This window comes from Jatropha curcas, chromosome 11 (genome assembly GCF_041381405.1).
Source record: "Jatropha curcas cultivar XTBG-Jc1 chromosome 11, XTBG_Jcur_1.0, whole genome shotgun sequence".
In the NCBI taxonomy this organism is placed as follows: domain Eukaryota; kingdom Viridiplantae; phylum Streptophyta; class Magnoliopsida; order Malpighiales; family Euphorbiaceae; genus Jatropha; species Jatropha curcas.
In genome coordinates, this window is record NC_143161.1 from 11,781,656 (window position 1) to 11,853,744 (window position 72,089).

Below are 72,089 nucleotides of genomic sequence, written 5' to 3' on the forward strand. Positions count from 1 at the left end.
GGTAATTGATAATGTAGTGAAAGAGGCAATCAACAAGCCTTGGTTGCCATTGCCATTAGGTCTGAAGCCTCCTTCTACTGAAACTGTCCTGGCTGAACTCTCCAGACAAGGTATCTCCAGAATTCCTCCTGAAAATCAACGGCTCTGATTCCTTCTAATGCTATCATGTCTGGTACATCAATGCTGATACAGTTTAACCCACTTGGGTGATGGACCATCAGAAGCCAGACAGCCAAATCAGACAGATACGTAATCATCGTCATCATCCATCAATAAATGGGTGGGACCCAATTTGTGGAATGAAGACACAAACAAAAACCCAGAAAAAAGTCCAGTGATGACTCAACAGGAATGGCTAGCAGGAGGCCACGTAGGTGCATTATACCTCCCGTGTGAAATTTGTGGTTGTAAATAGAGTCTAACTGAGGGACATTTTGTTAAAATGTTGTACGTTTTGGTCTTTTAGTTATTTTATTTAGAGCTTTTTTTTATGGAAGATCGGTGGGAAAGCGGTGGTAGTGGTGGGGCCATTTTCTTGTAGTGCTGGGTGGGGCCTGAATGTGGGGATCACCGTCGATTAAGGGGAGGGGACTCTGGAGATAATGTGGGGTGGTGTAACCGGGAGGGACTTTGTGAATAAAGTTGACACTTGACAGAATATTGACGGATGCTGACGTGTTTTCTATCCATAATTTTTATTTATTATTTCTATTTTTATTACTACCTGAGATATGAAAAAGTCGGAACAGAAATTACATAATTATCGGAATTAAAAAAGGAGTTCCATTTTTATTTTTATTTCTATCTCACTTTTTTTTGTTGGGACATGATGGAAGTTTGGATTTGTGTGCCGGATTTAGAATCAATCTAGATTTTCTACAGTCTTGCTATTTTTTTAACTGAAAAAGATAAAATTGCTAGTAATTAATTACAAATTAAACAAAATTATGAATAGAAATTTAAGTAAAAGAAAATTAATTCAATTATTAATATAATTAATAAAAACATTAGGTATAATAAAATAAAATAATTAAAAAATTTATGATTGTTACATTATCTTATAAAGACTTAACGTATGATTGTTTTCTTATATTGTTGCATTGTAAAGTCCGACTGAATAAAGCCTGTTGATGTCAGAATGTAGTGAAATCGTGAGCATTCAATCAACTTTCTAAGAGTAACACATGACGGTATGTGATGAATGAATGTAGCAAAAGGAGAATTTTCATAAGATTTAATTCCAAAGCTGCAAAAAAGGTGAAGCTTCCTAAGAATTTTCATACCGTGGATTCTAATAATCAACCTTCTAGCACAACTAGGGATGACAAAATCAACCCAATCCGATGGATATGCACCCAATTTAAAGCCGTCAAATTTAAAATTTAAGGTTTTAATTGTTGACTGGGTTTGGATAGGGCATGAATAAGATATGGATATTGCTATTATAAGCCTGAATATGATCCCGTATTCGAAATTCAAATCTCGAGAGATTTAAAAGTTTATTATTTTTTAAAATTATAGTATTAAATGTTTAATAAATTGGGTTACTTATAATAAACTGTCTATATAAATTATAATTTTACTTTTAATTTAATGTAGTGTATTGAAAAATAATTTCACTCTAGTTTTCATATATTAATTTGAATTGTTTAAATTTTATAATTTTAGATTTTAAAATTTAAAATTTAATTTCTAATATTTGATTTAAATTTCAATTTCAAATAAAGGAGAAAATTATAACGATAACAGTGATTTGAAGTGTTCAGATAATAATATTTTACGTTTATTAATTTTGTTATATGAGTTTTTTAGTTATTCTGTTAATTAGTTTTTGTTATAATTACACTTGGAGAGTCTACTGTCATTACATTTGAGTTAAATATTATAATAAGAAAAACAATTTTAAAAATAAAATTTTAATTTATCATTATTCGAACATTTATTTATGTATTAATTTATTTTCATATTTTTTTACATATTATTCAAACAATTTGAATAAATATTAATTTTTAATCATATAATCTAATTTTTAAACAATATAAGCCAGTGGATAAATTGGTATTCATGGGTGATGGATATCCATGCATACCCGTTGCATACCCAAATCCATTGAATTTAAGGATGAATATAACATTTCCTACCTGATAGGATATTGAATAAAATATGTGGATTGAGGATGAAATTGAGTTTGGATATGGATATTACACTATCCGACCAGAACCCTACGCATTGTGGTCACTAAGCACAATTAGTTACGGTAGCAAAAGTAATCCACTTAAGAATTTAAGAATAACAAATTAAAACTTAATAATAAAACTTAATATGGATAGTATCCGAATTATAAATTTAAAACATTATGAATGGAAGACAAGATTCTGTGGAATGATTCCAATTATGCATGGGAATGAAAAATTTGAGTTGTACTAATATTTCATTGTGTGAATAATGGTTATAAAATATTTTCGGAATTGATTTGTTTAGACTGAGTTAATGGCTCACTTATAGATCAAATCTGTTCTTAGAAAAATTCTGCCGAAGTTTCAGAAATTATGGAAATTATTATTAAGTAAAATTCAAAATGCAACTAGATAAAGTTAATAGAACGACCTAATGTAAAAATATGATGGATATAATTTAATCATGTGGTAATTGATATCGATAAGAATTGATCTGTCCGATTGATCAACCAGAGTTTAAATGATGAAGATAGACAAAGTAAAACAACTTAGAACTTATAAAGTGGTACTAAGTGGTGGAGAATAATGAATACTGGAGGAATACATATAAGAGCAATACTACACTCCGGATTACAGTAAGAATAAGGTTTATAGAATTTAAAAGAAAGGTACGTGTAATGAAATTTGAGGCAATGGAATGGCTTAATTAGCAAAAGACATTTAAAGAAATTAAAACAGATGTAGGAAAGAGGCATGATAAGATGTAGAAAGACGCATAATAAGATGTAGAAAGACGCATGATACAACAAAAAAGGGCATTAAAGTCTTTGAAGGACTTGGTAAATTATACCGGTAAGATGCAGATTTATTGCGGATTAGAGTTTTTAAGCTAGACTTGCAACACAGCATCAGATCAACAAATTACTATATTATTATATATATATATTTTTATCCTATATTATTATTCTATAATTAAATTCTGCCACAATAGTAATTTTACCCACTCAATCCTTTTATAATTATTTAATTACATTTCTATCCAATATTATTTTTCTACTTAACCATTTTATTATTTTTTAATTACATTATTGCTTTAACTTAAATAATTATTTATTTAAAATTCCTTAAATTAAAATTTTTTAAATTTATATAATTGAAACTTAATATGAATTTTCCATTGTATTTTCTGAATGCATAATTATAAATAATTTGAATAGTTAATTTTGTAATATATAAAATTGATGTACCATTGATTTAAAATAAAAAAATTATTAACGGCTAACTTTTTTCGTTAATTTGATTTTTTTATTTTTTAATCCAATTAAACAATAAATGCCATTTATCTTCTCTCATAATATGGAAATCATTAGAATTTGAAAGTTTTGTAGTTTATATATATGTTACTGTTAAACATTAAGTGCTATTAATATTAATATGTGCACTTATAATAAATAATTATTCATCAAATATTAATTATTAAATATTGATAATAATTTTTTAAAGCAAATTAAAGATTGGTGTTATAAACTTATATAAAGCTCTACTAATACTATTTTTTAAATAATATTTATTTATACTTTTATTAGTCCAATCAATAAAATAATAATATTGATAACGTATTTAAAGCCAAGAATAATAATTTTTATATAAATTTATATTTTTATGACTTTCTTTTTGTTTAAATTGACTCAAATTAAAGTTTCAAAGATAAAAAAATTAATAAAAATTAATTTTAATTTTATTTATACAAATTGTCCATTTTCATTTGAGAAATATTATATGTCTAATAGATTCAAAAGGCTTTTATTTTGTATATATTCACATTAAAAAACTTTAATTGAGATGCTAAATGAATAATATTTTTTCAACTAATTATGAATATAAATTGTCTTTGATGATTATTTAAATTATAAATTATTGATGACATTAATTTCATTAATAATTATTAAACTCTTAATTTGGAGAATAAGAGATTTGTGTATCCACCCCCTCTGGGCTTAATTTGGAATACATATATTGGAGTAAAAATAATTGTACTCGAGAAAAAATTGTAAGAATCCTATGTTATCTGTTAGTTAAAGTTTATCTAGGAGTCTAATATCCTTTAATGTATTTTATATTGTTCTTTTATATATTTTATTATCATGTGTTATCAGTAGTCTCACCTTAGTTATTTGATCATTTATGTCTAAATAAGATGTTAATCATTATATGCAAGTTTTTACGTATTATATATATATATATATATATATATATATTATGTATTTTATAGTTATTTTTAATTATATTTATTTTTTTTAGCTGTTATATTTAATTGTTTCAGGTACTTATATTTTCTTAAATATGGAGACCTTTGTCTGTACCTGTCAGTTTATAGATAACTTTATTTGGAAAAATGAGACAATGGTTCATCTGCCTAGAGAGAACTTCAAGAATCACATTATTAATTGTGGATGACTCTTCAGTATCCCGCCTGCCTATAAATGCGCTTTCTTTACTTCATTTGCCTCACACTTGCCTTCTTGAAGATCAGAGCATCTCTCTTTAGAAGTCCCATTTCTCTCTCTAGTAAGTTTCTTTAGCTTTTCTCTTTTGTGTTTTGTTTTTCATTTGCCTTTAGTGGGATCATAGGTTTAGCTAGTCAGGAGGATGTCCAAGTTCTGTTTGATTAATCCGAGGATGAGGATAATGAAGTTGTTGATTCTAGGGCTAGCGGGGTAAAACCTTAGAAAGAAAACGTTAGGGTCGCTGATATTCCCTCAAATATAGACGAGGGCGAACTTCTCGACATAAGTTCCATGTATGGCATTGCTCAAGAGTATAAATTGGTTCGCCCTTCGGAGTTTAAGAACAAACCCTTAGACAGCGATTCTATGATGTTGTATGAAGAATCTTTCCGATCTAGGGTTTGGTTACCTTTGTCGGAGCCCCTAAAGTCTTATTTTAATGAATATGAAATTGTTATCAGCTAGCTCCATCTTAATGGTTTGAGGTTCTTATGAGGGATTATAAAACTGGATCACCGTGATAGAACTACCCTTACTACTTGGGGAGTGCGAGAGATGTATAATATGTATGATAGGATAAATGAGGATCACTACTTCCTCTAGGCGAAGAGTAATTGTAACGTATTTGATGATCATATTAAGATTTCTTCCCTGAAGAATTAAAAGCATAAATATTTCATTGGGCGACATCCTGGTGGGTTCAAAGTGCTGAACCGGTGATCTAATGACCATATGCGTCACCTCCCCGCCACACCTACACTTGAAGATAAGCAGTGTGTAGCTCTTATCGAGGCTAGGGGCTTGAGGTCAGTGAACCTTAAGCAAGCAATAACCGAGGGGTATTATGTGTACTCCCCTACCTAGCCTATGAGACCGAACCCTTCTCCTCCTAGTACCATTTTTTCCCTTTATATAAGCCTCACTCTCTTGTATTAACATTTTTTAATTTTATTTTTCTTTTGTTTATTCATGTAGAAATGGCCCCCAAGAAAGTGAAGTCTTCTAAAGTATCCAATGTGACCGAAGCTATGAAGAAGAAATCTAAGGTGGAGAATTCTGATAAAGGGCTTCCACTAGTGGTGCTTGACCCTCCAACGACTGATGTTGGTGGCGTCTTAGAGTCTGCTAACATTGAGTGACGTCTCTTAAGTCCTTTGACTGAACCCAGAAGAAAAAGACCATGAGAGGTGGTAGTTCCAATTCCTGCTCTCCTTCTAGGTCCTGTGAAGTTATGGATGTTCGAGCCTATTTTCTGAAAAAGTATAGGCTAAACTACAGCCTTCAAAATTATCAGCTGAGCCAAGAGATGTCCCAGCATTGCCTATTCCATGCAGATGTAAGTCATTACGAGTGTATGGATGACTTGGCGAGGTGAGATCTTACCGATCAATGCCTCTTTAGCACGTATAACTAAGTTTAAGGGAGCATATACCACCTTGGAAGTGAAGAAGTTTAAGTTGGAGGAGGCCTTGAAAAGCATGGATGTTGCCATGAAGGAGTAGGAGGCTCGATACAAGCCTGAGATTGATGCTCGGGATGTGGAGCTTGAAAAGCTTAAAGAAGAAATCCGAGCCCAAGTTGAAAAAGTCAAGATTTTGGAAGTTAGGAATCAGGAGCTGGAGGAAGGGCTGCACGGGCTTCGTGATCAAAAGGGATCAGCGACAGAGGACTTAGACAAAGTTTGCTCGAGCCTTAAGTCAAACATTTTATTAGAGTTGAAGGTTCAACATCCAAAGGGAGATTGGAGTTAGATTAACCATATTTATACTGATGGAGATGAGGAGGAGGATGAAGTGACTAGGGACGAGTCGATCTGGTTGATCTGCCTTCTTCTTCACAGCTGCCTCAAGGTCCTTCAACTCAAGATCCTTCCATTACTTTTGAAGTCGGCGAGCAGGCAAATGTTGAACTATCTTTAGGAGAGAGGGATGAATAGCTTACTAGGAGGATGCTATAACTTTTTGTGTACGTAGTAAAAACTCCTTATAATATTTTATAATTTGTTTAATGAAGAGGTTCTCTTTTTATTTCCCTTGCATCTTTGGATGTTAGTGTAATATCCCCAACTTTGTAGTTCTTGCTATTCTAGCTTTTTTGATGAATTCGGTTATCCGAATGAAAGGAAAACCTAGAATAATGGGAAACACTATATATTGAGGATGTTAATATTAATTAAATGGAAAATTAATTGATCTTTATAAATCAATTTGAAAGATTAAAGGAAATCAAAAATGAGTTAAAGAGGAATGACTTCTTGGTAAAGCAAGATTTTACCCGGAAAGCCCGAAAAACGGTAATTTGAGTATAAATTTTCTTAAGTGGGGTTTAGAATATTAAATACACTTGGTTGATACCTAATAGGACTAAAGTAAAGTGATTAAAAAGATTAGAGTGCCAAAGGATGAAGGAAAACAAAAGGGAGGATTACAGTGCAATTTTCATTTAAAGGACATGGAAGGAATTTTTAATAATGTTTATTATATATTTTTATGAAGAGGTGGAGATAAACCACGCCGTTTCCACCCATTTTTGCAGTCCAAGTCGGTCAAGAAGAGAGGAGGAGGGTTTTGATTAAAAACCAAGCAAAAAGGAGGTGAAAATCAAGGAATTTTCAAGTAATTCTTAAGAAAAGGTTAGTTATCTTCACTTCCTCCTTTTCTATGGATTAATTTTTGAATTCCATAAACTTTGAAGTGAGGATGAAGTGATTAGAATTGATTTTAAGGTGATTTAAGATGATTGAAATTAGTTGTGCATGAATTCAAAGTCTAAATTGCATAATTCACCAAGATGGATGATTTTGAGTTTGTACTTGATATGCCTTAACCTAGGGATTCTGCTATATCTTATATTATGATGTTATGTAAGTACTAGAAGAGTTGAATTGCATGAATTTGTGCTGGAAGTGAGTTGAGAATGCTTCAGCCAACATATCATTGTTGGACTTGTTACAGTTGGGCTGCCTGAAATTCATCTTCTGTAATTGACCTATTTGCCTAAGCAAATGAACCTCACAATTCATGAAATTTTATATGGAGATAGGCTGAGATGTTGTGTAGGTCATGTTAAAAGGGAAAGGCCATTTGATAAAAGGAAATGAAGTTATAATTAAATCCATGTAGGCTGCTCAGCATGAGAAAAACTGAAATTCAGATTCTATAATTATGTCATTTGACAATGCAAATGAGCTTTAAAAATTATGAAATTTTATAGGGCAGTACTCTAAGATGTTGGTAACATGCTGTAAAAATTTCAGGGCAAATGAATATGAGGAAATTAAGATATAACCAACGGAATGCAAGCTACTCAAATGCTGAAATTCTGCATTTCATAAACATTGAATGAATTTAGCATGCCATTGACTTCTATTGTTTTAATTGTTATTATTATGTGTCTAGGATGTGGTTAAGTGTTGGATATGAAGTGTTTCATGCTTAAACTAAGGTCATATGACACTTGGACAAGCATAGTGAAAAGGAAAGAAAAAGCATGATACTACATTCTAATGCTTAATTTGCATTCCTATAGAAGTGCATGTGTGTACATTGTGTAGTATGAAGTTAATGTGAGTATTAATCTCATACTACAACTTCTGAGAGAAAGGGAGTTGAGGAGAGGGTGGTTGCTAGAGGAAAAAGGCTAGGGGAGCCTTCTAGCTCAAGTTAGTGTATTATTCCTTTCCTACTTTTATTTAAACAAAATGAGATTGATTTTACAAAATATTTTCAATGGATTTACTTTATGAATCATAATTATAAAAAGTATTAATGATTTCATAAGTTTTTAAAGACAAAGCCTATTTTGAAATCATATGACCTAATTACACATGCAAATAAATTTTATAATTCTTATACCTTGAAAGAGAAGGATGTTGGCCAATTGATAACTGTAATATGAGCGATGGCCGTGACTGAATGATTTTAGTAGTGTTTGCAAAATGAAATGTTGTCCACAGTGATTTTAATAATATGATTACATGAATGGAACAGTTTAAAAGTCTTACAGCTGAATATAGATATGGTTATTACCCCGAATATCACTTCATTTGTTGAAGTTGATATTACAATCAATTGAATATGAATATCATCACTGGATGATATATGATTGATATAAAATTCTCCCTCCATGTTGAGGTTGTAGATTGCTCCCTCTTCTATTGAAATCATATCACAGATTGAGGTTGTAGATAGCAAGTCTAGATTTGCACATTAGACACTGATGGCCCTCGGAATTGACTCTATAAAAGCTGTAAAGACTACATTATGCATTTATGATTTAAATGGTATTGTTTTTTTTTTCTTATTTCCTTTAACATGGTGGGTTTATGAATTATAATTTCTTATTGTTTTTATTCGTACACCACTAAGCAATATGCTTAGCGATAGTTGCTTTTGTACTATTGCAGGAAAAGGAAAGGAAAAAGAACCAGAAGAGGATCATTTTTATTTGATGTAGATAGTATGCTACTGATGTAGCTATTGTATATTTGACTTCTTTTGGAGTATGTATGATGTATTAAACATTAACAAAACATCTATGTATATTTGAGCAGATACACGTAAATTATGATTGTATAAATCATAATATTCGAAAAGGACTCCAGTATGTAATTAAATCATCCATGAGCTTCTAGGTTATGGAACCATTTTATGTTTTTGCTAATATGTTTAAGAAATCATATTGAGCTTAATAGACGTTATGTATCATATGTCTAGTAAATTACGAAAGAAGACATTTCTTTATATAACAGGTGAAAGAGCCAAAAAGGAGTTTTACATTTAATTACTAACTTTACTTTTCTAACAGATATAAATGAATGAATCAACAGTATTAAGTCCCTTGTAGTATACTTAGTAAGCCTTTACAAGACTTAAGTGCTTATTAAGTATATTACAGGCGACATGCCATGTCTTACAGTAAGGTAAGGTGTGACATGTTTATTTTGGTATCAGAGCGGTTTTAATTGCATATTGGATCATAGTTTTGCTGAATATAAATGTGAAATGTAATCTGCTCAAATATGACATGACTGTTAATTGTTGGATATCTACATCATACAATATTCTAATAAGATGAATGTTTTTCTGTGATAGTATACAAAGAGCGTTTTGTTTTTGATAGATAGTATGGAGGGTGTTGGTTAGGGAGATAATTTTAATCCTCCTGAGAACTAGTCTGAGGCGAGGCAAGAAGAGATTGGTGATGCTCCCGAGGGTTCTGATGTCCCTGTTGCGCCAGCTGCTGACCCTATAGCCCAGCAGATGGCTGCGTTATTGAGACAAATGGCAGGTAACTTACAGCAACAGCAACAGCCAGTTAGACAGTATGATAAGTTGGTTAAGTATGGGGCCACAGAGTTTTCAGGCACCACTGACCCGATGGTAGCTGAGCAGTGGCTAGAGAGGATTGATAAGGTTTTCTTAAAGCTCCAGTGTGATGATGCTCAAACATTTCTTTATATAACAGGTGAAAGACCCAAAAAGGAGTTTTACATTTAATTACTAACTTTACTTTTCTACCAGATATAAATGAATGAATCAACAGTATTAAGTCCCTTGTAGTATGCTTAGTAAGCCTTTATAAGACTCAAGTGCTTATTAAGTATATTACGGGCGACATGCCATGTCTTACAGTAAGGTAAGGTGTGACAGTTAGTGTTTTTAATCTTTAAGTATTTCTTTTCGAATTGAGCCGAGGCATTGGTTTTTCATATGAGTGTAAATTTGTTTAAGTTGCTTTGAATGGGGAAGTTGTTTGAATCCGAACTGATGGACTGCCTAAGTCCAAATTGGTGGACTACTCAAGTCCGAACTAGTGGACCTTGTGTAAGAGTGACGAACTTAGAGAATGGTATTTGGTTATGTTCGCATCTTTAGTGGTGAATGTGCCTATTATCTAGTTGATTACTAGCTATGAGTCTAGGAAGATATGAAGCACTAGGGTTCGTACTTCAAGAGCTAATTTTAGTCCTATGATTAGACCCTCATACTCAGAACCATTGTTAGTTGTTTTAAAATCTAGGCGTACAACATACTGAACTTTCTTGGTCCTTACAGTTGACCCCTACTACAGCTCCACGTTCTCTGGTGGACTTCGCTGGTGTAATAAATGGGGTACTGCTCTCCACCTTCTCTAACCAGGACAAATGCGACTGTGTTTTCGGTAGCAGCTAGGTAAAGGTATAGAGGTTCATCTCCTTTAGGCCTGCTTAGGAGAGGAGCTGGGGATATGAACTCCTTTATCTTGTTAAAGGCGAGCTGACAGTTGTCACCCTACTAAAAATTCTTCAATTGTTTCAGGGTTTGGTAGAAGGGCATGCACCTCTTAGCCAAATATGAGATGAAACAACTCAAGGCTGTGATTGGGCCATTCAACTGTTGTACCTCATGGATACTGGTTAGGGTTTGCATGTCCAAAAGTGCCTTGATCTTCTCAGGGTTTGCCTCTATTCCCTGCTATGATGTCATAAAGCCTAAAAACTTGCCTGCTTTTATCCTATATGTGCACTTGTTTGGGTTTAATTTCATATGGAACTTGTTTAAGATTTCAAATGCCTCTTCTAAGTCTTTGGGATGGTTCGCAGCTCTAGTACTTTTAATGATCATGTCATCTACATATACTTCTATGTTCATCGTATTTGGTGTTGGAACATGTTGTTGACCTATCTCTGGTATGTGGCTCCTGCATTTTTTAGGCCAAAGGGCATCATCTGGTAGTAATAAATCCCAATGTCTGTAATGAAGCTCATCTTCTCTTCATCTAGATGATTCATCCTTATATAGTGGTACCCAACAGCTACATCTACAAAGTTGTATACCTTATAACTACCTGTTGAGTCTACCAATTGGTCTATATTAGGCAGAGGGTAGGGATCTTTGGGGCATGCTTTATTCAGACCGGTAAAATCTACACATAGTCTCCACTTTCCATTGGGCTTAGGTACTAGGACCATGTTCACCAACCATTCTGGTTAGTTGACTTCTCTTATAAATCCTGCTTGCAATAATTTATCTACCTCGGCCACTATGGCTTGTTGCCTTTTTGGCTCGTGACTTTATTTGTTTTGCTTCACAAGCTTTCAGTCTAGATCAATACTGAGCTTATGAAATATGATGTTAAGATCAATCCCAATTATATCTTTAGTTGTCCATGCGAAGCTGTGGACATTGTCTCCCAATACCTTTCTAATATTGCTTTGTATTTCCGTAGGCAGTTCGACTCCCAAATTTAGGTGTTTTCCCGATTCTACTTCACATTTGATCAGTTCGTCCATAGGTGTTGGGCTTGAATCCAAGGTACTTTTGGTTATGTCAAAAGGTTGTGCTCGTTTTGCATTGTGCTTATTTCCTCGTCTAGCATCCACATAATGGACAAAGCAAGAGGTATCCCCTTCAGTGCTACCATTCATGCTTCCCAAGCTATCTTCTGATCCCACTTCACAGTAACAACTTTATCATTATCATAGTAAAATTTTAGAATGAGATATTAGATGCATGTGACTACTTCCAACTCATAGAGAGTGGACCTGCCTAATATGGCATTATACGGAAAGTGTATGTCTGCTACCATGAATTTCCACTTGAGTCTTCTTAAGATGCCTTCGGTTTTGAGCTTTAAGGTTCTATCTATAGATCTTACTACTTGGATTGGCCTTCTCGCTCAACCGACTAGAGGGGTTCGGATGGGCTTTAGCTTCGCCTGGTCTAACTTTAAGGCTTTAAAGACTGCCATAGTTAATAAGTTGATCGCATTGCCATCATCCACTAGGATTCTTTTGACCAAGAAGTTTTCCAAAACTCCTTCTATTACAAAAGAGCATCATTGTGTGGAGTTTGTACATGCTCGCCATTTGCTTCGGAGAATGAGATAGGTGGTCTCATGTTCGACCTTTGTTGAGGTAGGATAGAATAGACTTCTTGGGGTCTCCTTTTTCTAGCTGAGTTGCTATCACCTCCTAAGGAACCACCAAAGATGGTGTGAATTGTGCCCAAGGTATTGCATTGCCTCACCTGTTTTTCTTTCTCTTTAGTTTCCTTTTAAACCCTCCCCATAAATTCTTTTAGTTCCCCTATCTGTATGAGACATTCTATCTCTTTCTTTAATTGCCAATAGGCTTCAATCTCATGGCCAATGTCTTTATGAAATTCAAAATACTTGTTCTTGTCTCGATAACCTGAGGTGTCTTCCTTCATCATTTTGGGATCGTTGAGTTGAACCTTGTTTCCATGGTCTCTTACCCAAGATAATATTTTCAAGCATGACTTGTTCAAAGGAGTGAATTCTCAATCTTGCTGTGATCTATCATCTTTTGAATAAGGTGTTCTAACAACATAACTAGCTCGCGGGTGTAGAAAATGCGATCTTCTTCTAGGCGACCGTCTCCTTATTGGAGAGGGGTGCCTTCTGTGTTTTGCTTGTTCTTAGGCGATCTCCGATGTTGAGTTTCATAAGCCTCCTCTAGCTTTGTGTATTTGTGGGATCAGGCTATGAATTTGGCACAGGTGAAGGGAGGATCTATACTGAGACTCTCAAACAGTTTGTTGTATTTGCAGTTCTTCGCTATAGCACTGATGGCCACTTTATTATTCAAGTTTTCTACCTGCATCGCCATTCTTTGGAATCTGGAGACGTATTGTCTCAAGGTCTCTCCATCCTCCCTTTTTAAATCGACTAGGTCATATGAAATTTTCCTGCTTGTTAGGAATAAAGCTCTTAACATTGTAGCTAGTTGTGAGAATGATTGGATGAATCCATTTTGAGGGTTTGATACCACTCTTGAGCTACTCCTTTTAGCGTGATTGGGAACACCTTGCACACAAAGGTCTTCAGAGTTGGTTTGATAGTACATCATGGATCGGAAGGTCGCTAGGTGGCTGCCAGGATCAATAGATCCATCATAAGGTTGAAAGGTCAGAATTTTGAACTTTGTGGGGAAAGCTGCACCCAGAATATTGGCTGACAAAGGTGAATCCTACCTAAGATCGTAGTCTCCTATCTCTCCTATTTCTTTGCATTCTCTAACCAGTTCTTTGACAACTTTTCATAGACTGACATTATCCATAACTGGCTGTGTATGGCTCGATTCCTAAATATGGGGAGCATCCATACTGAGATTCACCTCCAACTCAGCTTCATGGAATTGTTTACATGTTGGATGACTTTGTCTCTTAGGTGATAGCAGTGCACTGTGCTCTCTGTGACCTTGGCTCATTACTTCACTTATAGGTGCCAGTTCGCCACCTTGACAAGGGGTTTCGAGAGGCATTTTAGCATAGTGGTAAATTGCAAATACACTTGGACTAGGGTAGCCTTCACTTGAGGATCGATAGTCGGTGGAGGGGGTATGACGGCTTGTCCAGCCGCCTCGCCATGACTGTTGTCCTGACCCTCTATGTTAGGATGTTCGATCGATTCGTTAGCCATATTGTTTATGATGAATGGGGTTGAGATTATTAGGGAATGAAGGTGTGTTCCACGCTCATCGCACCATTTGTTAAACTCTCAAAATTTGAGGAATAAGAGATTTGTGTATCCGCCCCCTCTGGGCTTAATTTGGGATATATAAATTGGAGTAAAGATAATTGTACTCTGGTAAGGACTGTAAGAATGTTATGCTATCTGTTAATTAGAGTTTTATCTAGAAGTCTAATGTACTTTATATTATTCTTTTATATATTTTATTATCATGTATTATCAGTAATTTTATTAGTTATCACTGTTATTTTTAAAAAAAATTTATAATTATTATAGGTTGGCAAAACAATTGTATTGTTAAAAAATTTATAATGAAGTTGTGTCAACTAAGACAAAAACAAACATTTATGGATTTTTAACTTATTTGGTTGAAAAAATATATTTGTATTCGTGTGATAACAAACATTTTGATAAAATTCTACTAGAAGTAGTATTATCAAATAGTATAGGTATTATTATGATTTCTTATATAACTACATGTACATGATAATGTCAATATAGTATTTATAACGATGTCTAAAAGTTAAATTATTATGTATAAAGTTAACAACTATGAAGTATCACGTATAAATGTTTATTATAAAATTTCAAATTCCTTTATACGATGGCACAACTTTAAAATTATATTTATAATATATAATTTATGACAATTAAACGGTGCATTGTGCTAAGTTATATGCTCGTATATATCTAAGCCATGTGGGAAATCATTGTTGCGATAACAATGATTTTTCCACTTAGCCCTTTTACTTTTCATTAATTGTATTTTTATCCTATAATATTTTTTAATCCTTTTATTATTCTTTAATTACATCCTTGCCACAATATTATTTTAATTAGATTTCTGTCTAATATTATTTTTCATTTAACCCTTTTATTATTCTTTAATTATATTCTTGCCATAACTTAAATAATTAGTCATTTAAAATTTCTAAAATTAAAATTTTTAATTCATATAAGCAAAACTTAATATGAGTTTCCGTTGCATTTTTTAAAAATCATAATTATAAATAATTTGAATAGTTAATTTTGTAATATATAAAATTGATTTACCATTGATTTATATATAAAAAATTATTAATGGCTAACTTTTTTCATTAATTTGATTTATTTTCATACTTTTCATTTTTCTAGAGTCAATTAATCAATAAATGCCATATATCTTCTCTCATGATGTAAAAATCATTAGAATTTAAAAGTTTTGGTCATTTTATTAACATTAAATACTATCAATATTTGTATTTAAAATAAAAATTATCCCTCAAATATTAGTTATTAAATGTCAATAATAATTTTTCGAGCAAATTAAAGATTAATATTACAAACTGATAATATAAATCTCTACTAATAATATTTTTAAATTAATATTTATTTATTCTTTTATTAGTCCAATTAATAAAATAAATAATATTTGATATCTTATTTAAACCCAAGAATAATATCTACATAAATTTATATTTTTTGACTTTTTTTGTCTAAATGGACTCAAATTAAAATCTCAAAGATAAAAATTAATAAAAATTAGTTTTAATTTTATTTATACAGATTGCCTATTTTCATTTTAGAAATATTTTATATCTAATAGATTCACATTAAAAAACTTTATAAATATATAAAATATTAAATTTTACTTAGCATAAATGCAAAAAATAAATAAAGTTTCTTATTGTATATAATATTTCATGTATTTATTTTTTCAATTAATTATGAATATAAATTAACTTTGGTGATTATTTAAATAATAAATTAATGATGAAATTAATTTCATTAATAATTTTATTAATTATTATATTTTTTATTTTTAAAAAATATTTTGAACTATTATAGGTTGACAATAAAATTTGTCTTGTTAAAAAATATATAGTAAAGTTGTGTCATCTAAGACAAAAATGAATTTTCAACCTTATTTGGATGAAAAACATATGTATTTGTGTGCTAACAAATATTTTGACAAAACTCTACTAGAAGTAACATTATCAAACTGCACAGATATTATTATGGTTTATTATATAATTATATGTTCATGATAATAAAAGTATAGTATTCATAATATTATCTATAAGTTAGTAATTACATGTTCATGTATTTGTCAGTATAGTATTCATAATATTATCTATAAGTTAAATTATTACGTATAAAGTCAACAAATATAAAGTATCATATATAAATTTTTATCAGAAAATGTCAAATTCTGTTATATCATGACAACTTTAAAATTACATTTGGGAGTTACGAGCGCATGACCCAGCACGATGCACTAGTTAATTATCATAAATTATATATTTATAAGGGAAAATTATTATTTAGTCCCTGAGATTTTACATAATTATTTAGGTAGTCCTCGATATTTATACATATATATATAACGTCCCTGAGGTTTGCCACCATCATATTAATTGGTCTTTCCGTAAAAAAAAATACACTTTTTCCGTTAATTTTGAGAAGAAAAGACGAAATTATCCTTTGAAAAAATAATTATTTCGTCCCTGAGGTTTGCCATAATTATTAAGTAGTCCCCGACATTTATACAAATATTTATAACGTCCCTGATGTTTACTTTCGTCATATTAATTGGTCCTTTCATAAAAAAAAAAATACACTTTTTCCGTTAATTTTGAGTGGAAAAGACGAAATTATCCTTTATAAGTTTTCATTGACATTATTATTAATCCATTTCCTCTAAAATACCTTAACCTCACATCTTCACCATCTTCCTCAATCCAACGCGGTCTTCATTGCCACCACCGTGTCAATGAAAACTATCATCTTCATAACCAGATCACCACCAAAACTAAAACCCAACATCCAAACTCAATCAAGCCATCATCACCCTTCATCCATTTATCTCTCTCTCCTTGATTAGAAGATTTAGGTTAGTTTGGTCATTCTATTAAAAATTAACAGCAAAAAGTGTGTTTTTTGGACTACTTAAATAATTATGGTAAACCTCAGCGACGAAATAATTATTTTCCCTTTTAGTTTTGTTGGTGATCTGGTTATGGAGATGATACTTGACAGATACACGGTGGTGGTAATGAAGACCGCGTTGGGTTGAGGAAGATGGTAAAAATGTGAGTTTGAGGTATTTTAGACGAAATGGATTAATAATAATGTCAATGAAAACTTATAAAGGATAATTTCATTTTTTCCGCTCAAAATTAACGGAAAAAGTGTATTTTTTTTATGGAAGGACCAATTAATATGACGGAAGTAAATCTCAGGGAGGTTATAAATATTTATATAAATGTCGGGGACTACTTAATAATTATAGCAAACCTCAGGGACGAAATAATCCTTTTTCCAAAGGATAATTTCATCTTTTCTTCTCAAAATTAATGAAAAAAGTGTATTTTTTTGACGGAATGACCAATTAATATGATGGTAGCAAACCTCAGGAATGTTATATATATATGTATAAATGTCGAGGACTACCTAAATAATTATATAAAACCTCAGGGACTAAATAATAATTTTCCCTATTTATAAATATAATTTTAAAGTTGGGTCATGATATAATGAAATTTGACATTTTAGAACAAAATTTTATGCATGATACTTTATATTTGTTGACTTTATACATAATAATTTAACTTGTAAATCACATTATGAATACTATATTGACATTGTGATATACATGTGATTATATAATAAACCATAATAGTACCAATACAATTTGATAATGCTACTTCTAGTAGAGTTTTGTCAAAATATTTATTATCAATCATATCAAATACATTTTTTTTTGTTGAAAATCTATATACGTTCGTTTTTGTCTTACTTGGCTTAACTTTATTATAAATTTTTTAACAATATAATTTTATTTTCAACCTATAATAATTTTAAAATATTTTTTAAAAATAATAATAATAATTAATAAAATTATTGATGAAATTAATTTCATCATTAATTTATTATTTAAAATAATCATCAAAGACAATTTATATTCATAATTAGTTAAAAAATAAGTACATAAAAATATTATAAACAATAAGAAACTTTATTTTTTTCTTACATTTATACCAAGTGATATGTACATCTAAATGTATAATAAAGGTTAAATTTAATGTTGTGTTTATTATCTTTAAGTAAGTTACTCATTATAATTTAACAACTCATTTTTGAGTAAAAATTAATATTTATCCATTTATAAAGTTTTTAATGTGAATATATACAAAGTAAAAGTCTTTTAATGTGAATATATTAGATATATAATATTTCTCAAATGAAAATAGACAATCAGTATAAATGAAATTAGAACTAATTTATTAATTTTTTTTATCTTTAAAATTTTAATTTGAGTCAATTTAGATAAAAAAATCATAAAAATATAAAGTTATATAGATATTATTATTCTTGGATTTCAAAAATATATCAAATATTATTATTTTATTGATTGGACTAATAAAAGAATAAATAAACATTGTTTGAAAAATAGAATTAGTAGAGCTTTATATATGTTTATAATATTAATCTCTAATTTGCTTGAAAAAAATTATTACCGACATTTAATAATTAATATTTGATGGACAATTGTTTATTATAAATGCACATCTTGATAGCACTTAATGTGAACGGTATGTATGGATATATATGTGAGTACCAAAATTTTCATATTCTAATGATTTTCATATTATGAGAGAAGATATGAAAAAGTATGGAAATAAATCAAATTAACGAAAAATGTCAGCCATTAGTAATTTTGGTACGTCAATTTTATATATTAGAAAATTAATTATTCAAATTATTTATAATTATGCATCCAAAAAATGCAATATAAAACTCATATTAAGTTTTACTTATATAAATTAAAAAAATTAATTTAAGAAATTTGAAATGAATAACTATTTAAGTTATGGTAAGAATATAATTAAAGAAAAATAAAAGGGTTGAGTGGAAAAATGATATTAGATAGAAATTTAATTAAATAACTATAAAATGATTAAGTGGATAAAATGCAATTGTGGGAAGAATTTAATTAAAGAATAATAAAAGGATTAAAAAACAGTATAGGCTAAAATGTAATTAAAGAACCAGTGAAGGACTAAGTGGGAAAATCACTGTTACCATAACAGTGATTTCCCCACGCCAATTAGTTGTACATGGTAATGTGCTTGTTGAATCTAAAGATCATTACGGTGGGATACATGTTAGCAAAACGTCATAAGATTTGCTATACCCGGATGGCCCAAGCCCAATAACAAGATAAAAAAACCCATGATCCAGCAGCCACCAAGTGTTAATATAACTACGCTAAAAAGTCAAATGTCAGGCAAACACGTATTATCAATCACTCCAAAATGTTTATTAATTATAATTCCAATCAGAAGTTTTTATACCTCTATATAAAAGGCATCAAGCTTGTAACCTAGGTACAAAATATTCTATTTATAGAAATAACTGTTAGAAATTTTTATTTCTATTGGATTAATTGATTGTATTTTATTTGACTTATAAAATATTTAGATCAAGTTTAATAATCCAAAAGATTTAATTTAAAATTCAATTTAAGTGTGATTAAATCGGTTAAATATGTTTAATTTAAGTGTGATTAAATCCTAATATGAATTAGAATTATATATCTTATTAAGGTTATGATAAGAGACGGTTCTGTTGAGCTCATTAAATTCATTCCTTTATTCATACAAATCACGCAACAACAATTGCATTTCTACCTCCACTTACAAGTGCATGAAAACCATATCTCGCACTCCTAGGTTGCCTTCATTAACAGCCACATCTTGTGCTCTTTTTTCAATTACGTTAATAGATTTTTGGCCCTACCCTAAACCCTGCAGAAGTCCTCTGATATATCTGAACTTTCATTTTTTTGCAATTAAAACCAAATCAAACCAAATTGCTTCAATTCAATTTTGGAAAGTATTCGATTGGGTTTGTTTACATAAAAAAATTAAAAAAAAAAAAAAATCAATCTAATCATTTAAAGCTGGTTCATCAATTTTAATCAAAACGACAAAATATTCACCTCTAATTATTTGTCAAACACTGCGACTTGGGATTAGCATTTTAAGCCAACCTTAAAACTTTACAATGGAAACTAAAACTGTAATACACCAGTAAAAGACAAACATATATTTAAATGAATATTTGAACTAAATATCACTACAAAAAACTCTTTTTAAGTACATTAGCCATTTACAAAAGAATTATGGCAAAGAACCCAAGAAAAGTATCAGCCAGTGCTACCAGATAGATCTCCAGATAGCGCACTTCCATAGGATGCTGATCCTGTTTGAGAAACAGTACCTACACGCGATTTCTGAATTTGTCTAATTCTGAAAACATCTCGCGGTAGTGGCTGGCTCTGAACCGTTGCAGTTTCATCCTCCTCTTGCCCTATAATGATAGCAACACGTCAAATGAAATCCCAGAAAAAAAAAAAAATGGCTGCCAACCAATTCGAAAATATAATTATGCAAAAGAATTTCACATGTTCAACTCTAATAGGCTTAGTGTGCTCATTTTAAGGTGTACAAAATCATTTAAAGCTTGTAACATTTTACGGCAGCAACATCAGTGAAACTAAATAGGCTCTTTACACCTCTCTCTAACCATGACACCGCCCACGTGGCAGTACCAAAAGATTACACCGAGCATGACAATTCAAAACAAAGTTAATGTGCAACACAGGATGGCCAAGGCTGCATTAACATGCTAAAGGACTAAAATTGTTTTTATTAAATTGCAAGTCAAATGGTTTGCACCGACGTCCAAATTTCTAAGCATTTTAGGTCTAACAGAAAGTAATTCCTAAAACAAAGTGACAGAGAATAGAGATGCATGTGATTTGATTTCAAAATCAATGCATAAAAACGATTAACCATGGTTTTGAATAAGAGGAACATACTGTCTACGCCCTTCCTTTTTCCAGATTGTCTATCCCTAGATTGTTGGAACGATGAACCACTAAGGACTGGACGAGACTTGCTTGAACCAGAAAGGTCACTTGTAGCAGGAGCAGGACCAGCTGGTAATGGAACAGCGGAAGTACCTAACTTTCCCATCTGCCCAGTTGGTATGTCGCTCTGCAAACAAATTGATAATATAATATCCACATTTGGTGTCGGACCTAGAAATATTCAAGGACAATCATTAGCAACCAAAGAATATATTTAATCCAGCAACAGCACTGGGTATTTATGTCATAACTTCTGATACACCATTACTATCATTTGAAATCACATAAATTTGATACCAGGAGAACATAATTCAAGCACACTCAATTCGTTATGCAACAGCATAGGAATTAGAGTTGGAAACTATATTAGACTCTTTGCATAAATAGAAATTTCTGAAATTTGTAGTTTACAGCAATACAGTTTCAATAAATAAGAAATATTTGAAAAGCTCCACATCATTTTACAACATTAAGGTCATGTCTTCTGGAATTACTAGAACTTTTTTCTCATCTCAACAAAAACAACGCATAGATTCATAAAGATAAAACAAGCAGTAGCAATATAAGTTGCTTATCATCTCACTCTCATCATTTGAAAATATTTCAATTAGAAAATTATCAACCCAAAATTTCATCAGTTAGAATTTTAGGCATAGCAGATACGGAAGTTTGAGGTTACCTTCAACTGTAGGCAAGTTTGCTAAAAATGATCTCAATGTGGCTGGTGTTGCTTTCAATATTTCATCAAATGCATTGGTTGCTTCAGAACCTACCAACCCAATGATGGGATTAATTGATGGGCTAGAAGCAGTACCAGATCCAGGCGCTGTCGTGCTTGTAGAAGTTCCAGTCTCTGCTGTCAAAAAAGATCGTAAATTAGCATATAGTTAATGAAAGATTATATGTGCCTGTGGCTCCATTATTTTTGGTAGATTACAAGTGTAACATCTTACAGTACTGAATCATCTACATTTTGGGACAAATGAACTGTAACATTAAAGAATACTATGTATTAACCCGACTCTTATCGAAGGATATTGAACTGCAATATGAGGCAGGCTCTCAATGAGGGTGGAAAATGTTGTATAGTTAAAGCGCATTTTGCATTTTAGTTGGAGCCGTGCTTATTATTTTCTATTTCTTAAATAACTGGGTGTACCTATTTTATTCACAATCATTTTGCTGCCATGACTAGACACGTGACCAGTTTTATTTGTTATGTTTCACTAAACACCACATTTAAAGAATATCCATAGAGCTCCTCGGAGTCCCATTGAAAATCAATAAACTTCCCTAGATTAATTATAATTAAACTTTGAGCAAGAAAACATAAAAGTCCCAAAATGAATTGTAGCATTCAAATTACTTATAGGTGAACTATGATGAGATCAAAGTTGCATACCTTGCTTTTGCTTTGGCTCATAAATCACCATACAAGAAGTATCTGGATAAATGATTTTTGCGGATATAGATGAATTGTTTGCTGCACTTGTATTGACCTTATCTACATAAAAAGACAACACAAAAATTAATCCAGTTTTTGGGATTAAAAAAAAGAGAAAGATACAAGAAAGGAGAGATGGAAGAATTATGCAAAGTTTCTGGGGATAAAAAAGCAATTAGTACCTACAATCCCAAGTCCATTAGAAACAGCAGACTTCTCCGTTTTCTTACTAGTATTTTTAGCAAGCCACTGAAAAAGAAACATAACAAACACTGAAAAACAACAATCCAAAAACAGAATTTTGTTAACTGAAAAAGCATTCAATCAAAGTTTAGAATTCTTCTACACATGTTTATCCATACTTCTAAATTCAAAAATAAAAAATGCAGATATAACTTGTAAGCAAACAAAACAGTAACATTTTTTTTAATACAAGAAGTATTATTACATTTATGCTTAAACTCAAAGCAATATAAATTGCTTCTGCAATATTTTGGCCATAATGTCCAAGAAGCACCTCGCTAAAGCATACATGGAAGTGCTTTCCAAAAAGCAATTGTAATAACTATTCAGAAAACCCCAAATTGACTATTGAGCTATTGAATTTCCCTAGTCAAAATCAAGTCTTGTTTTATCAGAGTCATCTTCCAGATGCCTCTTTACTTTTCAACTGTAAAAAGTATTACAGGTGATTCTGGTTCTGTTCATGGATTTTGTTCCATATCAAACAATTATACTAAGGCTTTGTTTGTTATATCATTATAATGGGTGGCAGTGATGCCAGCCTAAGTATGTCATGAAACAAGAACAAATCCTCCACTGATAGTGCACTGGTGATACTCTTAATCTTTTTTAGTGTTAATGACCCATGAACCAATTGTCAGTAGCACTTTTGAGTCATGCACATTACAAGTATAAACTAGGAGCATCCCATCATGACTAAGAATCTAGCCAAGTGACAGAAACAATGGCAGTGAGTTTGGGTGAAAATTATCCAGCAACAATCTTCACTTCTTCAGCAGCACATCGATCAACAAACACTAACCTCACATTGGACATGAGTGGCTTAGGCTTCTTCCAAAAAATTATGACACCACGAACTTATCACCCAAAAATGCTACATGAAGTTGCTTGTGGGAACATTTAACTAACAAATATATCATGCATGATTCCCACTAAACTAGTAATGTGCTATATCACCCGACTTAGAAGTTTAGCTAGAATCACTTTGCCAATGACCTAAAAAAATCAAAAGGATCCCATGCTGTAGTGTTGATGTGGGATGTGGATTGTGACAACAAAACACCAGATCTGATTCATAGATGCATTGAAAAATTCTGCCTTAAAATATTTAATAATTTGTAACAAAAATCAAACATGAACTCCCCAAATTGCCTATAGATTTAGCACAAGGGACTTCAATAAACATGTATCAATTCGAAAGTGTCAGAAGATTACATGCACAAGTTCTTGAAGTGTTTTCTTTGTTCTCTTTCAACTTAAAAGCACTCCCATTATAGTCAACAAAAAGAAACCTCCGAAATCCTCCTTTTACTGTTATCCAAAAGAGGCATTTCTGCCCAAGAGACCTTATTTCTGTGTAAAAGTCTGCCAAAGTATATTCATTTCTAGTTGATCTTTCTATTTGTAGGACTCCAGTTTGAAAAATATCATACTTTTAGCTCCTTGAGAACTGAAATATTGTTGTTCTAGGACTTCAGAATTGAAGATCTATCTCAAAAGTTGCATTTTTCATGTTCCCTTTGGGTAACTAGAGGAGTTACAACAATCAATTAGAGGGTTATCATAATAATTAACAGGTAAACTCTATGAATCCATCATGTAACAGGCAAAGTAAGCAGCAGGGGAGCTAAATGCCAAGGCATTGATAAAGCTTTATGACGATACAAGCATAAAATCTTATTTCTATTATTCATCTCCTGTATATCTAACACGTACAAAGATACAAAAGGATTGATGAAAAATTTGCATATTCTGCAGAAAAATTATAATAATAAGGCCCTTAACCATGATGGTGCAACCTGAACTGGGTAATAACAGAAACTTGCAGACAATTTTAACCTTCAGAAACTTCACAGAAGTAACTGTTCTTAATTCTCAAACTTGTACCCTAGGACTGCAAGTCCAAGACTTTTACCATTGCACCGACCAATGGCCCATGACATCCTTGTTCACGGGTTGGCATTCCCTTGTGCTTTAGTTAGTTCACCATTGGCATATTCTACAGAAATATTATAATAAGAAAGCCATTACCCATCATTGTGTGAACTGAACTGGGTAATAACACAGAAGTTGCAGAAATTTTAACCTTCAGCAACTTCACAGGAAGTATCTATTTTTAATCCTCAAATTTCTATCCTTGTCAATGCAAGTCCAAGACTTCTACTATTGCACTGACCAACAGCCCACAACATCCTTGTTCATGGGTTGGTATCCCCTTGTTGTGCTTTAGTTTAATTCACCCCTTTTCTATCAGAACCACATAAATGCATGTCATACTTTTAAGGGAAAAAAAAATTATCAAAGATACCTCTTGTCGAGATAGATGATCCAAATCCTTGGAAGAGCATGGCCAAAGATCCATGAAACTATACCGTGACGCAACATCTTGCAACGAACTCTCTAATGCCAATGCTCCATCTTCACCTGTCCTAGAAAGAGCTTCTTTCCTTCGCTGCTCAACCTACATTATACCATTAATACTTAATGCTAAACTCTCATAGAAGAAAACATGATGCACAAACACATAAACAGAGAGAGAGAGAAAGATCATGAAATTTTTCAATTGATTTCTTTCAATTATGATACATATCTCTTGTCCTGAATCCTTCACTGATCAGCAGGTGGCTCCGTAATTCATGTCTGTTTAGATTCCCATGTCCATGTAATATTGTGGCAGAGTAAACTATGGAAACCCCTCCTTTAAGATATATTAAACCCCCACTATTTTCTTAATAATAAATTTAAACTCACAGTCCAAAGATTTCATTATGCTGAAATTGTCAGTCAATATAATGAAAAGGTACATGTCACTAAAAATATCTATCGAGTCAGGCTTGTGATCATATGGATTGTGATCATCACAAGTAACAAGTTATAACACAAGGTAAATGTTATATTCCTGAAAGGGCTAGACTAGTCTCACATTAGCAAGTAGGATCACCAACCATGCATTGCAGAAGAGAACAGAAAATGACAGAGTATAATCTATTAAGAAATTAATAGAATTGCATGAATCGATGCATCTTGTATATTATTAAATTAGTTGGTAGCATATGAACACAGAATGCTATGGAATCAATGGATGAGCATAAACTCCACTACAACATTGCTAATTGGAATGGTGGAGATATCCCTCAGTAAAAGGAGATGTGAAAATTACAAAACAGTCCGGTATGGAAAATTGAGGGGAGTCTAAGGAATCCTAATAGAACTCATATTAATTAGCAGCTAGAACTCAGGAACCAGAATCAATAATGAAGGATGTAGTTGGCGAAGGGGTTTGGATGGTTTTATAGAGATTCCCCTCGAAAGCAACCTAACAATAAAAAGGAACCAAAAGGACACCTCTCTAGGGTCTTGGGATATTTTAGTTCTGACCAAAGAAAAGGTGATGTAATACCTGGTTTTTATTATCATTCTATGGAAGAGCGCTAGTTATGGTACAAACCTTAGGAAGAATTAAATGTTAAAAAGTGCCATTCATCATTCTAGCCAAAAATAAATGCTACCTTCAACATGCTAGCTAGATCTCCATAAGTTTGCTCAAATTGAGTAAATCGTTTCCAGACCTGAACAAGCATTTGGAAGAACATCAATTAAATAGTTGAATGATACATATATATATATATATATATATATATATATATATATATATGGAAGAATGTAACACAACTTAAAAATAATAAATAAAGAATCAGGATCATTTGACATTGCCCTATAAAACCCCATGGGCAAGCTAGATGGACTCAACAAGTACAAGGATTAGATAAAGGCAAGCATCTATTTTAGGAATGGATGGCAACAGAGCAAGCTGGAGGCAGGTTTGGCACTAACTAGCCCCACCCTAATAGTAATTGAGGCGGGGCCGGGGCTTGTATTCCCAATTTTAACTTTTTAGTTAATTTTATATTATTAAAAAATATATCTTAATTGAATGTAAGTAAATTTGATATATTTATTATTAAATATGTATACTTATATCAAATATTTTAATGTTATTGTCAACATTATATAATAATACTAAATTTTTATTAAAACAAAATTTGTTTGCATTTATAAAACATTTAAAATATGGTATAAAAATACATATTTTGAATCAGATTCAGGTTGGGTGGGGAATTGAAGCAGGCAACCAAAAACCACCCTTGCACCAGTATCATTGATGGGGCAGGGACAAACAGCCCCGCTTGGGCTGGGCACAGGTTCCTCAGTGTGGGGCAAAATCTCCATCTCTATCTAATTTCATGACTTGTCAAAATCTCCATAATTGGATATGGATGTGGGCAACAAATTATTACAATGCTTTCTGTCAAACCTCCACTTCTCATTTGATACAACACTTTACAAACTTCGTTTAATTCATTTTCATGCCATAATGATAAGCATTTGCTGTTTATATTATAACCAAACTATTATCCTCATTAGATAATAGAAAAGGAAATAGGAGCTACTGAACCTCAACAGATTCCTCTGGTGGCAGTGAGCTCAACGCCCTCTCAAATAAAGCACGGATGTTCCTGTCATCATTCAAACGAGACAAGAAATCTGCATATCTGGACCATCAAGAGGAAAATTGATAATTGAGAAACCATATCACAAGAAAATTACGAAAAATCTATCTATCCTCTGGTATTGCAGTTCCCTTTACATAATCATATATATACATATGCATGATATGAACATGTGTGAAGGCATACAGTTGCATTTGGAGGGGGAAAAAAATAGGAAAAGTTACAGTACGGTCCCTGTGATCTAGGAAATACAATTAATCAGTCCTTGTGTTTTAGGAAATAGACTAAATTCCCTTATAGTTTACTTTCGTCAAACCATAAGGTCCTTCTATCCAATTTGTGTACCTTTTCCATTATGTGCCTTATGAAATGATGAAACTATCCTTTTATCTCTTCTCACCATTGATATATTTTAAAAAACACAGGGACAAATCAGTTGTATTTCTTAAACCAAAAGGACCGTATTGTAATTTTTCTGGTATAAAATTTTAATCTCTCCTTTGACATCTTAATTTTCTTGTTGACTTAACAAAAAAGATACAAAAATTAGACAGAAATACCTAGTAGTGTAATGGAAGCAAGACGTAGAGACAAATTGGTATATTTTTAAAAACATAGGGATGGACTCGCTGTATTTCGCGAACCACAGGGACTACTGTAATTTTCCAAAAAAAAAAAAATTCAACATTATGGTTTACATTTTTATACATAGAAATTGATGAGCTTTATTACTTAGATGTATTTAGATGAACGTCTTAATAAAAATCATTCCAAACAACAAACAGTGTCTACAATTACATTCATTATTAAAATAGACAAAACCTAAATTAATAAGGGATACATATATAACTCACATGTGAATCCCCAAGAATGATTGCCATTAGCAATTGCATGAACATGAGCTCTTAACAGAAAAATTTAAGTTTGAAAAAAGGAGAGGAAAGACAAATGTTCCTCCTTTTCTCCTATGTATAATTTTTGACAGGAGGATCTGAACTCACTCGAGAATATATACAGGCTCATGCATAAATCGCTTCAATCCTGCTTCAAAAACATTGTGTGCCATCTGCATGATGCACCACAAGAGATGAGTTCAACTGATCCTATTCAGCTTTGTTTTCGTTTTAATTTTAAAAAAAAAAAAAAGGAAAAGGTATATTTGTAAAGGGAGAAAAGAAGAAATAAAAAAAAATGGGCCAAAAGAAATCCTTCTTTCAAATAAAGAAAAAAAAAACACCAGAAAAACAAACCAACTAAATAATACCCTCAACTAAAGACACTCCTGTCGAATTCTCTGAAGCAGAAACCATAAAGACCAGAGGCTATTTCGTTTAGCATAAATTTACAGATTGCTAAGAGTGACAGATAATCTAAATATAGTTTCTGACAGTATAAACAATACTATTGACATAAGCAGCAACATATAACAAGCTATTATATAGAGTTTTAAGACACTCCACTTACAAGATGAATACCTTTGGATCCTTGTCCAGACAAAATGCCATTAGCGCATAAGCAACATACACATGATATGTGCAGTTTGGGGATTTGCGAGCATCTAGGAAGTATTTGCGTGCTGCTTCTACCCCTTCATTTCTTCTAAGAAAGCGAATAAACTGCAGCATGGAACATCATAGAAAAAAAAATGATGCAGCCTGATATCTAGTGTAAAATTTGCTAAAATAGAAGCTTTCTTTTAAAGGTACAAATTAATAACAGGAAGACAACCCAAACAACCAAACAAGAAAAGAAAAGATAAGAGAAAATATGGGGACATTCACCTTTTTGAAATGTTCGACCCTTTCCTATCTGACATGTTGAGTAATTTGTGATCTATGTTTATAGTTTTACCTTTACAAAATGCTGGAAGGCACCATGGAGGTGCAATCCAAGTAGCAAAGTAACACAAATTATATATAAAAAGGAGAATAAAAAAAAAGTGCAAGAGTAAAAGTATCAATGATTTTTCTCTAAATCAAATGTCCTAAACCAGTCTCTGGTGAGTGCAGAGAGACAGTTCCTCTTCTTATCCAGATGCCCTCCAGTTTCATTACCTTGAAAATGACAAAAACTAACAAGAGGGATTAAGAGAGAAATTTTTTCCCATATGACAAGATATATTCCTTCCAGCCCACACTTATTTTGTAATAAGCCTTCTGGTACCCATAAAAAATACCAACTGCTGAAAAAAGCAAGCTTTCTTATCCTCTTGAGAAACTGCAACTCAACAGCAAAAAGTCAACTGTTTCAGCATCATATTCATCATCCACTACCCTGTCCTTGCTTTGTTCACTTGTGAACCTCCTTTTCACCAAAATCCTCACTACCAAATGAGCAACTTCTCTAATCTTCCAGACTTATTCCAAACGAAAACCGTCCAACTCCTTCCAAGGCCTTTTAGCAAGATCCTAAACAAGAATTTGCCCTGAAACAGCCATTCCATATAGATCCATTTATGTCTGTCCTCACTACTTGATCAGTTATGTTCACAATCACAACTACGTCCTGTTCAACCTTCCCAATAACAGATGGGGAATTTCAGAGAATTAAATGGCAAAACTGAAGAATATACTGTATTAATTTCTCAATCCAAAAAGCTACAAGATGACTGGAAAATTCTGGAAACTTGAACCAGCTACTAACAGAAAAAAAAAAAAAAAAAGAAAATGATAAATGACTGATAGAATCAGCCCCCAGGCCACAGCCCGTGCAGATAATTCTGCCCTACAATAGTTGGTTGTCCAAAGATGCCTTTCTCACTCCTTGATTCCCCCTATAAAGATCACAGCTCTAACTAACTTGTATGACGTGGCTTATTTCCTTGTTCCCCAATCTTGCTAGTCTTAGCTGTCTTCCCTCTTCTAGAATATACCAAATAGGGCCCTGGGCCTGATAGAGCAGTATTTGCATCACTCTCTCTCTCTCTCTGAGCAGCATCCAAGGTAATGGAGCGGAAGAGAAGAGGATAGAGAGGACAGTAGCCTCTAAATCAAATAACAAAAAGTCCATTATCAAAAACCTAAGGAAAACAACTAAGCTATGCACGCATTTGTATAGATTTCATAATCAATGCATTCCTAACAAGATTAGGAATCCCAAATAGAAATATTCTAATCCTACTCCTACAAATATAAATCCAAAGCTAAGAAAATTCTGAACATTGCCTAGACTGCATCGCAAGTATAATCAGTATCTTTTCTTGACATTTTCATATGCAAGAGAAAGCAGTACAGCATAAAGATACCAAGGACACAATGACAGAATTATTAAAAAAAAACACCCAAAAGCCATTACCTGTATATGTGCCAGTGCCGTTGTATTAACGCCATCACCCAAAAGACACTCATATATTTTCTTTGCAGGCTGCATGAAAGAAGGGAGCACCTCAGACCGAAAGGAAGAAAACTGACAAAAAATAGAGGAAGAATTGCAGATTTCTCATACCTGGATTGCTCCACGTGATTCCTCTAACTCAGCATAAGCATACTTTAGCATTTCTGAATCTGGTGGTGAAGCAGAGAGAGAAAGAGACAAACGAGTATAAGAAAGGGAGAAAATAAATTTTCCAATCAATGGGAATTGTAGTTTACATCCCTCTTTGTTGATAATGAAGCCAATTATAACATTACCAAGAAAGTAAAATTAATATAAACAATGGACTTGAAAAGTTTGGAAACTTTGTCAAAAGGCAGAAGTAGAAATAAAATTACCTGGAAGAGCCTTCAAAGCCCGCTGAAATACTTTGATTGCAGCATCTATAGAGCCATTTTTTGTGTGCCAAGTAGCATAGTCATACCATATATCAGGATAATGGTATAAATACATCAGGCACTGGATAACATTAGAATGCAGTAAGCAATTCATTATTTAGTGTGATGGTGAACAGTGAATCATGATATAGACTAATTTGTTCTTTCATGATAATAGGATTCAATATTTAAGAAAAGCGTAATTTCAGAAGCCACACAGAAATCTTAATGGAAAACCATAGAAATATTTTAAGGTTTAAAAACCATGATTATCAGTTTACTATCAATTCAAACAGTAGAAAACCCCCTTTTACGGCTGGCAATGAAATGCAACTCAGTTGCAAAGGAAAGTTCATGCCATTTTTCTATTAAAGGTTAAATTTGGCACTACATGCAAAAATGAGTACAGTTACACAGACATGGCGTCCATATATGTCCAAAGTCTGTACGAACTCAAACAAAAATGGCAGGGATTTGCAAAGTGCCCAATCTGAAAATGATTTTAAATCACAAAAGCTTTCAGTCACATGATACAGAGGTGACAATTCATGAAGCCCCTCAACTAGAAAATTTTTGTTGTTTCTCTTCAACTATAATTAATTCACATGCTTTTAATAAAAAAATATATATCACAGGGAGCCTTCTATTTAGGGAGTTTTATTTAGTATTTGACTGTTATGTTTTTCTCATGTGTAGCTAACAAGGTGGTTATTAGTGGGCAGCTCTTAAGCTCCATTACTGTAGTGGGTAATAACCTTGCCTTTGCTTTTGAATTCAGTTAAGGTTGTGCGTTAATGAAACAATTAAGCAGAATTTTAAAAAAAATAAGAACTAAGAGATTGTAGGGTTCTATCATAACAAGCCCTAATTCTATCTACAAGTTCAATCAAATAGACCAAAACTTGATCTAATCAGATAATATATATACATCTGTTGAGAGATTATATTGTACTTGTATTTCTTGTATCTCATCAATCGATTACATAGGTCAATATATAAGGAATTCCTATGCTTCCTAGCTATTTAGGAATACAAATCATAAACTAATTAGGAATCTAACTCCTAATAAAACTCTATCTACAACTAATCCTTAACACTCCCCCTCAAGTTGGAGCATAGATGTTAATCATGCTCAACTTGTTACAAACTACTACTTTCAGCAAAGCACAATACCATACTCAGCAACTGTACCCACTTCATTATAGCAATATAGAATCCCAAACCAAATAGTAGCAGAATTAAGACAACACACTTAGGTTGTTGAAACAAATCTCACTGAACCAGAAAACAACTCATGGGGCTGTTTCAAGCTTCCATAATCAATGCCTCAAAGAGGAAGCCCGGTAGCGCAGATATTCAGAAACGCAGCAAAGGAAAATCTGGCAAATGTAGCACACCACTGAAGGCCAAGAACACAATGCAACTCACTGGGGTTGCACTGCTCTCGACAAAGGAGAAGGTTCAAAAGCAGAATACCTGTAACTGCAGTAAAGGTGCAGTACTAAACCCTAATGCAAAAATGAATCACTAGAAAATCACCGAAAATTACCTAAACCAATTGTCACAGCAAAGGAAAAATATTTTTCCTCAGCAAATTAAAGCAACAGCAGTGGCAGAGGACTGTTCGACACAGTTGCAACAGAATCGCAGCAAACAAACCTATTGAATAAGCCCAAGAATGACGATGCAACTCACTGGGTTGCACGTCTCTCTTCAAGCCAACGTCGGAGAGAGGAACCGGAGTGAAAAAGACCATTGTTCATGAGTGGTGGCCATTCGCTTGGAATCTGGCGACCGGATTCTGGGGAGTAGCTGATCGGCGGCTGGAGAATATCCTGGGGTGGGCGGTGAGGCAAAATACTAACCCTAGAAAGGCTTCCTAGGGTGGCAGTGGCTTCTCGTAAGGGAACTTTCGGGAAATTTCTTTTTTTTTTTTTTTTTTTTTCCTTTTCCAAAGGAAGGCTCTGATACCATGTTGAGAGATTATATTGTAATTGTATTTCTTGTATCTCATCAATCGATTATATAGGTCTATATATGAGGAATTCTATGCTACCTAGCTATTTAGGAATACAAATCATAAACTAATTAGGAATCTAACTCCTAATAGAACTCTATTTACAACTAATCCTTAACAACATCAAATAAAAGATTTGTGTTTTCTTTGGGCATACGGAATAAGACAAGAGCATCAAACACGTAACACATAGTGTTATATTATACTATACACTAAAATGATAGAAAAAATCACTGTTCATGAGAACAGTAATTTTTCCTTCCTTTTTGACAATTCCAACCCACTCCTCCTTTCAAAGGTGATGTTCCTAAGCCAACCAGCTCATCAACTAATAGAGTTCTTGCTGGAAAGCCCTTTCTCTACACGTGGCTAAAAGGTTCAGTTCACGCAATTAACTTACTCTTTGCATTGTAGATGTCACTATACAAAGGCAATTTCTAAATTTAATTTTCCTTTTTATTTTATAAAAGTAAAGCCCGATAAGAGTTTACGTAATTGGACTTTGTAATTTTAGATGTACAATTATAAATTTTAAAACGAAAAATACACTGACGTCTCAAAAATTGTAGTGTAATTAACACTTGCGTTCCTCTACTTTGGTGAAATAGCTTTGAGAAGGAGTGGCCAAATTCCGATTTTTGGAACCGGAACCATAACCGGGAGGTTGCGGTTCGGTTCCGGCTCTAAGTTTTTTAGAATCGTGAATCGGCAGTTCTAAGAACCGGCCGGAACCGAAGGTTTTGACAACCGGCGGTTCCAACACAGTTTTTTTATTTTTTCAAAAATTTTTATCAAAATTTCCAAATTAACCATCCTAACAACTATAAACGGCTATATAACGTCTAGTTATGTTAAGAGTATTTGTGTAAGTTAGATTTTTTGGTTTTAAAATTATGCGAACCGCCCGAAAAACCAATGAGAACCGTCTGGAACTATCGGTTTTGAAACCGTTAAGAAACATAAACTGGAACCATAACCGGCCGGTTCCAAACTGAAACCATCAGTTTTCGATTCAATTCCGGTTCCACATTATTTGGAATCGGAACCATGGCCACCCCTAGCTTTGAGGATCCTAACTTATGCCTCCGTCTCATTATGAAGTCCCTCCATCCAAAAAGTGGTCGATTTTCCATCTAAGCCATTTGAAAAGTCCAAATTACCCCTTATTCAACTTCTTTACTAGCTTATCCAAATTACCTAGTGAGACACAGGCAATGCCATTTGAGTCTAGGATTTCAAAGGCAGCAGTAGCTAGAGTACTGCCGGTGTATCAAGTGGTAATAATGGGTGTGGGACTATGAGTGGCGCTGCAACAGCAGGTACATCATCACGTGGATGTTGATGTAACGATAGGGTCATGATCATCTGCAACAGAAGCCCCTTCCCAGTGCCAATTGATGCAATCTGCAACCAAGTTCCTAGAATCATGTGAGTCAACTCAGCGTCCAATTCCATCCTCCTCTTTTCTGCCTCCCACCACAAAGTCTCCCTTGCCCTGATCATCTCCATCTCCGCCAGCTCCATTCTCGCTAGAGAATCGAGAAGACTTGATGACCTCAACTTCAAAATCCGGCTGTTGTTTAACGGACTCGGAGATTAAACATTTCACAATATCGACACTAAAGGGTCTTTATGATATTCATGCAAAAGAGTTTTTCCACTGCAACATAAAGCTTCAAAACTTATTGTTGTTTGATAATGGTTAAGTGAAACTTGTGGATTTTGGATTATCCAAAAAAAAAAAAAAAAAAAAAAAAAAACAGAGGAAAAACGGGGGAGAATGGAAATTCGAGGAACTCCTCTGTATATGTCACTGGAAAGTCAACAAGAATGACCATGTGGTATTTGGGCTCTTGGTGTGCTTTGGTTGAGATGGTGACAGGAAACTAGCATGGAATTGCAAGAAAGAAATCAACGTAGCAGCTTTGTTGATTCAACTTGGATTAGGAGATGAATTGCCAGAAATTCCTCAAGAATTGTCTAAAGAAGGAAAAGATTTTCTATCAAAGTGCTTTACTAGAGATCCTAAGTCAATATAAACGGCTAAGATGTTATTAGATCATTCTTTTGTTGCTGATAACAAAAACAACAATACTGTTACATTGAAGAGCAGAGAAGAAGATCACCGAAATGTCCTTCTGAATCACAATGAGTAGAGATTTGGGGATTTTGAAGTTGGGGTTATCAAGTCTTCCATTTATATTATACTCATTAAGGGTAGAAATGGTATTTCAGAAATAATTTTCATGGATAATTTCTACTTTTCTTTGGCAATGCAAAAGGAGCTTAATTTGGACAGAGGGACTCCATAATGAGACGGATACATAAGTTATGGCCCTTAGAAAAAGGATTTAAAATTTCCGTACAATGATAAAGAAGTATATGTAATAGACCAAACACAATAATTTAATAGCTTTAAGAGGGATATTGTTTTAATTTTAGAAATTAGAAGGCACAAAAATTTTTGTTGGCAGAAAAGGGGAAGAAACAATAAATATATAGAAGCAATTTTAACTTACCTGCTCATAGGTGAATATAATTCGCTTATTGGAGGACACACTGTCTATCCTTTGGGGGTTTCCTCTAAAATAAAACAATTACATGGAATTATTTTGAAGTACTTTCTAGCCATAAATCAATATCGAAGTAATGAAAACTGCAGCAAACACCACCAAAACATATCACCCTGTCATCTAGTTGAATATGAATAAGCCATTTAATATGTCAATGCCATATCATTTTCCTTAACATAAACAGAATAGATAAAATTCAAACCCAGCTCTGAAACAACACTGGCAGCTATAAAATTAACCTATAAGTTTAGCAATAAATTAATATTAAGGATACTAGGTTTGCGCATCAAAATTTCCAATAGCAAATAGAAAGTACAACACAAATGTATGCCGCTTTTCATGTTTGTCTTATACATGCAGGTGCCAAGGTTTTGTATTGCGAAGTGCTGAAGAGATTATTCTAACTTTAATAACATTGCTATAACACGATCGATTGGGAAACGTCTCACATTTTTGAATGAGGTAAGATATCTCCTAATAGAATAAACACATATTCTCCTCTAGCATTGCACAATAGATTAGAAAATGCAACACAACTACAAATCAACCCAGCGAGAAAGCACATGTGCAGGAAGAACCGGTCTATATGATAAAATTATTAGGCTCTGAGACTATAATATTTTATGCCTTTAAGCTGTACATTACTGTTGGTACTCATGTATTAGGCAGTACTCATTCATTTTATCATCAAGGACTCGGCATTATGGTGGTCTTCAACTGCTCAAATTTTTATTTCCTTTTTATTTCTCATCAAACATATGGCTTAAGTTGTGCCATTCCAGCAGTCACTAAATCAACATGTTACCTAACTTTTGTAAGAAAAAGTAGTGAATAGAAAAGCAAGCATTTATCATTTTCATTTTCATCAAGGGGGAGGAGTGACAAGGAAATGAGGGGGATAGTTAACACTATCGGGATTAGGACAAAACAAAAACAAATTAATATAATAACCATGCCCCTTACTTTTCGAAAGCTAAAAATCTTTTCCAAGCCATCCATTGCAGTTCTTCCTGTAAGAGCAGGAACACAGATCAAACATCAAGCTAAAAGATTGAACTGAGAAAATCAGGATTAGTAAAAATAAAAACAAAGACAATTCTAATGCAGGAATCATTTTTCCAGTTCAACATATACCAGAAAGTAGGTGACTTATATATATGATGCAATAATATGAATGAACTCTAACCACATGATGCTTTTCAATAGGACATTTAAGGCAAGATTACCGATAAGCACTTTAGAGTTCAAACAAAAATCATATACTGGGTAAGCTAATGAAAGGGCAATAATCCCAATTACCTTGATTTAAAATCCTAGTTTCACACAACATTTTCCATGGAAAAATTTAAAGAGAGAGAACGAATTCTATGAACTACATAAGAGAGGGGGAAATTAATTCCCATAGGAAATTGGTGCTAAGTAAAGTTTCACTTCAAGATTTTAAGCACTTAGCTTTCCTTCCCAGACAACCATACTTTGTTGTTGTTAGTGAATGTTGATTACTAAGGCAAAATCAGTTATTGAAAAAAATAATTAAAAGACATAGGAAAAAAGAGAGATGAAAGTAATCTGCCATCTAGCTCATTCACAAGTCATATCTTTTTGTACCCACACACCAGTTGCATGTTATATACACAGAACAAGTAAATTTGTACACATTTGTGAACCAACAATCAGAGAGCATCAGAAAAGCAATATATCTTAATACAGATCATCAGGAAATTGCCTTGTAAGAGCCAGTTGGTGGTACAGCTAGCATATTCCAATCAATTTCATCAACATATTTCTTTCGCTCCCGATAGACAGCCCTGGCACTGTTATATTTTGGTTGATATTCAGATAACAATCCTTTGGCCTGGTTAAGACAATATAATCAGATTGCAGTAATACAACATGCATCCTCACACACTCACACAGGCACACACATTTGCACACATACTTGCATCCACATTTAAGGTGAAATGGTTTGCATGACAACTGTGAGCCACAACCATAATATTACCAGTTGCCGGCTAACAGAGTTTTCAAAATTCTCATAGTCCTTCCAGAGTTGCTCAACATGATGGGTAGGAGTGACAATAGCTTTCTGGTACACTTTTCGTACAGCAGTCATCCGTTGCGACTCCTCCTGTGCATTTAGAGCCTGCAAGATAATCTCACATTAAGAACAAAAAATGACGACAGATAATAAATTATTAAAGTTTTAAAACTAAAAGGTTAAACAATAGGAATATGCAGTCCCATCCATCTGTTTTCTGCCAAGAAAGATTAAGTACAAAACACAGATTAGAAACAAACCGGTAATGACTTTAGAAAGGTGATGTACTCCATCCATACAGGCCCAGATGCTACATCAGTTCCTGGTAGCACATGCATCAGATAAATGCTCGTCAAATTATTCCACATAATATTCCTGTCAAATGTATGCCTTCATAATGTTTACATGTACTTGCACAATCAGTACCCTTGTTGGGATATTTTAATTTGGGAAACCATTTGTTTCTCTGAAGGTCAAGCAGATATCATCTATTACCTTCAGGTAATCAGTCACATGAATTGTAATAAACACCTGTTTTTTAAGCACAGAGCTCAAGTACTGTAGCATAATCTAGCCAAAGGCTCTATTTCGGGGGAAGAAACAAAGCTAACTTCAAATGCTGAGTTCCATCTACATGAAACCACTAGTACAATAATTTTATTTTTTTCGGCTTGATACTAATATTATATGCAATTTTCATGTTCTAATATAGGCCAACACCCCAGGTGCCACAAATGTTTTCTGAAAAACAAAAACTCTAGCCAACATATCCCAAGCTAGAAACCATATCCTTAAATAGCCAAGTATTAGACCATTGTCTTTTAGGCATTTCGTCATTATATAAGTGGTTCAGGGTTTCAGTCACTTGAAATCTTTCTCGAAAGTGAATATAAATCCTGTTGCAATCATACGAGATTTATATTTAAAGCCAAAGACGATATTTGATAACCAAATCCTACAATCAGGATTAACATCTCAAGCTCTCTGGGCAGTACAGACAATTTCTAAACACGTAAGTAACACCTTTCATTTTTGCCACACAAGGAATTCAAAATGTTTAATAAGATATTTGTATTTGAATCACTTGAATCAAACCTAAGTATCAATTCTACAACTAATAAATTATATTCTTGGTAGAAATGTCTAGATAACATCCATTTCCAGGGTGAACTAAATGTGACCTTATGATATAAATAACAGAGTAATTCATTTAAAATACCCTAAACTTTGTGAGTTGTAATAATTACACCCCATTTTGACCTTAACCCCCTCCACACCCTAATTTCAAACATTTGTTATAATTCTACCCTAATCTAAAATCAAGGTTTAAAAAATGAATTTAATAATAGTGATGTGGGTCCCATGACTGACTCAAGAGTTAAACTAACCCAAATGTGGTTAACCAAAACGCAGCGTTTTTGTTTATGTTGATAAAACCCAATCATGAGCCTCCCCAATGAACAAAACTCGATCCCTAATTCCCTTAACCTGATTTCTCAATCTCGCGTGCAAAGAAGAATACCAGGACTGATCCACGAACACCATCTCAGGTCAAGGAAAGATTGCAGACCCATGGTGAATAAATAGAGACTTCTATTTAAATTCTTCTTCCCTTTTTCTTCACTTTTTATGTTAATCCTTCTTGTATCACATTTCTATAGTGACTCTACAACTCTCTATCGCTCTCTCTCCTTTCCTTATTAAACCCATTAAAAGGAAATTGGAGGTGACTGAAACTTTGATAATAATCAGTAGCCTAGACAAGAAATTTTGGTTCTTTTAAAAATAAGGTCTGATATGTTTTGAGATTTCAGTATTAAGGATCTTTGTGGAAAGAGAATTCCAGGTAATTAATTTTCATTAATAATTAATAAATAAATTTCCTTTCCTTGATTTTAATTTTAATTTCATTTCTTCTTTTTTTTTTTTTTTTTTTTGGAGATTTGCAACTGAAACTACGCAATGTCTATTTTTTTTTTTCTTTTTGGGGTTATTTTTTCTTTTAGCCGTTTTACAGTTTGTGCACTCTTAACAAAGTGATTACTTTTTTTATCTTAACAACTAACAAAGACAATACCTTTTTACTTTTTCCTTTCTCTTTTTTAAGTTTCATTTTGAGGAATTGCAAATTTCACATTTTTATTATCTGGGTTTTGTTTTGTTTCATTGATTAGTTCAGGCACAATTGAAATGCTCAATTGTATATTTCTTTCCATTCTAATAAAATACATTTGTATTTGTTGGTTCTGTTTTAATCTTAATCTTAGATGATTAAGGAGAAAGAAAACAAGTTTACAGCAAATAAAGAGATGATGTTCGTTGGTGAGAGGGGAAAGAGAAGCTAAAAGTTCATTGAAACAAAACAACAGTGAAACAAACCGTTTCACTCAATTTCAGCTGGGTTAGAGTTAACCAAGGGTCAGGTGTGGGTCCCAACTGTTCTATTTTTTTATTGCTTTTCAAAGCTCTAATTTTGATTCAGGGTAGAATTATAACAAATGTTTGAAATTAGGGTGTGGAGGGGGTTAAGGTCAAAATGGGGTGCAATTATTACAACTCACAAGGTTCAGGGTATTTTAAATGAATTACTCATAAATAACATGTCTAAATAAAAAATGAAAAGAGCATATTCAGATCAAAATTAAAGTGGGAAAACACACCAACATAACCAAGCATAAAATCAAAAGCTTTTCTTGTTTCTTCTTGTCCCTCTACACCCTTTTTGTCATTGACCTTTCTAATGAATCGAATGTAGCAACGCCTACAAAAACCAACAATTTTTATTTTAAAATAATACCTATTAATAGAAATTAAGGAAAATTTCAAAGAGGAGGATAAGATAACTTCCTCTGAACAATAAAAAAATGGCAAGTAATTTTCTAACCAGCACTCGTTAACTCTTATTGGATCTTATTGACGCCTCTGAAATAGAAATCCATAAAGAAGCCTAAAATACAAACTTGCCCCGCATATATTGTAAACTCAGAAATTAGCACTTCCAATGGGCAGTATCTTTTGTCCAGTCAAATACTCCTAACTACTAGAAAGCACAACACTGCAATATAGATAGCCTATAACTGTAAAAGCAAAATCAACTACGTGGCAATGTAAAATTACAAGGACAGAATTTCTAGAGATTGAAATCTAATTCATGGATTCCCACCAACACATTTGAAATTAAAGGACGAGTACTAAATTATTATATTTCAGCACTAGGTAGAGGTAAGCATATGCTTGATCACACTTCAACTTCAATGGACCATTACTCTACATAATTCCCATCCTCTTTTTACCTCAAAGATATTTCTTTTCTCCTCCTTTTTCTTACCGATGGAACTTTTCCTACAGTTTCTTTCTTGCTACTTTATTTCTTGACTTCTTTCCTACTGATTTCCAGTTTAGAGCTTCAGGACTTTATTTAGCTAGATTGGTTTTCTACTATCAAGGCAGGTTAGCTAATGTTATCACACTTAAAACAAAACGCCAAAGAGCAATTTATTTGCAGGTATTTTAAGAGCACCAACATAGCATCTAAATCTGTGAATTTTTAGGATTTCATGCAAACACAAAACCCAATGATAAACAGCCAAAAGATATAAGCTCAAAATGACTTCCAAGTTTCTTCTTTAAGCAACAATTCACCTGAATGACCGTACAAAATGTAGACTAGGCCACAACTCAAAAGTGCTCTATTATGTTTTGGAAGGAAGGCAGGAGTTGGGCAAATGCTGTCAGTTGTGGATTTGAGGTTGATTTTTCAATATTCTTTAAATTAAATAAACAAATAATTATCCACTGGAAACCACAGAAAATTTAGACAAATATTCAACAGTGAAATATTAACATATAAGGTAAATACATACCAAAGAGGAACATGAAGACAATTCAATAAGCACCGGCTAAATATCTGCTTTGTAGCATCATCATTGTTTACAGCCATAAAAGCCTCCACATATTGTTTCCAAAATTTTGCCTAGAGAAAGAGAGAAACCGCTTCAAATGGCATGCAATGTCTTAAAGACCCAGAGTCACAATTCATGCTAAAACAATTCAAAGAACCACAACAGATAGAGATGAGGTTATGTAAGCATGTTGACAATAAAAAGGGCAATGTTGTTAAGGACACAGGCACATCAAGGCACAATCGGTCCTGAAGCCAGAAGCACAAGGCATCTAGCCAGGCATATGCATAGTGAATAACAGGCGCATGCATATACATATATACATATATTTCCTAGTTGAATAATAAGATTTCAAATAGATACTAGTCACACTATATCTAAAAAATATAGAATGTACTATATAAACTAACTAAACAAATATTGAATAATTGGCAAATCATGTTCCATTATATTTTAGCAGCCACCATTTAAGCATCAAAAACAAAAGTCAAAACTTTGTTAGAAATTCTGAAAAATATAATTTTCACATGCATATAATGAGAAGAACAAACTGAATACTAATAAACGTCATTAACTTTTTCATATTAAAAGAACAACAAAAGATTCAATATAGAAGTGTATTAAGTCAAGTAATTCAAGATTAAATCATTGCATCAAACATAAATCTATAGTTCTTAAATCTAATCAATAATCAAGGTTAAACAAGAATTATAAGCATAGGAGGAGCACCATTTCCACAAATTATTTGGAACAGTAGGAATAAAAATTGATATAAAAAAAGTACAGGCATGCCTAGTTGAGACATAGACACTAGGCCTAGGTTTGACTCGGGCCTAGACGCCATCAACAACACTAAACAACAAACAGATCATGTATATTCTTTTCCAGTGCAAGTTTGTAAAAGAGTAACGACTGCTAAATATGGGATGGGACAAAATTATAAAATCAAGATGACATCATGAATGACATTTCATCAGAGTTATTACAGACTGTCTAACTTCTCAAGACAAGCAACTAATAGTAAATGCTCCACAGCAGGTTCTCTTCACATATAATACCAAACCCCGTAGTTGACATTGATAACCATAGAGCTATGCTAACTTTGGCTATCATGTAGTAGGAGAAGTGCATTGACAGTGATCAAAGAATAACTAACCATATTTTTAAGTAAAAATTCAATTTGAAAGGCCAAACACAATTACTAAAAGAAACTTACAGCCGTAGGAAACAATAACAGAAGTTGCTCATATACTGGTGCTGCCTGAGTAATGGGCAAATGCTGAAATTTTAAAATAAAAAATTAATAAAGGAAGAGAGATTAAAAACCAATACTTACACCTACCCGACTTGCATCATGATGTATTGTGATGACAATTGTAAAATACTAAAACATCAAACTGAAAAGCTAAAAGTCAATACATTTGAAGAAGTAAAATATTTTTTCGGGCACAATCCAGGTGAGTAAACAGCCGTACCAACACCCCTCCCTTCCAAAAAAAAAAGAAGAAGAAGAAGAAGAAACTACTGCTAATACAAAACCTGTGCGTTATTGGCTATAATTTCTGCTGCTTCGACATTGTATTTATCAACCATTCCACTATCAGTTGTTTGGTCCTTGAAGTAAATAAAAATTTTGACATAAATAACGAATAAAAGAAGTGAAGCGTGATCAGTACAAAAGATATCGACATACCTTCGTCTCATCTCCACCAGGATTCTCCATTTTATTGAAGCCAGTAACCAATTTTTAGGGTTTCAATTCTATTGTTTGACAGAAGCAAAACTACCTTCCAGAGAGGAGGGTTTTGCGGTCCAACAAGGCGTGGCACCAAATGGAATGAGAATAGGGATGGCCAAAGGCGATTCAGCTCCGTCCAAACGGAGAACTCGACGAGGTTCCCGGCGACGTAGAGCAGCGGCTTCGGGTAGGTTGTGGGCAGCAGCGAGTTGCTGAATGGCAACGCCACGAAGAGAGGAGAATTGGCAAATGCGAGAAAGAGAACAGTCTCGGCTGGATAACGAACGGCGCCCTTGTAGAAGAGGAAACAGCTGCTACGATGAACAGCTGTGGTGGGCTTCGTCGCCACGGAGGCGTTGCTGCTGCTGTCGTCCGCGGGCGAGAGTGGGGAAAGAGAGATAACTTGGGTTGACATGACTTTTCATCTTTTAAATTTTAAAGAAACGGTGTGTTTTGATTTGTTCAGAGCTTGATGTGTGGGGCCAGACCTTTCGTATTTTATTCTAGGGAAAATTAGAATTTTCTCCCCATATTTTTTGACAGGATATAACCTTATCCTTATATTTTTTTTTAGAAATACGTACTTTTTTTATCCCTAACTTTTGCTGTATCCTTCTATCCGAAATTAAGCCCTTTTACCATTAGAAACATAAAGAAAAAGGGCGATTAGAGGAGAGAGAATAAAGTTTGATCCCCAAAATAACTGTAATAGTTAGCACACGAAAGAAATAAGAAACCAAAAATAAAAAACTAACTTTGTTATTTTTTGTTTAAATTTTTAAGGTTTAGACTTTTGATAGGAGAATAGAAAAGGAAATTTCGAAATACTTTGTGTAAATACGGAAAGCAAACTTAAATTCGCATATCAAAGATCGTGAAGAACAAGAATAGATTGTATTACTATTGTCAAAGCAAAACATGTAAACTCATTTAAAAACCAAGTTATAATTACTATACCCACTTAGAGATATAGCAGGCAGACAAGTTAATCACAGAATTTTTTAAACTTAAACCGGAATTTTTAGACCAACTACAAAAGTTATCAAACTTAAATTGGGATTTTTAGAACAACTACAAAAATTATCATACTTAAATCGGGGTTTTCAAACCAACTATAGAAATTATCAGACTTGAATCCGAGTTTTCAAACCTATCAGACTTCTTTCAGGGCTATTTGCTAGGTCATAGGAGGTTTAGCTCCAAGCAGGACTAAAAACAGAGCATAAGGGCAACGTGATAATTTTCCCAAAATTCAGGGACCAAAAAGGTAAATTATCATTAGAATCCGACTGCGGCTGCCTACAAGGCCTAAGGAGATTGTGGTTTTGATCAGAACTGAAATCGGCTCTAAAATTCGAGATAAATAGATTATTGGGACCAAAACGTAATTTGCCCCGAGTTCAAGGATCGAATTGCAAAATTACCTACCTAGTCAACTTAAGGTCCTAGCATTGAGAATTTATTCTCCTATGGGTTACATATATCATTTAATGTTCAAAGCAGACTCTAATTCTAGCATGAGCACAATTAAGGACCAAATTGCAGAACACTAAAAGTTTAGGGGCTAATGAGAAAAATCTCGGACCCTAGCCGATGACTAAGATATGAGTGTCCCAATCCTTCAAGATGAAATCGGTGTTGCCAGAAGTTATGAGGGGTGCACGCCTCGGTTGTTGAGCCATCTCTACAAAAGAAATTGATAAAAGTTTTGAAATAGTAAGAAGAGAGAAATGGGCAAGTGTGAGCTCATAAAGCTCACCCTCTTTTATTTATAAGAAAAGGGGAAGACGAGCCTCGCCCCTGTTTAGAAGATCAAATCTTTTAGGACTCATCCGGATTCAGATTGAAGCACGGTCACAGTCAAAATGTTCGTGACAAAATCCCAAATACAGCGGTACCTTCTAATTCAACAGACAATTACAAAAGGAACACGAAAAATCAGGTGGGTCAGACCGGCTACAGAAAAATATTCTTGAAATCCAACGAGATTTGCACAGGATGTTCCAAACACTACCTCGATCTGCCAGCTATGGTTCTCAGACCAAAATTCTTTTCAGAAGCACTGAAATCGGAGTCCGAAAGATCGGGCCTTGATCAACTCTTATCTCTCGAAGGGGGCAAGTTGTTCATCATAATTTCAACACCAGACTCTAGGAAATTCCACCACGGTTCCAACAGCGTGAGAATTATCTTGATCGGGCATCATTTGAGCCTTGAACGGACCTCCGGAATCCTGTAAACCCTAAAACCAAAGGGTAGGGGCAAAATGGTAAAACGCCACGATCTGTGCCGAAAAGCCCAGCGTCGGCACCGATTACCCTTATATTGGTACCAATTTTGGGTGCACCGAGGCCCCTAATCGACACCGAATAGGAGCATTTCGGTGCCAATTGAGAGGACCTCGGCACCGATTTTTGACCTGGGTCAGCATTCCCTTGCCTATAAAAGGAACACTCCCTCTCATTCCAAAACACCTCTTGTTGCTTGATTGAGTGCTTCTCAAGCTTCAACGGCTCTCATTCTCCCTTTTACGATTCTAAGGCAATATAGTCCGACCTTGCTCTTCTTCCTTAATTGAGTTAAGGCCTGACTTGGTACTCAAAAGTAGATCCTTTTGGCTTTCACTTACACTTTAGTCTTCCTTAGACTAAAGCTATTAGTTAATTAATTTATCATTAATTGATTTAAGAATTAAATAATAATTCGTAATTAACTTAGTAAAATATAAGACTATAATTCGAGTCCTCGTGCCATACCTTAGCTTACTTGGAGAGAGACTCGAACTCTTTGGTCAATTAACACCATGGAGCTCCAATCCGGCCACTTCACAAGCACTAGGGCATAAAACACTAAACTCAAAACTTTGTCAATTAAGCCCGGTCCATTTGTCACCATATCATTTGTCAAGCCCGGTCTGTTCGGCACTTAGCATGCTTTAAGCCCGGTTCAACAGACACACGAAGCCTGGTCCGTTCGGCAAAACCACAAAACCAATTTTCAAGCAAGCCCTCCATCGGTAAACCCTTTAAGCCCACTCCCCGAGTGGCACCTTCAAAACCCTACCAGCCTAATCGATGGTAGAACTTCGTGCACCCCTGATCCTCATACAAATGAGGTACGAAGGCATACCTATGGATATTAGCCTAGGTAGCGGGCCCCGACCGAACTGACTGATCGTAACTTAGGGAAATTTATTGAACGATCTAGAATCCTCGATAAACGAGACTAGAGTCGGGCTCCCCGCTGAATTACACGCTTTTAATTATTTATGCTCTTAATGCACCATATTTCTAGCATTGCCATGCATTATTAGAATATTCATGCATCGATAAATTGACATTCATGATTTTTGATTTCTTAATTATGACCCAAACCGTTGATTCAATTTGAAAGAAGCTGAAAACCTGGTCCCCAAACCCAATGATTCGAGGCTAGTGCATTTTATCCGAAAAGGCAAACTAAAAATGGAGTCCAACACGGGTTTTTTTCTTAATCTTTTCTTTGAAAATAAAAACAAATTAAGGTGGCGACTCTATCATATCACACACTTGTAAAAGCGCTCCAAAGAGCCAACCCGACATCACTTAAGCGCTAAACTGAGTCATAATTTGACGAATCAATATTAAATCAAAATCAATACAAAAGGAACCGTAAGGAGTTCCTCTTAGTTTCCGTGACGAACCGTCCAATGGGCCCATCTAAATCGATTCCATCCTTCGGATCTTTCCCATGGCACTCAGATGGGGGCTCATAATGATTTGCTCAATTACTCCCTCTTTTTTCCTCTTCACTGCTGCGTTTTTCTTTTTGTTGCTACTGTCTTTTCTTTTTTTCTTTTTAGTTGTGTTTTCCTTTTTTTTTCTTGCTTTCACGTTAACTCTCCTCTTATTTTTTTTAACGTGCTCTTTCCTCTTTTTTTTGCTAACACCCTTTTATTCTTCACGTTAACTTCCCCCTTTTCACTCCTTTTGGACACTTCTTCTCTCCTCAATCCTTATCTCTTCTTTCTTTTTTCTATAACTCTCTTTTATTTATCCTCAAATGATTACTAATTATTTTTAGATTTTATCTTTTTGAGCTATCACTAATAATTGTTGGGCTTTTACTAATTATTTTTAGGCTTTAAATATATTTTTAATCCAATCCAAAATTCAATTATAAAACATAGCCAATATATGTAGAAAAATTATAAATCATGCAATTCGAAAAATTTTCAACGTTAAGTAATTAGAGAATCGAAGGATTTTTATCATCGAGCTTAAGGCTAAAAATCGATCGTTAACAGTATTGATTGATTGCTAAGATACCTTATTTTTGATTGATTTTCAACGTTAATTGATTGAGTGATTTGAAAAAGCTACTCTCCCTAATGTAATTGAACAAGAGCGTAGAATCGACCCTAATTTTGTAGTTATTGGAGGAGGTCCTACTTGTGTGGAGTTTGCTTTTATTCAATGGTTAAAGATCTAGTGAAAATAACTTTGATCCAATCTGGTGATCACATTTTGAACATGTAAGGATATAGCTTTCACATCCTATCTTTATAGTGTTTTTGAATATAAGTCAATGGAATGTTAAGATAACTTATTTTAGAATTTAGCGTGTCAAAATCTATGTGCTAATGTGGTTTTCTTTATGCTTGGTTATTTGCTTTGTGTACCTGAAAGTAACAATATACTGGACTGGCTGCACGATCCTCAAGTTAGTTTTTTTTTGCCAATTTCAGGTAAGAAGACATTAGAATTTTAGGAAATGAATTTACGTAAAATGGCCAGGATAGCTTTTTTGTATTGTCTCAGTATTAGGGGTACAAAATGGGTCATGACATGCAACACGATTCCCCTAACATGTGAAATAAACAGGTTAGGGTTGAGATTAAATAGGTTCGTGTCATAAATGGGTCACCCATTTATAATACGAATATAAACGTTTTGTGTCACGGATTTACATGTGAGTTAGCTCAGTGACCCGTTTATTTAAGAGTAAATAGGTAATTTTAGTGTTACATAAATATTCCATTGAAATCCTATTTAAACTTTATTATTGTATTGATTTTTTTATTTTAGTCATGAATCTTGAAGAATTTATGCATTTTATGTATGAAAATTTATTTTTAAATATGATTTGAGTTAGATAGATTAAAATTTAAAAATATTATAAACAGGATAAGTGGGTCGTATACAAGTTAACAAGACCCACTTAACCTATTTACAATATTAGACGAGTACACGGATTGTATGTGGGTCAACACGACCCACTTAACCTACTTATGATATTAGGCAGGTTACAACTGTTGTGTTTGTGTCACCTGCCTAATTCTCGTGTCGTATTCATGTGGATAAATTTGACATGATTATTAAATGAGTCATGTTCGTGTTGACTCTAATCGTGTCGCGTGTTAGCGAATCCTTGTCGAACCCGACACGTCAACCCATTTTGACACCCCTATTTATTATTGCACTTTGAATTTAGACATTGAAATATGGATCTCCTTTTTTATACCTTTAAAACTATCTTGTCAATGGCATCTTAATTGAATTATTTTCAAATGGCAATTGATGTGGCCATTTTCAAATTTCATAGTTGGTTAACCATAATTGTGGTGTTGGTTATTGGAGTAAATATATTTTGTTTATTTTTTATGCGAATATAGAAATGTGTTTTGGTTTATGGATGCTGCTTACTTCATCGTTACACATCCCAATGGCAAATATTCTTGGTTATAATTAAACATTTTTAAGTGTTCATATCATGAAATGGTTACAAATTTAAAAATAAAAAATTGAGAGAGAAGAAAAAGAAAATTAGGAAAACGAGATCTAAATATAATACTTTTTTCCTTCCACTAGGCCATCAGTTGGTTAAACTTTCTTCTTTCAAATGTGCAAATGATATTTGTATTAGTCAATACCTTGATCTTTTACTTTATACACATTAACATTTTTCACTTTAGTAATGTGTTTTTTGTTATATCATTTTAATACCTGTATTTCCTATAAAATTGATATTATTCTTATTTGCATTATTAATATTATGTTTATGTGGTACCACAATTGCATGAAATACTTTATATGAGCCCAAAAATATTGTACCAATAATATTTTTATATATCTAGCAACACAAGTGAATTATATAAGAATTTTATTTCTATCAAGTTTTTTATAGTACTTTAATTCTTACTTTCTTAGTACACTGATATGAAAATTTAGTTTTTAGTTTTTTCTCTATTTAATTTTGCTATCATTTTTAAGATAGAATATATGCAGCCCACAAGAGATTAGTGGACCATAAAGAGTAAAGATATTAATGCTTTTAAAGGTGCTCTTGCCAAATGCCAGGAAAGTGTTGATTCAAATTCAAGGGCACATCTTGAGGGGAAAGAAGGAAAGAGCCTCCTCAGAGTTCTCAGAGATAGCGTTAACGGATCCATTTCAAAGTGCTACGCTTCGTTCGCATGAAGAAAGGAAGGTGCGAGATATCAATGCTTTCAAAGTGGCAACTGCATTTATATTGACTTGTTTATAATAATTCCAAGAGTAGTTTAGCTTTTTATGAGTAGTAAAATTATGCATGTATCTTCTTTCTTTTTTTTAGAAAGGATTGCATACGTCTTGATTATATGTATGCTTGGAAAATTATTTAATTAATAATGTCCCATGTCGAAAACTCCAATTAATTGTTGATCCAAAAATAAACTTTACAAAATTTCAGTATATAATTATTTTTTTAAAAGTGTATATAATTATGGGTGCATGTTCTAATTAATTCATCAAAACCATAATTAAAATAAAAAACATTTTCATTACAAAAAATAATATTTTCATATCAAATTGCTATCCACATAATTCAATAACAATATTAATTAGAATACTTATGAGGGATTTATATATTAATACTTATATTTATATTATTAGTATAAAGTAGTACAACATATAATAATAATAAAATTTCCTCGCATTGTATGGACTTTCACCTAGTTATAAATAGACTCAAATAACATGGCCATTGCACTATATCCAAAATATTCAACAATCCAATTTAGAGATCCATAATGTAAACGCTCAACTTTTGCCCTAAAAAGGACTTAGTGATAATAGTTTTTTTTTTTTTTTTTTTTTTTTTTTTTGCATAAAATGGGATCGGGACATTCGATCACTCTGATTTTTGGCCAATGGTCTGTGTCTAAGAAAAATGAGTTGTTTCACCATTTTTGGTTTTTCGGGTTCCCAAGGGTTTTGCATCGAAACGGGCTTGGGAAGTGCCTCGAGTTTGCTCGAGAGACATTCCGATGCACTGCCTTATTTTATGTGCTACCGTACCGATTTAGTAAAAATAAGTCCGACCCGATTTTGGGGTCCACCAGTGGCACTTACCACCTAAGCCCTAGAAGAAGGCCACATCATCTCCCCATTTGCCTATAAATAGGGCAATGGTTTAAGACATAAAAAAAGAGACGTTTTTTATTATAAAGGGGAAACTATTGCATTTTCTCTACTCACTCTTGATTCTAAGTTAAATCTTGTGATTGTAAATTGGATTTTGAAGTTTATTCATTCATCTCGATAAAAACTCCCCTGAACTTCGTGATCAAAGACCCATAAACAGACTCACTTAACTTAAACTCGGATTGTTCAACAAAGATCAAAGCTTTTGGATTTCTTGATTCATTTTCCCAAAATCTTTGGATTTCCTTTAAATCAAGTTAACTCTTGAGAGTCCTAACCCTTTTCCTTCATCTTTTTCTCTTTTTTGTGTATGAAAAACACCTGCTTTGCATTGGTTGTGAAGGAAGCCCATGATCAAGCACAAGCCTCTAACTACGCTAGTACTAGCGTACCCCATTAGTCAATAGTGCCACGCCACTACGTGTGGCACAGGCCACTTTGGCTCACAGGTGGCTTTGTAAGTTTACTTTGGGATTCTTAATCAGGGAAAGGTCAACATGTCACTATGTCTGGTGAACGTCTCCTAGTAGTGGCACATGGACCTTCATTTCAGGAACTCGGAAGATAAAAATGAATAAAATGACTCTGATTCAGGGTCCCATTCGAGTCAAGTACTAAGTAATCTTGCTTTGTATCACGTAAATGGCTCATTATGGCTCAAATAATAAATAAAGAATGAGATTTAGGTAGTGACAGTCAAAGTTGTTCATCATTCATGATGAACTTCACATTCTTGATCCCAAATATCATTCCAAGTTAAGAACTAATCATTTTATCTTTTTGCCATTTACTTTAATGCCATTTAAGATTATGTATTTTAAATTTCAAAATCATTTGGTTTCATGCACCTTTACTATTTTATTGCCATTTGTTTAATGAGCTAACTATTATTCACTAACCTTATTAACATTCATTCTTGATTCTTTTATGATGATGATTGTTTATTGTTAATTCTAAATGTGTGTGATTCATACTTGGTTCATTATTTCATTCCTATAATTGAGTTATTACTTATAATGAGCTTGATGTAAGGGTAAAATTGATTCCATAAATTGCTTATTTGTAATATTATTGGGTTTTGAAAATTTTAAAGGGTTGACGGGTAGAATGTAAATTAGGCTATGAGTTGTAACTTTTTTCTCCTCTCCCCCCTTCTTTGCTTGATTATGTTGCATGCTTTATTTAAATTGTTATTGCTCATGAATGTCATGTTTCAAAATTGCATAAAAACTCATTTTTCATCTCAATTAAAGTTAATCATATCATTAAGATTGTGAACAAATGGACAATCTAGGAGGCTGGTTTCCAACCGGGTGATCTGGGTGCCTAACACCTTCCTATGACTGTACCTAACTCCCTCATCTAGTCTTTGGTCAAAACCGAATTAGTCATTCCCAAAGAAATGACTAGTTTGTGAGTTTTTTCCTAAAGAGGGTGGCGACTCTAAAATGAAGTTCTTACCAAAGTAAGAACTATTTTTATAAAATCTCTTTTCCAAAATAAAGTCACCTATCTAAAGATGTGAAGAACGGTTAAAAAAGAGAAAGCCAATTTTTATAAATTAAAATAAATCAAGCTTGTTTTTCTCTTTTATTCATTCGTAAAAAACTAATCTACCTTCATTCTGACGACTCCGCTGGGGATCGAATCCAGAATCTCTGATTTTCTGATTTTGGTTTTGAGAAAGGAGTTGACTTCGATGATGTCCTATCATTCACATTATAAATAATGTTAGTAACCTAACATTGCATCTAAATTTGTGTATATATAAATGGCATTCATGCATAATTCTCTTCTCAATCTCTTTTCTACCCAAAACCCTAAAGGTGATATTGGGATGTGGTCCTTTCACTCTACCTGATTGTTGAGATCTATTACAAATATAAACCACCCATAGGCTTTATCCTAGGTGATATTGGGGATGTGGTCCTTTCACTCTACCTGATTGTTGAGATCTATCACAAATATAAACCACCTGTAGGCTTTGTACCTTTTGGTATATCAAAAGAATTAGCACAATCTATTATCACCATTAGCTTAGACCTGAAGCTAAATGATAGGAAACAACGAATTCTCGCTTATGGAACCTAAGACTTATTTAACCCAACTAAAGCTTATGTAATGACCCTAATTCCTTCCCTTAGAGCTACCATAATAAATTAATTGTGTCATTCATTCAATAAATGTGAGAGACTTTAGTCCAAAAGCCCATGATGGTTTATGAGCCCAACCACTTTGTCCTAGGGTTTTTTAGATAAACTTTTGACCATGAATCATGTGTGGGAGATATAAGGATGGAGGTCATGCATTTTCCAACACCAATCCCCTTGTTTTTTACATTTTCTTCATACATCACGTAACGTGTTTCTTTTTTAGCCATATAGGAATATTTTGTCATATCTCGGTCTAGTTGTTCAAAATGTCGAAGAGAGAGGAACATAAGAGAAGTGCTTGAATCAAAACAAGCCAAAAGAGCTCTCTACACTGTTGATGCTCCTATCGAGGCCAAAACTCAAATGCCTAATAAGGAAGCTCCTCCAGTTTCATTATCAACATATGAAGATCCCTAGAAGAGGCTTATCAATCTTTACTTGAAATCAGGCAAACACAACTCGAAGCCATGACTCTCTTCCAAGGTATGGAGGCGCTTTTCACTCTCATGTGCAACATTGCCAACGGCCTTGTGAAAATAGAGCACTTCACTTTAGAAGATGCTAGACCTTATCAAAGGACTTAGGGCTTGAAAAATCATTGTAAATATTTAGATAAGGCCTAAGAATTATTGTAAAATGTCAACTTTTAGAGCAATGTATGAAGTTTTCTATTTTGAGCCAAATATTTTTAATGCCTTTAAAGAAAGAAGAAGAAAAAAGAAGAGAAAGAAAAAGAAAAGTCTTAATTGTAAATAAATAAAAGACCCTGCTTTAACACTATTTTAGACAAAAAGTAAGGGAATCAAAAGAAATAATAAAAAGAGATATTCTAAATATTTGGCTACAAAAATATTTGGCTATTCTAAATAAGCCTTCCTTTGATCTTCATTTTGAACGGTCCCAACCAAGCTATGACAGAATATTGCATTACTTGCATTTCATGATGTTGTGATATGTGACATCACTACTGTGACATTCTCATGCATACATGCATCATACCTAACCTTGCAGTCATTATTGCTCTGCACAAGAAGTCAAAGCTCTCAAAGACCAGCATTCTAGTTAGTTAAGGCCAAGGCAAAAAAAAAAAAAAAAAGAGAGAAAAAAGAAGACAACAAAAAACAAGAAGAAAAAGAAAGGACAAAAAAGAACACAAAAAGAGAACAAAAAAGAAGAATCGAGGTGCTAAAAAGAGCCAAGCGAGAGGAAGTCACCCCCAATAAAGAAGTCAAGTATGATAATAAAGAAAGCATTGAGGAGATTGTCATTGATCCTACAGATCACATCTTCAAGAGAGGAGAACTTTGAGGAAACTGGATTTCCCATCTCCTGATAATTCTAATCTTAATACTGAGTGTAACAAATTATCTCTATTATTCAATAAAATGTATTTTAATTTTGCTTACTTGTTTAATGTCTTTTCTGATGATTCCATTCATCAAGTAGACAAGCTCATGCGCATTTTTGACATAAACTCATCACACATGATTGAATTTAATATTGGCACAAAAGATAACCCACAAAATTTATTAATTGTGTCAAACTGAACACAAGAATTAAACATAAAACTTCAAAACCTACTCATAAACAAGAGAGAAGTCTTCGCATGAAGCTATGAAGACATGCCGGGTATTAACAGATATATAGCAGAGCACACTTTCCACTGTATCTTAGAGTCAAGCCAGCAAAGTAGAAGAGGAGAAGATTGAGACCAGAATGGGCCGTAAAGATTAGAGTGGAAGTGACCAAACGGATTGATGCCAAATTTTTAAAAGTGGTTCACTATCTAGATTGGTTAGCCAACATAGTTCCAATTCCCAAGAAGCATGGAAAGGTCAAAATGTGTGTGGATTACTGAAACCTAAACAGTGCATTGCCGAACGATGATTTTTCTCTTCCTCATATTGATATCTTGATTGATAGTGTAGCTATGATGGGATGCTATTTAATTGTGGACGGTGTCATATGTTATAATCAAATTCTTATGGACTGTTAAATAAGGCAAAAACTGCTTTTGTCATAGAATTTGGAACTTTCTACTACCTGGTGATGCCGTTTAGCTTAAAGAACGCTGGAGCTACTTATCAAAGGATGACTACCACTTTGTTCCATGATAAGATCCATAAGGAGTTAGAGGTTTATATTGATGATGTGATTGTCATGACAAAGACACCGGAAGAGCATCCAACAGCTCTAAAGTAGTTCATGGACAGAGTTATCAAGTATAAGCTACAGTTGAACCCAAATAATTGTGTGTTCGAGGTAACTTTAGGTAAAGTGCTAGGATTCATTGTTGGTCCAAAAAGGATAGAGATCGATCTAGATAATATCAAGGCAATTCAAGAGATGGAGCCGCCTAAGATAGAAAAGCAAGTGATAAGTTTTTTGGGTAAGATTCAGTATATCAGTAGGTTTATATCAAAGTTGTCCATCATATGTGATCTACTTTTCAAAATGTCAAGGAAAGATCAACCAGTCAAGTGGAATAATCACTTTCAGATAGCTTTTGATAAGACCAAAGAGAATTTGTGAAGTCCCCCAATTTTGTGCCCACCTAAGCCAGGGAATCCTTTTATTTTATACATGACAGTAGAAGATGTCGGAATTGGCGTCATATTAGCATAGGCTGATGAAGCGGGTGTTGAGAAGGCAATTTATTACTTGAGCAAGAAGCTTCTTCCAAATGAGCACAAGTATAACTTGATCAAAAGAACTTGCTTAGCTATGGTTTGGGCAACTAGAAAACTTCATCGTTACTTTCAGTCTTATAAGGTCATAGCGGTCTCTAGAATGGATCAGGTTAAGTACTTATATGGAACACGAGCACTATTGGGGAAATTAGCATGGTGGTTAATCCTGTTATCTGAATTTGACATTAAATACGCTATGAAGATGACCATCAAAGGATGAACAGTTGCATATTTTCTTGCAGCATATCCAGTTGAAGATGATAAATAGTGGAAAATTGACTTTCCTGATGAACACTTGAACCTAATAGAAAAGAAAGGATGGAAGCTCTACTTTGATGGTCAACTCACAGTAAGGGAGCAGGAGTGGGCATTTTGCTAGAGTATCCACAGAGTGAAGTTATCCCGATCTTAAAAAGGTTGCAATTTGCCATTACGAATAACATAGCAGAATATGAAGCTTGTTTATTTAGTTTAGAAGCGCTGATTGCTGTCAAGGCTGAAGAAGTCGAGGTCATTGGCGATTCAAAGTTGGTAATCGAGCATGCTAATGGAAATTGGGAAGTAAACGAAGACAGGCTGAAGCCGTTCATCAACTACCTACATGTTATTTAGAACTTCAAAAAAGTAACCTTTACACACACTAGCAGGGTGAATGACAGAGTTCTAGATTCTTTGTCTAACCTAGCATCAGCTTGGGAAGAGATATCTTCAAAGCCTAAAAAGCCTTTTATGATGTCTTCGGGTAACATCCTGTGTTATGAAGGAGAACGGATTATGGATATTGAGGAAGATGATCTGCCATGGTTCCATGATATTCTGCAATGGATGACCAAAGGAGTTTATCTTGAAGCAGCTACTAGAGATGACAAATGAGCTTTACAACATTTGGCATTACAGTTTGCGGTACTAGATGGTCAGCTTTACAAGAGAATGTCAGATGGTGTATTGTTGAGATGTGTATTAATGAAGGAAGCTGAGAAAATAATGGAACAGATCCACGTGGGAGTTTGTGGCACTCATATGAACGGAAAAGCTTTAGCAAAGAAGATTCTCAGATAAGGGTTTTTCTGGTTGACAATAAAAGGGATTATATTTCTTTTGTGAAAAGGTGCTTCAAATGTTAGATTCATAAAGACCTAAGTCACATCTACCATCAGAATTACATCCTTCTATTTCGTCATATGGCCATTAGCAGCTTAGGGAATATATATTATTGGAAAAATCTCCCCACCCGCATTTAATGGACATGAAGTCATCTTGGTGGCAGTAGACTATTTCTCAAGATGGATTAAGACAGAATCTTTCAAGAACATCAGTGCCAAGCAAATGGTCAAATTCATTGAGAAGAATCTTGTTTGCATATATGGGATCCCCCATCACATAGTGACAGACAATGGAGTTTAGTTTCAAAGTGAAAACGTTTTTAGCGAAATATAGAATTGAGGATCATAATTTTTCACCATATCGTCCAAATGTGAATGGGGAAATGGAAGCCGTAAACAAAAATATCAAGAATCATCGCGAGTGGGCTAGGAAATTACAATATGCTTTGTAGGGTTATAGGACCATCGCCAAATCTACTAATGGGGCAACTCCTTACTCTTCAGTTTATGAAATGGAAGTTGTGTTACCGATCGAGATACAAATCCAAAATTCCAGAATGTCAATGGGCCGAAACCCTTTATCAAGAATTACCTCTCCTAGACGGGAAAAGACTTAATGCTAGGTTTATGGATCAATTGTACAAAAGGAGAATGGCTAAGCACTTCAATAAAAGAGTCAATCCAAAACTATTAAGAGTAGGAGATTTGGTCCTCAAACAGATAAAGCCAAATGTTCATGACCCGAGAGGGAAATCAAGCCTAATTGGGAAAGTCCGTTTTTAATCAAGAAGATGTTTTTAAAAGGTGCAGTGAAGCTATCAGATGTAGAGGGTACTGAGCTTACAGAGCTAGTCAACCTAGACATGTTGAACAAATTTTATATATAGGACGAAACGTCTTTGGCAAAGCCCAATTAATTAAATTCACCTTTTGTGTTTTTGTTAACTTGAAAGCTTGATGTATTGATTTTAATAGTCAAAATGCAAGTGATAGGCATGGCCACCGGTTCAGTTCTAATCGGAACCAAACCGAAATCGAACTGTACTGTAGATGAACCGGAACCGGTGGTTCAAAATTTTGAACCAGAATCGACAGCTCAAGGGCCGGTTAAGGTTCATGTGAATGTTAAAAAATGAACCTGAACTGGCTCGAAATTGGCTGTTAACCGGCAGTTCCGGTCCGGTTCGAACCGGATATACAAACAAAATTATTTGTAGCTTAAAATTTTTTATAAAAAAAATTTATATCTATTGATTTGATTGTGGTTGACTTGATTTGATTTATGGTAAAGAGAAGTACATAATGGTACATAATTTATAAAAAGTGGTGGAAAAAAGTACACATGATTTGACTTAATTTGTACTAAAAATGGTACATGAATAGTTGATTTGTAAAAAAAAAAATAATAATAATTTTATGTGTACAAAAGAAGGTACAAACGGCTAGCTTGAGCCTTGAGGTGACTTTTAATTTTTTTTATTTTTGGTAAAAAATTTTATTCATTTTTAATCAATTACTTATTTATTTATTATAATTTACTAAATTATCCAAAAATATAGTTGTTATTTTTCTGTTATAAGGAACAATTGGGGAAACTAATAAATGAAAAATATGTATAAATATATTGAGTTGATGATTTTTTTTTCACAACCAATTATATCCTAACTCTCCTCTTATTCTCAATCAAAATTCTCTCAAATTTACATAGTTCATTATTTTTTCTATTGCTTTATTTTTATTAATATTGGAATTATCTATTGTTTATTTTTTATTTTCATACATCCAATTCTAAATTCCTTCTAATCTCAATTTTTCCATTCATAAATTTACTTCATTTGATTTTTTTTAATAATTTTCTTAGTATTTAGAAATAATAATTTCCAACTCATTCCATTAATTTCATATTCCATTTATTCATTTTTTTTCCATAATTCCATTCAAAAATATGGTACACAATTCACAAAGCTTCAACTCCAAGGGAAAGCGAGTTGCTCAAAGCGTGGAAGAAATTGATTCAAACGATCTATTGATTAATTTTTCACGACACTTTAATGATGAAGTTCAATATCAAACTCTAGTTGAGGAACGTTATATTCGTCGTCATCCACCATAAGAAGAAGCAACATCTCCTAATATTTCAATAGGTAAACCACTAAGATTAGATATTTTTAAGAAGCATTTTGCAAAAATTGTTCGAGATAACGAAGAAATCAATGCGTTTTGATGTAATTATTGCAAAAAAGAATATGCATTCAAGCTTGGAGGAGGTTATGACACTCTCAATAGGCATTTAAAATCACATCATCCAAGTGAGGTAGGAATGGATGTAACTCAAACTCAATTATCGTCATCAAGGTATGATGATCCTAACACTCCTTATTTAAATATAGTGATGGAACTAATGAAATTGAAATGACTAAAATGGCTTCTATGGAACAATTATCTTTTTCATTTGGTGAAAAAATTAGATTTAATAACTATTATAAAAAGTATTAAATCCTTTAGCAAAAAAGATACCTAGGAATACACTTAAAAAGACTATTTTATCTATTTATTTGAAAGAAAAAGAAATTTTAAAAAATGTATTTACAAATTTTAATGGTAAAATTGCTATTTATTGTGATATTTAATGTGATTCTTGGCAAACTCATTCTTATATGGGTGTTACTTCCCAATGGATTGATAATGAATGAAAAATTCAAAAAAGAATTATTGCACTTAGAGTTTTTGATGACTCTCACACCACCCATAATATTTCTATCATGTTAAATATTATTTTAGAAAAATATGGTTTGACGAAAAAAATTTTTTCAATTGGTTTTGATAATGCTAGTGCAAATACGACATCAATAAATGAATTATAAATTCTTTGTCAACCTAAATTTGGTGGACAATTTTTTCACACTAGATGTGCATGTCATATTTTAAATTTATATGTTAAAGATGCATTAACAACATTAAATGTATTTTTACGTCCAATAAAAAAAGCTTTAAATCATTTATGGACACATGGATATGTTAGAAAAGAATTTAAAATTTTTGTCACTCCATGGGAAAAAAATATAAAAAATTTTCAAGAGATATTCCTACAAGGTGGAATTCAACTTATAAATGTTAAATGAGTCTTATTAATATAAAGATATTCTTTCTTCATTTATGCAATTGCATGTATCACATTTTCAACTTTATCCAACCAATTGGACTTTTTGAAAAAAAATTTAGATATTTTGCAAGTTTTTGAAAATTATACAAGAATTTTTAGTGGTGTTTGATATCCTACTTCCCATTTATTTCCATTTCATTGTTTGGCCATAAGTAGTGCCATAATTGAAAATGAAAATGATGATGATTTACAAAAATGTATATTCATAATGAAAACTAAATGGTTAAAATATTATATTGAAATTCTGGATTTAAATTTAGTTGCATTTTTTCTTTGTCCTAGATTTAAGTTAGTTGCATTAGAAGAATTTTTTCGTCTTTATTATGGATCTTTTAATATTGAAATAGATTATTTTTCTCTTAATAATAATGTTTTAAGGTATATCCGTCAATTGTATGACGAGTATTCTAAATTAGTATCTCCCCTTCCTCAAGTATCACATCCACAAACTACACAATCCAATAAATTTCATTCTACACAATTTGCTTTCATGCAAAATGTTTCAAAAAAACCAAGGGAGGGTCCACATTCATACACAAAAATTGAGACATATATTAGCACAGATTTTGAGTTTTTAGGTAATGATGCAGATGAATACCCAACAAAATTTGACATTTTGGATTGGTGGAAGAAGCATGCAAATCGCTTTCCAGTCTTAGCTTCAATTGCAAAAGATATTCTTGCTTGTCCAATTTCTACTGTTGCAGTGGAACAAACTTTTAGTGCGAGTGGACAAATTTTAGATCCAACACGATCAAAATTATCACCAAATATTGTGGAAATGCAAGAATGTGTTGACGATTGGACCAGAGCGGCGTTGAGAACTCAAGACCAACAAAATTCAAGGGACGATGATGATTCCGGCTCATTAATGGGGACTAGTGGCACCGATGACTAAAATTAATTGTAATAATTGGGAGGTTATTTTCCATTGTAATAAAAAAAAAGAACTACGTGAGCTTTGATTTCCTCTAATTTCCAAGAGGATACGTAGGCAATTAAATTAAAAATTTTCAATTTTAATTTAATTTAAACCCAAAAAAAAAATTATAATTTTCTATATTAGTGAGTTAGCAAAATTTATAAATTTAATGTAATAATAGTTTTAAGTTAATAGAAGTTTTTCTTTTAAAATTTTATGATAATTTATTTAGTTAATAAAATCTAAACATTTTAAAATTATTATTTATTTATGTATTCAGAATCAAAAAATTTTTTTTTTAAATTTGTGTAATACTGGAACCGAATCGGAACCATAATTCGAACCATCGGTTCATCGGAACCGTGCCGAAATCGGAACCGAACCGAAATCGGAGGTTCAAGGGTCGATTACGGTTCAAAATTTTAAACATCTCGAACCGACCGTTCAATGAACCAAAACCGGCGGTTCATTGAATCGGCCATGCCTAGCAAGTGATGTGAATTTACATTGTTGATATGGAATAAGTAGGAAATATTTTCAACATTTCAAGCAAAACCATTATGAATAGTAGGGGTGGCCAAAATTCGGTTTTCGAAACCAGAATCGTCGGTTATGAACAGGTGGGAATCGAAACCAGAATCGGTGGGAACCGATCCAAACCGATTCGGTTCCGATTCCACTAGTTTTGGAACCATGAACTGGCGGCTCCAGCTCCAGTCGGAACCGATGGTTTTAGTTCCTTCTGAAACCGGCCAGAACTGGTCCGAAATCGTCGAAAAATCGATCGGAGAACCGGTCGGAACCATCGATTTTGGAACCGTTGAGGAACCGGAACCGAAACCATTCGGTTCCAAACCATAACCGGAGCCATTAATTTTCAGTTCGGTTCCAGAACCGAAACCGGCAGTTCCGAAACCGTGGCCACCCCTGATGCATAGCATCTTGTACACCATTTATTAAGGCACTTGAATAATGCGTGGGTTCCCCATCAAACCACGATCGGTGTTAAGATCCCGAGATGACCCCTCCTAGTCGGGTCAAAGTCTTAGCAAGAATAACTGGAAATGGAGCATAGCCGCTCCGCATTTGATCTATAATCGATAAAAGCCTAATACCGCCGCAATTATCAATGTCATTTAGTATAAAGTACTGGCTCATAATGCAGAGACAAACAAGTGGTGATCAGAATGGACTGAATAATCCAAGCTCTATGTCTACTTTAATAAAAGCAACTATGGAAAAACGTTTACTCCTAGTTCATATGATGGGATATAAGTCAGTGGAATCCTAAGTAAAGAATTAATCAGTGAAGTAGGGGCAATGTCCAAGTGAAGAACTGTAGGAATCTCATCGATAATTGACCTCCTACTATAAATGACACTTAACTTCATGTATAATGTGTCGAATTATTTTTAAAAGTTCCTATGAAACTAAGACAAAGTATAGACGATAAAAGTCTAGTTTATCATTATGTGTCATGAGAATCATTTGAAAGCTTAATGCTCCTGCCAGCATCACTTGGTTGCTTATATCTTTGCCTTGGTCAGACACCATGACCAAGATGAGCCTTTCAACCTCTTATATGGTGATCCTCATGAGGTTGCTGCATTTAGATTTTTGTATTAGCTTCGCATATCATGCCTACATACTAATAAAAAGCATAGTTTTCCTTTTGGTGTTTTGTTTTAAAACTTACTAGATTAGAGGCATCCACAATAATTGCCTCCACAAGTATCAGCCTCGTTGCTTCATACAGCCGACTCAGTTCTTGATATACTTCTGCCAAATCCTGTAAAAGACAACGGGTTTGGAACATAAAGAATTCAAAATTTAGAATGCACAAGGGATAAAATGTAGAAAACTTATAAGTTTGCCCCTAAGAGACGTCATTTCACAAGGAAGAATCAAATTGATATTGAGTGTTCTCTGGGCAAGCACTCGATAAATCCTACAACAGGAGTACTTCCACAAGTCTCGCCACACTGTAGTTTTCTTGGTCTGTGTGAATATACAACACACTAGAATTAGTTTTAAAGAATAATATGGGACAAAGCCTACAATGAAGTAACTAAAGAATAAATAGGGCAAAGCCTAAAACAAGAAGAAATCAAAGAACAAACAAGGGCACAACCTATAATAAAAGGGTCTCAAAGGACAAACAGGGGCAAAGCTCAAAAAAAGAAGTTTTAAGGAATAAGTAGTACCCAAAGACATGGGCCAAACTGCCTCCACCATTGGAATATTTCAGTTCATCAAACAGAGGAAGCTCTCCAAACAGTTGTCATAAGCAAAGACCTCATAGGCACCAGCTGCACAGCTAGCCAAGAAGTGAAAGTGAAACCTAAAAGGTTTCAATCCTCGTTTAAGTTTCATGGGCTGATTGGGCCCAGTTTGGGTCTTCGGCCTATTTGCTGCGACATAACTCTTATGCTTAGCGGGCAGTTCATCTCGACCAACCCCTAAATAGGAGCATCACCATTGTTCGCAGGTAAAATCTCTTGGCTAACAGGTAAGTTTCTCGATTTTTTCGTGTAAAGTCACATAATTTCACAATCATGGTTTAATTCATATTTTTATGCAAAGACACGCTTTTCGCACGTGCATGCTTTTTCGGGCGTAATCATGAAACTTTTGGTACTAACCCATAGACAAAGGTTGTTAGCAAAAAATTGCTTTCTGTAAGTAAAATTACTTCTGTCCCAAGCGGCACATTTTATCAAGTTGTCCCAAGTGTCGCACTCCATCAAGCCATCCCTAGATGGAACATCTATTGAAGCATCAAAAGTGGCGCACTTCCTGACTAGATCATCGAAACTGGCGATTCCTTTGAGTTCAAGCCGTTCAAAGAATGCACTTGTCTAAAGTGATGTAATTCAAATCAAAGCTGCTTAAAGGGCGCACTCATTTGAAGAAGTCGCCAACCATCATAATGGCGTAATCCTTCCATCAACATGTCCAAAGTGACACCCGTTCAAAGCGACACATTTCAGTTGAAGCCATTCAAAGAATGCACCTGTCCAAAGTGACACCCGTCAAAAGCGACGCATTTCAGTTTAACCGTTTAAAGAACGCACCTGTCCAAAGTGACACCTATCCAAAGTGACGCATCTCATATCAAAGTCACCAAAGTGACATCTATCCAAAGTGGCGCATTCATTCGCAGAAGACGTTAACCACCACCATGACGTAATCCTTCAGCCAAGTCTCACTGAAATTGGGCCCCCTCATCAGCAAAGCCGACAAAATGGCGCACTTCTTACATCTAAGCCGTTAAAAGAACGCAATTCAGTCCAAAGTGACGCCTGCCTTGTCTCATCAACACATGGCAGATTCAACAAATGTCAGGTAAGTATTTCCTACTTACGCGTCTACTTTACACTCTGACGACATCTTGCTTAAAAAGCAAGATATCATCAAAGTGGGCGCAAACTGCAGACGCTCGATTTATGCCCCTAGAAGGACTCTATGATGATAACCCTTTTTTTGCATAAAATGGGATCGGGACATCCAATTGCTATGATTTTTGGACCGATGGTCCGTGTCTAAGAAAAATGTGTTGTTTGATCATTTTTGCTCTTTCGGGTTTTTAAGGGTTTCACATTGAAACCGGGCTTGGGAAGTACCTTGGGTTCACCCGGGAGACGTTCAGATGCACTGCCTCATTTTGCATGCCGCTCAGACCGATTTGGTAAAAACTGGACCAGCCCGATTTTGAGGCCCACCAATAGCAGTTGCCACCTAAGCTCTAGAAGCAAGCCACCTCATCTTCTCATTTACCTATAAATAGGGCGAGGGTATAAGAGATAAAGAAAAGAGAGAGGTTTTTAATTACAAAGGGAAAACTATTGCATTTTCTCTACTCATTCTTGATTCTAAGTTAAATCTTATGATTCTAACTTGGATCTTGAAGTTCATTCATTCATTTTGATAAAAACTCCCCTGAACTTCATGATCAAAGACCTATAAACACACTCACTTATCTTGAAGTTTTGCAAAATCTTTAGATTTCCTTCAAAACCAAGTAACTCTTGAGAGTCCTAATCCTTTTCTTCATCTTTTTCTCTTTTTGGTGTATTAAAAACACCTGCTTTGAATTGGTTGTAAAGGAAACCCACGATCAACCAAAAGTCTCCGACTGTGCTAACAGTGGTGCACGCCACTAGTCCATAGCGCCACGCCACTATGTGTAACGCATGCCACTTTGGCTCAATCAGGTGGCTTTGTGAGTTTACTCTGGGATTCCTGATCAGGGAAAGGTCCACACGTCACTATGTCTGGCGAACACCCCCTAGTAGTGGCGCATGGACCTTCATTTCAGAAACTCAAAAGATAAAAATGAATGAAATGACTCTGATTCAGGGTCCCATTCGAGTCAAGCACTAAGCAATCTTGCTTTGTATCGCGTAAATGAGTCAGTATGGCCCAAATAATAAATAAAGAATGAGATTTATGTAGTGATAGTCAAAGTTGTTCATCATTCATGATGAACTTCACATTCTTGAACCCAAATATCATTCCAAGTTAAGAATTAATCATTTTATCTTTTTGTCATTTACTTTAATGCCATTTAAGATTCTATATTTTAAATTTCAAAGTCATTTAATTTCATGCACCTTTACTATTATATTGCCCCTTTGTTTAATGAGCTAACTATTGTTCACTAACCTCATTAAAATACATTCTTGATTATTTTATGTTAATGACTATTTATTGTTAATTCTGAATGTGTGTGATTCATGCTTGATTCATTGTTTCATTCCTATAATTGAGTCAATGCTTTATATTGAGCTTCATGTAAGGGTCCAATATAGATTCCATAAATTGATTATTTGTAATATTATTGGGTTTGGAAAATTTGAAGGGTTAATGGGTAGAATGTAAATTAGGCAATGGGTCGTAACTCTTTTCTCCTCTCCCCCCTTCTTTGCTTGATTATGTTGCATGCTTTATTTAAATTGTTATTGCTCATGAATGTCATGTTTCAAAATTGCATTAAAACTCATTTTTCATCTCAATTAAAGTTAATCATATTATTAAGATTGTGAATGATTGGACAAAGAAGGAGGTCGATTTTCAGCCGAGCGGTCGGGGTGCCTAACACCTTCCCGTGACCATACCTCACTCCCTTACACAGTCTCTTGTCAAAACCGAATTAGCCATTTCCAAAGAAATAGCTAGTTCGTGAATTTTTCACTAAAGAGGATAACAACTCCAAAAATAAAGTTCTTACCAAAGTAAGAGCTATTTTCATAAAATCTCTTTTCTAAAATGAAGTCGCCTATCTGAGGATGTGAAGAACGAGTTTAAACAGAGAAAATCAATTTTCATCAGTTAAAATAAATCAAGTTTGTTTTTCTCTTTTAGTCATTCATAAAAAACTAATTCATCTTCACATAAGGCCCAATTTAATAATTCCATAACTAACATACAACAAAGTAAAAATTTAATAGTATAGTCATTTAAATATTACAACCCATGTGACCACAATTGTGGAACTAAAAAAATTACACTTTCTGTTTTTTATGAACATTATAAATTTACTAAAGTCTCTGTAATTATCTAGAATTTTCCCTCCATCCGTAGTTCATTTAGATGTATGCATAGAATTCCTCATCTTCTTATAACCTAGAAAAAATTAAAGTAGGGGTGCGTGCCTAAACTCAATAAGTAGTGTTAGATAACCCTCCCACCCCATGCAAACGTACAAATTCTAATATAGTAATTCAATTTATGGCCCTCCAACTAATTAAATGAATAGTCGAGCATGAATGCACACAAATAATTCACAACATTGAAAGCAGAAACAACAATGGATATTAGCATGTGTTATCACCTTTATAAACAAGGATCATGCTTACTCCAAACATACTTAATAACGAGTTTTGAAATCAATAATCCTGTGATCCTTGTGTTAAGTGCACTTAGGAAGCCCACCCCGTTTGGGCTCAATGGTCCGTCTCTTCTCTTTGCTTTTCTTTTTCTTATTCTTTTCCTTTTCCTTTTTATCACTAATGTGCATCAATACAAGAGACTGCACAGGGAGGCACCATTCTATCCACTGATTTTTCTACCATAAGACTTTCAAAATTTATATTTTCAGTTCGATTCAATTTGATTTTTGTAATTTTGACCCAAAATCTTAAATCAACTTTTAGTCTTTTATATTCTATAAAATTTGTGTTTTTTAAATTTAGGAATTTTAATGTAAAATTTAATGTATAAAATTTTTTAAGTAATGAAAATTGAATAATTTCTATATTAAATATTTTAAAATAATTTCTTTTGATATTAAATAAAAAGTAAATACTTTTTATTTCATTTAAAGTGGTGTTTTGGTAATGACTTGACATTTCATGGGACCCACATATCATACTTAACTACTATATCAGCACCAATTCGCTTGAATGTAGACAGAAGCTAGATTTGATATGGAAAAATAAGTTTGCGGTATTCATTAAGCCTATTTCTTATTTTCCATCTAGCTTAGCTATATGCTCATTGTATTGGTAAACGTGAATAGGTTACTGGTTAGCTTGTGCTTTCTCACATATGGTGCTAAGTCACAATGTGTAAGCTTACTTGGAAATTAGAAATGTTTGTTAAAATGTAATGCTAATTTTAAGATGGGCATTTTTTAACAATGTCTATTTACATGTCTTTATCTATGTTACCATCTTCCATTAGTTATGCCTTTTGTGACCATGCGTATGCTATTAATACAGTAACTTTTATAGTAATGGTCACAAGTTTTTGCTACTCAATCCACAAAGGAAACTGTTAACTATTAGTTCAATGCTTAATATTCCAATAACAACCAAATGTTAAATTTTTACAAACTGAATCTCATATATATAACTTTTGTTTTTAGTTTTGTGGCGCAATAAGTTGATTAGCAGTGATAATTGCTATTACTCAAGAAGCTAAATGTCTTTACTCTACAATATAAATCAATGGGCAAAATGAAATATTACGTACTCATGGCAAAATTTATTATGCTATTTTTATTTTTATTATCAAATGATCAACAAACTTTGTTTAATTAATGCCTTTGGTAAATTGGTTTGTTAGTTTATTTTCAATTCTTTTCATTGCATATGGTTTAGTCATAATAAATTTCAAGTTAGAAAGTAGTTAACATTTACTTTGTTTTATTGATGCACCAACTTTAATTAGTTTTTTGTTCTTTATTTTTCTTTTAACCCGTAACATCTGTATTGTAATTTATCATATAGATTTTAACAATAATATTAAATAATCATAAACGATAGGTTTTTTTTTTTTAAATCTTTAAATGTGTACAATGTATGTTGCTACTAGTTATAAAAGATTTGATATATAGAGTGTTAGAATTTATGGACGTACATATTAAGGTTAATATTAACTATATGTTATGTCTATTATACAAGGTTTCGGTCCTAATATTAAAGGTGCGCTAATTTAGTTAAAATCAATATAAGACTAAATTAATATTATAAAGTATGGGTTTAAATGAGTAGATAATCTAAATATAATTTTTAATTTTATGATGGCCAAATTAGAAATAAAGGAATATATGGCAGATACTAGAGTTATGGTCCCCAAGTTATAGGTACAGTTATTTTGTGATACGACATCATTAGAAAATACAAGATTTTTTCTCTTTGATTGTGCGTATAAATTTGGAAGAGCAATAACCGCAAGATACTGAGATTTCATTGATATCATGGACTCAGATACACTTTTGCACCTAATATAATTTCTTAACATGATGAATTATGGCTAGAAAAGTTTAGAATTGAGCAAACAAGTAGTATTAAAGGCCCATTTCTGTTGATTCATTGAGTTCTAAATCATAAGATTGTTAAAAAAAAAGCAATAGAACCATATTTATCATTCTTTGCAGAATCCTGTATTTCCTTGCAGTTGTTTTGATGTTACGGTTTCAAGGTCCTCTTTGGATGTATGTTCAGTACTTAATTAATTTTAAGCCATTTGTATGTATATATGTCAATCTCTTCATAAATTTTAGGATTAATCATGAGATTTCATCCTATTGTAGAATTTCCATGAACTTTTAATATTTTGTCTCTTTGTTAATTTTTTGTATTCTAAATATATTTACACAATATAAATTTGTTTAAGGTACTACAGGTTGGCATTTAAATTGCTTTGGCCATATATTGATTCAAATTATTTAATTGCCTTCTTCTTTTAATAAGAAAATATAAGAAGACAATAGGTTGAATTCATTATACAGGTAACACAGTTTGAGACTTTGTTTAAAATTTGAATATTGGTATATATACACATATATATATATATAAGAATTGATTAATTTAATATATTGCCCAAGTCTGTGAAATTAATTAATTTATTTAAAATGTATAAACAGTTGAGTGTATGTAATTTATGTAAATATTGGTTGTCCTAAAGGACAATCTATATTTAGCATGATTGCAAAATGCACTTTGGTAATAAATGCATGATAGGTATTTGGTTTTACATGTAAATAATGGATCAGCCCAAAGGAAAATTTGTTGTTTGATATATTACTTTATTGTAAGTGTTTGATTACTACATTTGTTGTAGTATATTCAAAAGGAACTTTGTCCCACATTGGCGATGTAAAGCTTTTTTTATTGGTTTTATAATTGAACTGCCCTTATTAAGCTAGGAAAGAGCAAAACAGAGGCATGGACTCGTGTGCACTAGAGTCATGCCGTAAGCCTAAGTTAAATGGATTCTCCCCCCATACATGCAAGTTAAATATGATGCCTAGTCTTTTTGCATCTTAATTTAATTTTTTACTAAATTAAATGAAATTTATAGCTTATCTACACTAGTCCTATTTTGACTTGTTAAAAGCTTAATTTTGATTTCCCTTTATTTTCTCAACGTTATTATTCTGTTTTTCTAATTTTCTCAAATGTGTATTATTTTATTTTCCTGATTTTCCTCAACGTTATATTATTGCTCCAGATATTCAACCCCAATATCTTTTATTAAAAGTTTAATGTGTTACTATGAATACTCCACTATACAGTCTTTGAAAATCACAAAAAACATTATCAGTTCTTATTCTTCTTCCTCTATTGGGTTATTATTTTCCACTGCTATGCTTCCTGTTCGTTTATAGAAGAGATTGTTGAATCATGGGGATACATCCTGTGTGGGTAAATTATCCTGAAGGATAATGTTTTAAAAACACGCCTCAAAGCTATACATACATTAGCCTTTTTGTTCTTTTCCCAACAATCTTTAGGATAATTATGGCTATTGCTGCTGCTTCCGCTGTTATTCATTGTTCTTCTATTGCTACTTATGATGTTACTAATGTTGTTGGTGGCCCTACTAGTTCCCTTCTTGCCGTTTCGTTCTTAAGCCCTTCCCTTACATATCCAAAATTAATGTTTTCAATGGAGATAATTTCAAGAGGTGGCAGGAATGAGTCTTCTCTGTATTGGACATGCATGGAGTAGCATTTGCAATTATAGATCCCAAACCTTCTGACATCTCTTCCAAGCAATTTGAACTCTAGATTCATGCTAATAAGGTTTGTAGGCACGCTGTTATCAGTACTCTCTCTAATAAACTTTTTGATGTCTACTGTGCTTATATGGATACCAAGAAAATCTAGGAATCAATGATCACAAAATACACTACTGAAGATGTTGGAAGCAGAAATTCATCATTGGCAAGTATTACAAGTGGGAGATGATTGAGGAAAAAGACATAAAAGCTTAAATCAATAAATACCACAAATTGTTGGAAGACCTCAAATTAGAAAATATCAACCTGCAAGAAGAGTTTGTGGCTGGTTTGCCAATTGAAAATCTTTCCCTTTCTTAGAGTGACTACAAGCAACTTAAGCACAAGCACAAACAGCTTTCACTGGCCAACCTTATCACCCATATCATAATTGAAGATGCTAACAAGGAGTTCAAAGCTACCAAAGGGAAGAAAATTTTCACCACTACTAATTTAGTGCAAGGCAAGTCTCACAAGACAAATGAAAGGTATGAGAACAAACTTGACTTCAAACCTAAGTCTAATAATTTCAAAAAGAAAGGTAACTACTTTGTGTGCGGCAAATAAGGCCACTAAAGAGTGGGTGATAGAATGAAGTGCCACTAGGCACATTTGTGCAAATAAAATGCATTTATGTCCTACACTCAAGTTGAGGAAGGAGAAGAAACAATCTATCTTGGTGACTCACGAACTACTCAAGTCTTTGGGAAAGGCAAAGTCTTGCTGAAACTCATATATAGCAAAACTTTGACTTTGAATGAGGTGCTGCATGTTCTAATATCAAAACTAATCTTGTTTTTATGAGTCTTTTAGGAAAAGTTGGTGCGAGAGTTGCTTTTGAATCTGATAAGGTTGTGTTAACCAAGAATAACACTTTTGTGGGAAAGGGGTATTGTAATAATGGTTTATTTGTACTTAATATTTCCAAAGTTAATGAACTTGCTACTTCTTATGCTTACTTGATTGATTCTATTGATTTGTGGCATGCCAGGCTAGGACATTTGAATTTTTCTTACATCAAAATAATGCAAAACCTAAGCTTAATTTCTACTTCTAGTACTTCATGTTTAAATAAGTGTGAAATTTGTGCAAAATCCAAGTAAACCAAAAAATTATGTGCTTCAGTTTTTAGAGAATCAGAATTATTAAGTTTAAATTCATGCTGATTTAGAAGATTTAAAACAAACCATGGCTATGGGTGGAAAAAGATATTAGGTCCCTTTTATAGATGATTTTTCAAGACATACTAAAGTCTATTTGCTTAGAAATAAATATGAAGCTTTTGATATGTTTCTTAAATATAAACCTGAAATAGAAAGTCAACTTAATAGGAAGATTAAAAGAGTTAGATCCGATAGAGGTAGTGAATTTATTCTTCTTAATGATTTTTATGAAAAGGAATGAATACTTCACGAGATTACTCCTCCTTACTCACCTGAATCAAATGGTGAGGATGAAAGAAAAAAAATAAAACATTAAAGAAATAATGAATTGCATGCTTGTTAGTTTTGCAGCAAAAAATCTTTACGGGGAAACTATCTTATCTCCATGTCATTTACAAAATATGATACACATAAGAAATCTAATAAGACACCCTATGAACAATGGAAAGGATATCTTCCTAACCTGAAACATTTGAAAGTGTGGGGGTCCTTAGCTAAAGTGATGCTACTTGAACCTAAGAAAAGAAAAATAGAGTCTAAACCTCTGCTTGCATATTTATTGGGTAATGTTGATCATAGTATTGCTTACAGATTTCTTGTTTTGAAAAGTGATGTGCTTGATTGTAATACTATACTTGAGACAAAAAATGAAGA

The 72,089-nt window shown here is 33.4% G+C and overlaps 2 protein-coding genes and 1 pseudogene across 7 annotated transcripts in view; 2 read left to right on the forward strand and 1 right to left on the reverse strand.

Moving 5' to 3' along the window:
* APRR2 (CheY-like two-component responsive regulator family protein) overlaps positions 1 to 720 on the forward strand; it is a 6,379-nt gene extending 5,659 nt beyond the window's left edge. The window contains 2 exon segments of the mRNA XM_012218859.3: positions 1 to 130; positions 132 to 720. The exon segment at positions 1 to 130 is cut by the window's left edge and continues 8 nt beyond it. Of these exon segments, the coding sequence (XP_012074249.2) occupies positions 1 to 130; positions 132 to 158 (157 nt within the window). The 3' untranslated portion in view covers positions 159 to 720.
* A 19,369-nt stretch (positions 721 to 20,089) lies between these two features.
* Positions 20,090 to 43,713, reverse strand: CSTF77 (Tetratricopeptide repeat (TPR)-like superfamily protein). 6 transcript variants are annotated; one of them, XM_020679978.2, is made up of 23 exons: positions 43,245 to 43,712; positions 43,091 to 43,165; positions 42,768 to 42,830; positions 41,513 to 41,622; positions 40,310 to 40,410; positions 37,910 to 37,971; positions 37,614 to 37,754; positions 37,338 to 37,466; positions 36,575 to 36,621; positions 35,558 to 35,621; positions 30,983 to 31,103; positions 30,717 to 30,775; positions 30,567 to 30,635; positions 28,748 to 28,888; positions 28,274 to 28,338; positions 27,218 to 27,278; positions 26,271 to 26,330; positions 25,070 to 25,222; positions 22,701 to 22,767; positions 22,477 to 22,578; positions 21,754 to 21,930; positions 21,024 to 21,245; positions 20,090 to 20,512 (listed from the first exon to the last, which is right to left on the reverse strand). In XM_020679978.2, the coding sequence occupies exons 1-23, from the start codon at positions 43,272 to 43,274 to the stop codon at positions 20,349 to 20,351; spliced, it is 2,283 nt and encodes a 760-aa protein (XP_020535637.1). In that variant the 5' UTR covers positions 43,275 to 43,712; the 3' UTR covers positions 20,090 to 20,348. The 6 variants fall into 6 exon arrangements, 5 of the variants coding, with proteins under 5 accessions (XP_020535637.1, XP_020535636.1, XP_012074241.1 ...); XM_020679977.2 differs by having other exon boundaries at positions 27,218 to 27,314; positions 43,245 to 43,711; XM_012218851.4 differs by having other exon boundaries at positions 21,754 to 21,927; positions 27,218 to 27,314; positions 43,245 to 43,709.
* On the forward strand, positions 34,504 to 35,194 carry LOC149492580 (mitogen-activated protein kinase kinase kinase 20 pseudogene; annotated as a pseudogene).
* Positions 43,714 to 72,089: the final 28,376 nt, after the last annotated feature.

What these genes read in the sequence shown, in the direction of transcription:
- CSTF77 (XM_020679977.2), bottom strand. Translation starts at nt 43,274, where the DNA reads ATGGAGAATCCTGGTGGAGATGAGACGAAG. An exon ending in CGGCACTGGCACATATACAG is followed by an intron (nt 28,889 to 30,566) that starts GTAATGGCTTTT and finishes TCCATGCTGCAG; the next exon opens with TTTATTCGCTTTCTTAGAAG. An exon ending in GAGCCTGTATATATTCTCGA is followed by an intron (nt 27,315 to 28,273) that starts GTGAGTTCAGAT and finishes TTGATGGTCCAG; the next exon opens with ATATGCAGATTTCTTGTCTC.